Source organism: Somniosus microcephalus, chromosome 6 (assembly GCF_052327205.1).
Source record: "Somniosus microcephalus isolate GS21.2 chromosome 6, FLI_Smic_1.0, whole genome shotgun sequence".
Taxonomy (NCBI): Eukaryota; Metazoa; Chordata; class Chondrichthyes; order Squaliformes; family Somniosidae; genus Somniosus; species Somniosus microcephalus.
Window position 1 is genome coordinate 197243680 of NC_140992.1, and position 72089 is coordinate 197315768.

General features: G+C 47.3%; 1 protein-coding gene across 1 annotated transcript; it reads left to right on the forward strand.

Moving 5' to 3' along the window:
• Nucleotides 1–5350: 5350 nt before the first annotated feature.
• On the forward strand, nucleotides 5351–27303 carry LOC147116318 (adhesion G protein-coupled receptor G1-like). Its single transcript, XM_085992039.1, has 7 exons — nucleotides 5351–5467; nucleotides 9076–9219; nucleotides 16962–17078; nucleotides 17177–17223; nucleotides 20493–20595; nucleotides 25221–25339; nucleotides 27153–27303. The coding sequence occupies exons 1-7, from the start codon at nucleotides 5351–5353 to the stop codon at nucleotides 27301–27303; spliced, it is 798 nt and encodes a 265-aa protein (XP_085848165.1).
• Nucleotides 27304–72089: the final 44786 nt, after the last annotated feature.

The following is a 72089-nucleotide window of genomic DNA, read 5'->3' on the forward strand; positions in this document are numbered from 1 at the left end:
CCTTTGCTTGTTGGTCCCACCCTTGACCTTTACAGGAACATGTTGGCGTTGTACTCTCTCTATTTCCCTTCTGAAAGTCTCCCACTGCTTTGATGTGGATTTTCCTGTAAGTAGCTGCTCCCAGTCCACTTTGGCCAGATCCTGCCTTATCATATTAAAATCGGCCTTTCCCCAATTTAGAACCCTTATTTCCGGGCCGTCTTCGTCTTTTTCCATGACCACCTTAAATCTCATCGAATGATGGTCACTGTCGCCAAAATGCTCTCCTACTGACACTTCCACCACTTGCCCGGCTACATTCCCTAGAATTAGGTCCAGTACCGCCCCCTCTCTTGTAGGACTTTCTACATGTTGGCTCAAAAAGCTCTCCTGGATGCACTTTAAGAATTTTGCACCCTCTAAGCCTTTCACACTCTGACTATCCCAATTAATAATGGGGAAGTTGAAATCCCCCACTATTATTACCCTATTATTTTCGCACTTCTCTGAGATTTGCCTACATATCTGTTCCTCTATCTCCCCCTGACTGCTTGGGGGCCTATAGTACACTCCCAGCAAAGTGCTTGCCCCCTTTTTGTTTAAGTTCTACCCATATGGCCTCATTAGAGGAACCCGCTAATATATCATCCCTCCTTACAGCAGTAATTGATTCCTTAATTAATATTGCAACACCCCCTCCCTTTTACACCCCCCTCTGTCTTGCCTGAAGATTCTATACCCCGGAATATTGAGCTGCCAGTCCTGACCCTCCCTCAACCATGTCTCTGTGATAACAACAATATCGTACTCCCATGTGTTCAACAACAACTTCAGTTCATCCACCTTATTTGCAAGACTCCTTGCATTAAAATAAATGCCTTCCAGCCTTGCCATATTCCCTTTTGCCTTCACATATTTGCTCTGCCTTCCCAGCTGACTTGTTTTTTCCTCCGTATTTGGCTGTAAATCACCCCCTACTATAGTTCCACTCTGTATCCCATCCCCCTGCCAAGTTAGTTTAAACCCCGCCCCCAGCAGTGCTAGCAAACCTCCCCGCAAGGATATTGGTTCCCCTCTGGTTCAGGTGTAAACCGTCCGACTTGTACAAGTCCCACCTTTCCCAGAAGCAGACCCAGTGATCCAGGAAACTAAAGCCCTCCCTCCTGCACCATCCCTTTAGCCACACATTCATCTGTTCTATCTTCCTATTCCTATACTCACTAGCACGTGGCACCGGGAGTAATCCAGAGATTACAACCTTTGAGGTCCTGCTCTTTAATCTTCCACCTAGCTCCCTAAATTCTTGCTGCAGGACCTCATCCCTCTTTTTACCTATGTCGTTGGTACCAATGTGGACCACGACCTCTGGCTGTTCACCCTCCCCCTCCAGAATGCCCTGCAGCCGCTCAGTGACATCCTTGACCCTGGCACCAGGGAGGCAACAAACCATCCTGGATTCACGTCTACGGCCACAGAAACGCCTATCTGTTCCCCTTACTATAGAATCCCCTACCACTATTGCTCTCCCACTCTTTTTCCTCCCTTCCTGGGCAGCAGGAGCACCCCCAGTGCCAGGAAGTTGGCTGCTGCTGCCTTCCCCTGGTGAGTCATCCCCCTCAACAGTATCCAAATCGGTATACCTGTTTGAGAGGGGAATGGTCACAGGGGTCTCCTGCACTACCTGCCTGCTTCTATTGCTCCGCCTGGTGGTCACCCATTTCCTTTCTTCCTGTGCAGCCCTACCCTGCGGTGTGACCAACTCACACATCCCATTCTGCCTCTCCTCACACGTCCCATTCTACCTCTCCTCACTGATCCCATTCTACCTCTCCTCACACATCCTATTCTACCTCTTCTCACACATCTCATTCTACCTCTCCACACATCCCATTCTACCTCTCCTCACACATCCCATTCTACCTTTTCTCACACATCCCATTCTACCTCTCCTCACACAACCAATTCTACCTCTCCTCACTGATCCCATTCGACCTATCCACACTGATCCCATTCTACCTCTCCTCACATCCAATTCTACTTCTCACACATCCCATTCTCCCTCTCCTCACACAGAATCACGGAATCACAGAAACCCCACAGTGCAGATACAGGCCATTTCGGCCCATCGAGCCTGCACCGACACATATCCCACCCGATCCCCGTAACCCCTATACCAACACATATCGCACCCTATCCCCGCACATCTTTGGACTGTGGGAGGAAACCGGAGCACCGGGAGAAAACCCATGCAAACACGGGGAGAATGTGCAAACTCCACACAGACAGTCACCCAAGGCCGGATTCGAACCCGGGTCCCTGGTGCTGTGAGGCAACAGTGCTAACCACTGTGCCACTGTGCTCCCCTCACGTACCATTGTACCTCTCCTCACACGTCCCATTCTACCTCTCCTCACACATCCCATTCTACCTCTCCTCACACATCCCATTCTACCTCTCCTCACACATCCCATTCTACCTCTCCTCACGCATCCCATTCTACCTCTCCTCACGCATCCCATTTTACCTCTCCACACGTCCCATTCTACCTCTCCTCACTGATCCCATTCCACCTCTCCTCATACATCCCATTCTACCTCTCGTCACACGTCCCATTCTACCTCTCGTCACGCATCCCATTCTACCTCTCCTCACACGTCCCATTCTACCTCTCCTCACACATCCCATTCTTCCTCTCCTCACACATCCAATTCTCCCTCTCCTCACACATCCCATTCTCCCTCTCCTCACACATCTCATTCTACCTCTCCTCACACGTCCCATTCTACCTCTCCTCACACGTCCCATTCTACCTCTCCACACTGATCCCATTCTACCTCTCCTCGCATGTCCCTTTCTACCTCTCCGCTCACTGGTTGCATTCTCATCCATTATCCATTAACGGAGACAGCTTCAATAACCTGCGGTTTGCAGGCTGGTATATCTGGCTCAGTCAATTGGCCATGCTCCATATGGTCAATAACCCAATCTACATCAGAAACCTGCACATCAGAAAGCATTAGGTGCTCATTGAGACTAAATCCATTGATCATCTTCACCCCATACTGTGTGTGTTTATCTGGCCATAGAATGGAATTAAAATCGCCCGGGTCTCACGCTCGAGATGTCATGGGGGAGTAAATCGCCTGGGACTCACGCTCACGATGTCACTGGGGAATAATTTGCCTGGGTTTCACGCTCGCGATTTCACTGGGGAATAATTTGCCTGGGTCTCATGCTTGCGATGTCACGGGGGAGTTAATCGCCCGGGTCTCACCCTCGCGTTGTCATGGGGCAGTAAATCGCCCGAATCTCATGCACACAATGTCATGGGGGAGCAAATCGCCCGAATCTCATGCTCGCAATGTCACGGAGCAGTAAATCTCCCGGGTCTCACACTCGCGATGTCACGGGGGAGTAAATCACCCGGGTCTCACACTCTCGATGTCACGGAGCAGTAAATCTCACGCTCGCGATGTTAAGGGGGAGTGAATCGCCCACGTCTCACGCTCGCGATGTCACGGGGAGTAAATCGCCCGGGTCTCACGCTCGCGATGTCACGGGGGAGTAAATTGCCTGGGTCTCACGCTCGCGATGTCATGGGGCAGTAAATCGCCCGGGTCTCACACTCTCGATGTCACGGGGCAGTAAATCGCCCGGGTCTCACGCTCGCGATGTCACGGGGCAGTAAATCGCCCAGGTCTCTCACTCGCGATGTCACGGAGCAGTAAATCGCCCGGGTCTCACGCTCGCGATGTCAGTGGGCCGTAAATCGACCGGTCTCACACTCTCGATGTCACGGGGAGTAAATCGCCCTGGTCTCACGCTCGCCATGTCACGGGGAAGTAAATCGCCCGGGTCTCACGGTCGCGATGTCACGGGGAGTAAATCGCCCGGGTCTCACGCTCGCGATGTCACGGGGGAGTAAATCGCCCGGGTCTCATGCTCGCGATGTCACGGGGAGTAAATCGCCCGGGTCTCACGCTCGCGATGTCACAGGGGAGTAAATCGCCCGGGTCTCATGCTCGCGATGTCACAGGGGAGTAAATCGCCCGGGTCTCACGCTCGCGATGTCACAGGGGAGTAAATCGCCCGGGTCTCACACTCGCAATGTCACGGGGGGGGTAAAACTCCCGGGTCTCACGCTCGCCATGTCACGGGGGGTAAATCACCCGGGTGTCTCACTCGCAATGTCACGGGGGAGTAAATCACCCGGTTCTCACGCTCTCGAAGTCACGGAGCAGTAAATCACCCAGGTCTCACACTCGTGATGTCATGGAGCAGTAAATCGCCCGGTTCTCACACTCGCGAAGTCACGGAGCAGTAAATCGCCCGGGTCTCACACTCGCAATGTCACGGGGAAGTAAATCACCCGGTTCTCACACTCACGAAGTCACGGAGCAGTAAATCGCCCGGGTCTCACACTCGCAATGTCACGGGGAAGTAAATCACCCGGTTCTCACGCTCGCGATGTCATGGGGGGTTCCCACTCCCCTGGCCTTCTCCCACCTGATTCACACTCCGAGTTGAAATCGGGGCTATAAGCTCTAGTTGACTGTCGGGGTGACACTGTCGGTATTATAAAACATGTTGTTCTTCAATTCTCCAGGTGCCAAAGAGAAGGAACAGCCTTCCTCCTCACTGCCCAACCAATAGCCCATTGTGGGTGTCAGCAAATAAACTTGCAAAATGCTGACAGGTTGTGTTGGAAAGGTTTGCTGAGAGATTTAATGTTTCAGCTAAAGTTGCAGGCTGGAAACTTGCCATGCCGTGCTGCTGAATGGCCCTGCATGCTAAACATTCAAATATCTACAAAGTTGCTTGGCAGCTTTGAAGGGATGAGCAGTAAAAGATGAATGGGTTCTGTGATACACTTTGTGGCATGCAGACTTGGGCCAGATGTTTGATCCAGGAAACAGCTGGGTCTCCTTACCTTTCCACTACTCCCCAGGTCTGACAACTTCCCCACCCTGCCTGCTCTCTCTTTCCAGCTGTTTTGGATAACAGTCCCTTGGGAAACTTGTCATGAATAAGTAAGTTCAAATCTGGAAATTCTGGTCCGAACAGCCTGACTACAAATTGTTAGGCTCTTCCATGGATCATACCGACAATGCATTTAAAGAGAATGTTTTCCTTACCGTATCAGTAAATTGTATTGATTTCTGATTAAGTAATATATAATTTCAAAAATCACTTCTTGAGCTACTTTCATTATTTCAGAAAATTAAGTTTGTGGAGCCTTTTTAAACCAAATTTGCTTCTTATATTCTGATTTTTAAACTTCTCTTTGATAAGTTCTTTCCTTTATGATTGTTTGCTGATACGACCATTCTTTTACAGTAATGAAGTCAGCTTAGCTCTGCACAGAATACTCATGGAGATAAAAATTGAAGGAGAAAATCAATCCTTCTCAACACCAAATGTATTTGCTCATGTTATAAAAATAGAACCTGAAAAGTTCACAGGGATCCACTTTCCTAATTCAGATTTGGTAAGTGTTGTTTTTAGGTATGCATTGTGGACAATGGCGTTCGTGTGATGAACTGTATTGATTTCTGGTTAGTACTTTTAGAGAAGCTGCAGAAACTTTCTCAGTGTTGCACTTTAAAAATTATTGTTAATCCCCCCTTTTACATTCACATTGTAACCATATTCTAGACTTCCCTACATTCCATTCACTGTTTGCTGACTAACAAGACAAGTAGTTGACCTGATCCCAAGCCTCTACCAAAGCTGCTCTTGAACGTGTCATCAGGAGGTACATAGGCTGAATTGACTTAGCGGAGAAAAATTTGGTGCCTTAGCGCCTCCTGTATGTGCCAGCAGATGGCGCTAACAGGGTGCTAGAGCATTATCGCTGGGGCGAGGTGAATCCAATGCCACAGCCCAAATCCCCCCCCCCCCCAACCCCCCCTCGCAGCGCTGCCGCTAACAGTTATCAGCAGGAGCCTCAACGACCGGTGGATCGTGATGTCAGTGAGTGTGCAATGCTCACTGACCGCCCGATCTGTGAAATTGATTGTCGCCTCCTGCCTTAGAACCTGGAGTAAACAGCGACAGAGGGAGTTGGCGTGAAGCAGCCGGAAGCCAGCTCCAGGGATGATATTTAAAAGGACCATGAGTAATGAGTTGCATCTGTCTGGTCAGTGCAGTTTCAGTGCATTCTTGTCAGTTTCTCACAGTGCAACAGTCTCATTCCGTAATTTCAACAGTATTTAGTATCAGGAGTGTTGTGGCACCTAAAAAGTAGCTACATTTATTTTTTTCAAAAATTAAATGTTGCTCACCACATCCCCATTATTCTATCCCTATCGCAGGCCATATCACAGTGGAAAGCTGAAATGAGACACACCACAAAAGAATCCAAACTGAATCAATAAATTTATCAAAAATCAGTGAACAGATATTTGCAACAAAAATATTAACGATTCAACTTTTTGCAATCCCTCAGTGTCTGTCGTTACTGTGCCTTTGCCTGCTCTAGTGCTGCTACAAAGCATTGGCCCAGTGGCTGCAGCAGGGCTGGTGGAAGGCTGCTGAGTGTCTGTGCAGGAGACTTCAGATGACCTTGCCTGGAAGGCCCAGCTGTAGACTGCACCACCTCAGCATGGGGGGCAGCAGTCTGGGCTGGCTGGATGACAGGCAGCGACAAGGGCAGTGGCAGTGGTGGGAGCAGGAATGCTGTCATCCTGAGAGAGGACAGCAGGCTCCTGCGCCACTGACCCACTGCCACTCCCCCGGGCCTGCACCTCAGCATCCCTAGCAATCTGTTGGAGCACAGATTGCTGGCCTGGTGCGACACCATGAAAGCCCTGGTTGACGGTGGTAGACCCAGCCACGATGGCAGCAGTCAGAGCTTACGTGGCATCAAGCTGAGACTGCAAGAGAGCAGTCTGAGAATCGATGCCGCCAAGCATAGACTGCATTACAGCACTAAGACGTTGCATCGCTTCCACCTGTGCTGCAGTGGAATCGGCCAGTTCACCCATCACACGCGGCATCAGGCCTGGGTCAGCACGGTCTCTCTGGGAGTCTACTATCCTTTGCAGACTGTAAATGATGGACTCCATGGTGTCCGCAGAGCCTTGTACAATGTTGGAGGCGGACTCCTCCATGCTCCTTATCATTGCCCAGAAGCTCTCCGGCACCCTTGCCATTACACCTATCATCTCCATGTGCATGCCCAATCACCCTTCTTCTAAATGCCTCCCTATTGAGGTCCTCATCTGAGTCCTGTGCAGCAGAACTCGTGCGCGAACTCGCCCTTCGGGGAGGTGGCCCCCGAGCTGCCCTATCCCCCTGGCCTTGCTGCAGCCCACTCGGCCTCGGTGCCTCACCCTGTGCAGATCCCAATACTATGCTAGCCTCTAAAGAACACGTAGTGCCAGTATCTGAGCTGGTGCCTGTGAGTGAGACATGCAGTGACGTGATTTCTTCTTCCTCCTCCTTTTCTCTTGCCTCGCACTCTATGGTTGGTGCCCTCAGGGACAGGCTGCTCAGGTGCTTGCTGATTATCTGAAAGCGTAAAGCCACAAGAGTCGGGTTAAGCTGAGGGGAGGGGGACAGGAAGGGAGAAATGCATGCATACAGCATGATTAGCTGGAAATTGCGAAATGCTTGTGGGGTGAGGGGGAAGTGGGATGTGAGAAAAAGGAGGGTCAACATCGGCGGTAGCCATGGTGCCCACCACCTGGTGCCCAATAATCTGCAGCACTCTATTCTCCAGCGCAGACAGTGGTTGAGTGTCAACTTGTCCCCTGCCTGTGCGCTCCTGCTCCCTCCTGTTGTGAGCCACCTTGGCCTGCAAGAGAAAGGAAAGTGTGTGAGTGAGTGTGGAGCAATGTGTTTGGGTGATGTACCTGCCACAATTGAATAGCTGTCACTTTTACAAGGCGTGAGATGTGGGTGTGAGTGTTGGTAGGTGGAGATTGTTGGTGGGTGAGTGCTGGGGGTGTGGTGCTTTGGGCAGTGTGTGAAGACTGTTGTTCAGATGGTGGTATGTAGCATTTGTTGAAGCATTCACTCACCCTGACCACCTAAGTGAGGTCGTTAAATTTCTTCCTGCACTGTGTGGGGGTCCTGGGGACCAAGTGCTGCCCGAGATGTGCTGCGCCCCTGCCCTTTACATGGTGCGGAAGTCTTGTGGCGAGGGCCTCCTGCACTTGCCGGATAGAGCACCGCCCTCCGTCTCTCCACAGTGAACACCAACACCTCCAATGCTTGATCGCAGAATCTGCAGGTTCTCTCCCAGGGGTGTGGATCTGCCATGAGTACACCTGCTTCAGTCCTCCGGCTCCTTCTCCTTGACCTGCTGCTGTTTGCTGAGGCAGCTGCACAGCCAGCAATGCTGAGAATGAGGTTCTGCTGCATCAACGAACCTCCCCTTTAAGAACTGAAAAAGGCCAATGGCAATCATGACTTGCGATTAGACTGCACCCAATATTGGTCCACCCTTTGAGTGTAATGCCAGTGAGCTTGGGCGTTAACACTTGAATTAGCGCTCCAATCGTTTCTTTGAGCAGTGAGCATGAATTTTGCGTGCTGTCGAAAGCATTAACGTCTGGCACTAATTATCCACCTTTTCTAATTATACCACCGATTGCTGGTCTATAATGAATTTCTAGCCCATAGTGTTGTCAATCCATCTCCTGATTTTTTTTTTTGGTCACTTTTTAAAGTGGCAGCAGAGATAAGAGCAACTAGACATTCCTTTTAACTACTATGTGGATTTTCTCCTCGGACAGAGTTGGAGTTCAGTCCTTAGTGTACAGTGTATTTGAGTTGCATTGGGGCAGACACAACATAGAATTGTGCCTTACTGTAACCCAGACCTTCCATCCTTACCTAATTTATTGTGGTAGTCATTGTTGTGCCCCTAACCAGAATGCTGGTAGTCAGTTATCATCTTACCTTAATATGGTAGTTACTGTCAGTGAATAGCCCTCAGAGTAAATGGCTGGATTTACCACTGAAGAGAAGCTCTTTCTATCCACCCAGAGAAGAATCCAGCCTGTTATCTCCCAAAATTCTTTCAGCATGTTGCTCCTGAAATTCCAGTGCACAGACAAGCAAATAATTTCTATTTTTATTATTGAACAGATACAGCAAAAAAAAATCTCTAACTTAGCCCTAAAGGCTAAAATTGAACTGCCGCCAACTCTTCTGGACAATGTTAAGAACCAGGCCAATGTTGTTATATCTCGAATCATTTTTGTTATCTATGGAAATACAAAACTTTTCCAGGTAATGTAATCAGAATTATAACTTCTTATTGAAATGCAAAATGAGATGTTGAATTTTTAAAATTACAGTATGAGCATCTAATAGTACTGATAATATCAATAATTGTTTCACTTGCCACATTTATCAAATTAGCACTTTAATTCAAAGTAGAAATCTTTGTTAAATTGTGTGAATCATTTAATCAGACATTTAACTGTATTTTGCCTCGAACAATGGTTTATGTGACTACCTGAAAGCTGTGTATTTTCCCTCAATTTACAATCCTAGTTGGTTAATTCTTAATTTATGGCAACACTGAAGCTACAGCGTTAAAGCATTGGGTTTGAGAGCACAAGGTGCCTGGGAGGACAGTGAAGAATCTCCTCCCTGGAAAGCAAATCTTCAGCAGCTGTTTAGGACTCCTCTTCAGCATTCTGTGTTCTCCTCTTCACGGTTCTCTGAGATAGTTATGGCTTTATAGATGGACACAATAAAGCATAAGAAAGAAAGAAAGACTTGCATTTATATAGTGCCTTTCATGACCTCAGGATGTTCCAAAGCTCTTTACAGCCACTGAAGTACTATTGGAGTGTAGTCACGGTTGTAATGTAGGGAAATGCAGCAGCCAATCTGTGCACAGCAAAGTCCCACAAACAGGAATGTAATAATGACCAGATCATCTGTTTTAGCGATGTTGGTTGAGGGATGAATATTAGCCCTGAAACCAGGGAGAACTCTTCTTCAAAATAGTGCTATGGCATATTTACATCCACCTGAGAGGGCAAACTAGGTTTAACGTCTCATCTGAGTGACGGCACCTCCGACAGTGCAGCACTCCCTCAGTACTGCACTGAAGTGTTAGACTAGTTTATGTGCAGAATTCACTAGAATGGGTCTTGAACCCACTGACTTAGAGGCAAGAGATTTACCACTGAGCCGAGGCTGACACCAAATACCATACACCTGAATTTTTCGAACGGGCCGACACCTTATCAATTGCCTTCTGAAAATCCATATAGTAGACTACAGACTGTAGGTTAATGCTTCTGCAATTCCTTAACCTACTTCTTTTAATACCCTGGGGTAGAAACCATCATGTCCTGGAGATTTATCTATCCTAAGTCTCATTATTTTCACCATTACCATTTTGTTACTTATATTGAATCTAATAAGTTTCTCCCCATGATTTATTTTAAGTTTTTCTTCCATCGCTGGTATTTCATCCTCTTCATCTACTGTGATAACAGATGCAAAGTACTTGCTTAATAAATCTGTCACCACCTTGGTATCTATTACTGTATCACCTATGTCTGTCTTTAATGGGCCCACACGTCCCTTAGACACTCTTCTACTCTTAATATATTTATACAAACTTTACTATTAGCCTTTATATTACTTGCAAGATTTTTTTAAATTCCCTTTTGCAGCTCTTAATACTTTTCTTGTGTCTTTGTTTGCTTTCTATATTTCTCCCAGTCTGCTGGATTATCACTTTTCTTGCCATTTGTGTAAGTCACATCCTTTAGTTTTATATTCCATATTACCTCATATGTCGACCATAGTTACTTGACTGTACAAGTGAAATGTTTGCTCTTTAGGGGTATGTGTTGGTCTTGTATTGTAATTAATACCTCTTTGAACAACTCCCACTTTTCTTCTGTCAGTTTACCTGTTGATAGCTCAGCCCAGTTTAAAGTGTTCAACTTACATCTCATTCCTTCGAGGTCAGCCTTACTTCAGTTAAAAAAGTGACCTTTGCATCACACTTGTACAGTGACAGATCATTTCTTGGCTGCTTTCCTCAGCTTCACAGTGGACCAGTTCTCTCGGGCATGATCCAATCCAGCAAGATGAAAGCGGTCATGGCTTTACAGAGGAAGCCCTAAGCAAACAGCTAAGTGCAGCTCCCATGTCCACACGCACTCCCATACAAGGCACTTTCAGCACAGGTATGGGAGACTAAGCCTGTCCTGTAGTCTGAAGCACAGCACACATGAGTCAAGGTGGGTGGCAGCCTGGCCAGCTGTGAAAACAAACCAGCAACAACGCAGAAGAGTTTGAGCCACATAGGATTTTAGTGATCTTCGAATTAGCTGTTTTCTGGGTCCCTGCATGAACAACATGAATGAGGGCTAGTGTTGTATGAGCGCATTAAAGCATAGAATCAGGCAGACAGGCTCATAACTGTGATCTTCACTTTATTGTGTAAAATGGCCGACTGCCGTTTTCCCGGGTAATTCCCATAATGCAATACACATTACATTACCGTATTGACTGGTGTCAAACTCGCAATCAATACACGACATCCCCCTTTTCCTTGGAAACAATCTTGCAGTTTACAAACAGTTGCTTACAATAACACTGCATAACTTATTTGGTTTATAAACTTTTTACAAACTTGTGTCTTACCACACAACTAAATAATTCCCAGGTTTAATCATTTAACATCACCCATGCAGTTCTCGCACAGTTTATGTTGTGACATAATCAGACAGTCTTTGGGGTTTTCTTTTAACCCTTTGAGGTCTGGCTGTATTGGGTATGTCTGACATGTTGGTGTCAGTGGGTATTGCCCGTGTCACAGTGGTATGTGTGTCAGGGTCTACTATACTGTCCTCAGTCCCTTGTGTTTCCTTCTGCTCACGGAGTGTCACCTTTGGTCCATTGGTTCTGTATTTCTTCACAAACGTAGTGTTTCTCGAGTAGCGTGCTCCGTCTGGAGATTCTACTACTACTTGACTCACTGTTTTACTCAAAACTTTGTGGGGTGTGGCATTAAAAGGAGTGCTGAACTTATCCACTTTGTCCTGCCGTACCAGCACCGTGTCGCCAACTTCCACCTCTGAGTATTGTGTTCTCCGCTGTTCATCTGTGTACAGTTTGGACTTGCCTTTTTGTTCTGCGTCCCAGTCATGTACTTCCATGTCTGCGCGTGACTCTGTGATGTCTGGCAGCTTTCCTCTCATTTTCCGTTTAAAGAGCAGCTCTGCCGGGCTCTTTCCTGTCGTGGCATGGTCAATGCTCCTGTACACAGTCACATATTTTCTAAGTTCACGTTTCCAATCTAGTCCTTCTGACTGAGCAATTCTGATTCTTTTCATCAGCGATGCATTCTGGCGCTCGACTTCTCCGTTAGCCGGAGCCCATTTTGCTGTCGTTTTCAGGTGTTTGATCCTGTTGTTTTCACAGTATTCTTTGAATAATTCATATCTGAATTGGGAACCATTATCAGATTTGCAGGTGATTGGCAAACCATGACGGCTGAAGATTGACTCTAAACTATCGATCCCCTTCTCTGTTGTTGTGGAGGTCATGATGTCGTGTTCATAGTAGCGACTATAATAATCAACTACCACAAGAATGGAGTGGTTGGATGGCAAGGGTCCCAGTAAGTCTATAGCTACATTTTGCCAGGGGCCCTCCAGTAATGGTGTTAGTCTCAACGGTTCAGGTGGGTCGGGTCTGGCTACTATCTGACAGCCGTGGCACGCTTTACAGTGTTTTTCAGCTGCCTTGTCCATGCCAGGCCACCAAACCTTGGTTCTGAGATGTTGCTTTGTTCCAACTAGTCCCAAGTGTCCTTCATGTGCTAACACCAGTGCTCGTGCGTGTAACACTGTGGGTAGCACGATGCGTGTTCCCCGAAGAACTAGGTACCCCACTACGCACAGCTCGTTTGCAATTGCTGCATAAGCTTTACAGTTCTCAAAATGTCCATTTGTGATTGCCTTCCGTACCTCAATCAGCTCTGGGTCGGTAGCAGAGGCTTCCTCCACCTCTCTAGTAGTGAGTGCTTTTGGTGTTGCACTCACAGCTACAAATCTCACGTATTCATCTGAGCCATGAGAGTGTCTCTCCTGTTTTGCTGTCTCCCCCAGCAATCGTGACAGTGGGTCTGCAATGTTTTGCTTGCCTGGAATGTGTATCACCTTAAAGTCGTACGGCTGTAATCTAAGTACCCATCTCTCTATACGGGCACAGGGTTTAGAGTGTGGGCCGTATATCACTTGTAATGGCTTATGGTCAGTTACCAAGTTAAATTTTCAGCCATACACATATGGATGCAGCCTCTCAAGCCCATACAAGAGCTAAGGCCTCTCTCTCTGTTTGAGAGTATTTCCTCTCACAGTCTGTTAAACTATGACTTACATAGCATATTGGCACCTCTTGTCCCTGTTGGTCCTGAACTAGTACTGCGCCTAAACCTACAGGACTGGCGTCTGCTATCGCCTTGGTTGGTGCGTCCTTATCAAAATATGCTAAAGTGCCGGCTCTGGCCAACTCTTCCTTGAGTGCACTGAATGACTGTCTCTGTTGTGATCCAAATTTAAATGGTGTGTCTTTTCTCGTCAGGCGTCGCAGTGGCTCTGATAGCATTGCAAACTGCGGGATGAATCTGCTACTGTACCCAATGAGTCCCAAGAAACTCCTCACCTCTGTAGCATTCTCTGGTTCCCGAGCTTCTGCCACCGCTCGCACTCTCTCTGCTGTTGGTCCGATGCCCTTTTCAGACAACAGGATTCCCATGAAAATCAATCGGTCCATGTTGAATTGGCATTTCTCTGAAGAAGGGTTCAACCCGAAACGTCAACTCAAATTTCTCTCCACGGATGTTGCCTGACCTCCTGAGTTTTTCCAGCATTTTCTGTTGTTATTTTGGCATTTCTCTGAGTTTAGTGTCAGTCCACTTTTCCATTAGTCTGGTCATGACAGTGTGCAGGCATCTGTCGTGCGTTTCCTGGTCGTGTGCATGCACGATAATGTCATCTGAGATGTTTTCAACACCCTCTATTCCAGCTAAGGCATTAGCTATCTCGTGCTGATATTGCTCACTAGCTGAAGATACACTGAATATCAACCTCTTGTACCTATATGCTCCGTTATGTACTGCAAACGTTGTGATTTCTCGTGACTCGGGTCAGTTCTAGCTGGCTCAACACCGTCGAGCCGTTCATACCTTGGAGTATCTCATCAACGGTGGGGATTGGATATCATTCCCTCACTATTGCCTGGTTTGCTCGTCTCATGTCTAGGCATAACCTTACATCCTTATCCACTTTTGGTACAATAACCACAGGATTTACCCATGGGGTGGGACCAGTTACAGGTTCGATAATGTCCATGTCCCTCAATTGTTTTATTTTGGCCTCTACTGCCCCCCTTAAGTTGAATGGTATACGCCTGAGTGGCTGGGCCACAGGCTTCACTTGTGGGTCGATATACAAACTGATCTGTTTTGTGTTCAGCCTTCCTACTCCCTGGAACACCTTTGGATACCGCTGTTCTAGTAGCTGTCTTACATCTACCACAGCTGAGACATCTGCGCCTATTTTTAAAACTCCCAGTTTCATGGCTGTCTCCCTTCCTAGCAACGGCTCTCCATGGCCTTTAACCACAATGAACTCTGCCTGCTCAGTTCTCTTACCTATTGTAATCCCACATGTGAATACACCTTTAACTGACAGTGGTCAGCTAGAAGCATAAGAGAATAACTTTCTCTCTGTCTTAAGGACATGTGACTGACACTTAATGTGTTCTGACTTTAATCCTTCCCATGTATTCTCATCTATCACATTATTAGTTGCACCCGAATCAATTAACATTCTCAGATTTACTCCCCCCACACAAAAGGTAAGTCTCTCTGTCACGTTATTTCCAGTAACAGCAAATGCAAAGTCATTTTGTTCCTCTACATTGTTCACACTGTGTTTCTTTGTACCCTTTGTGCGGCATACTTTGGAGAAATGATCCTTTCCCTTGCACTTATGACACGTTTGTCCACGTGCTGGGCATTTTGGATCTCTGCCCATGTGGTCTGTGTGTCCACATCTGTAACATTTCCTTTCGTTCCTATCGCCATTTCCCTTTGGTTTCTCTGTCGAGCTTTTCGCATAATACCCTCTTTTCTGTGTAACATGATGAACAGTATCTGTCTCCGCCTTCTCTGTATATGACATGACTGACATCTGCTCCTCGACATTTTCACATTGTGAGGCCAATTGTAACGTGCGGGCGAGCGTTAGACCTTGCCCTTCCTCTAGCAATTTCCTCCGCACATAGGCTGACGTGCACCTACTCAGGATAGCGTCTCTTATTTGATTATCCACATCCCCCCCAAAAGCACAGTCTTTAGCAGCCTGCCGCAAGCGAGTAGCAAATTGTTGCACAGTCTCACCTGTCTTCTGGGACAACTTATGAAAAGTCTGTCTGGCAAATGCTGCATTGACCTGGGGCACGAAGTAGAGATTCAAAGCACTAACCGCCGCCGTGTAGTCTGCTGGCTCTCCTGTGTCCGGTAGAGTCAAAAAGATATCCTGGACATCTGGTCCTGCTAGGTGTAGAATTAGAGCTCTTCTCTGCTTTGTGGCAGCTGTAGAGGTATCGTTGATAATGAGTCCTTTGCCGTCGGCATAAAGCTCAAAAGACGTTAACCACCTCGTCCATCTTGGACCCAACGTGGCTGGCTCGGCGAAGCATGCAAAATTTTGAATGCCGGTCTCCATCCTAGCTAACTAAAGCTAAGACCTATTTATAATGATTCCGTTCGTTATCCTCGTCGCCAATGTTGTATGAACGCATTAAAGCATAGAATCAGGCAGACAGGCTTACAACTACGATGTTCTCTTTATTGTGTAAAATGGCTGACTGCCGTTTTCCCGGGTAATTCCCATAATGCAATACACATTACATTATCATATTGACTGGTGTCAAACTCGCAATCAATACACGACAGCTGGAAAAGCTGATTTGTCTGCTCCAAAAGCAGAAGGTTGGCAACTATGAGAATAACTAATAGAAAGCCCAAAGAAAACTATGGGAGCAGTACTTTCCATCTCAGTTTCCCTCATCCTTTGCATCGCTTTGATTTTCAAAGATAAATCTTTCCTACATGTTGGATCTCTATTTAAAGATATTTCCACCACTGGCCAGTACATACCTACCAACTGTTTCCAACCTCCACTTATGCTGGGAAATATTGTGCATTTGCAAAAGAATTGACCAGCACAGTATTATGGGGCAATTTCAGATAGCTCAGAAAATTGCTGAAGTTGTTGCTCCTATGTGAGCAAATGGGGGATAGGAACACTGACCATCCATCTATCGGAATGCAAAACTCTTTCCAGTTTTGTAACCTGATGTCAGGTCAATTAGATCACAGGTAGCTACAGAGTAAGCGTTTCTTTACTGTGTACCAGGATCAGGACATCACTTCCAGCCACACAATGTGAACTTTTCTGCTCCCCACATTCAGCATCCTGGATCAATAGTCTCCTATTAGAGAAAAGAGACTCTTATTTGAACAGTTAGATTGGATTGGAAACAGGGCCCTCAAAGGTGAAAGGGCAATGTGCTAACCCAGTCTCAATCAGCTTTTTGTAATGTTGGTGAGGAGATTCCTACACATGCATCCAAATATGTGTGTGCAAAACTCTGCTGCCTCTGTTTTGGTATGGATGGGTAGTTTAACCATGGCTGCCCACTTGCACCATTCAGAAACACTTCCGATTCTGCCTCATTTGGTGTAATATGACTAGGACAAAAGTGTCCTGACTTTCTGTGGGCAATGCCACAGGAGACCCACTGGCATATATTATATTAAGAAATAACAAAGCAGAAGAATTCATTCTGACCAGCTTTGATGCAACTCATTGCTAATTTATTCCATGTGTAAAAAGTTTTCACATTTATTCTTGTCTAAATTAACAAAAAATATTCAGTACTTAAACATAATGTAAATTACTCTACCTATGTTGTGTCTACAGAATCAAAATAACAGCACTGTATTAAACAATCTGGTAATTGAAATAAACGTGGTGAATGTCACTATTGAAAATCTCAAAGATCCAGTGATCATTGTGTTTCAGAACGTATCACTGCCGGTAAGAAAAAATAATTCAATCTTCACTATTCAGCTTACTAAAATCAATTATTTAAGTGATTGACAGTTCTTGATTATTGTAATTCAATTTCATTTTAGATTAAATCAGTTGGAAAATGTGTCTTTTGGGATTTCAAAAAAGGTAAGAAAGCATTTTATTGGTTACTTAATTAATTCTGGAGCTGATGGGCTGGATTTTGATACTGGGGTGGGCTGGGGTTGTGTAATCTGCATTTCGTGTTATCCACCCGATTCTAAATCGATGTGGGAGAATGATGCGATTTTAACTTAATTGGTCAATTGAGTTCCAACGTGTGGGAACCCGTGGCCAATGAGTTTTTCCAGTTTGAAAGTCGCCTCCGATGATGTCATCATTGCTGCTGCATTTAAGGTCTGCAACAAGCCTTGCTTCTTCTGCAGACTGCCAACCTTTTGGCCTTTCATGTTAGAGGGACCTGGAGGCAGAATGACCAGCGAGAGACCTAGGTCTGCTCCCAGGTTTGATGACGTTGCCCTGCAAGCTTTAGTAGAGGGAGCAAAAGCCAATAAAGAGCTGCTCTTCCCTTCTTCAGGGAGGAAAAAGCCTTTCCAGCAGACCAAGGCTGTGTGGATCCAGGTGGCCCAGGAGGTCAACTCTTTGTCCATAACCCGCAGAACCTGGCTTCAGTGCAGGAAGAGGTTTCATGACCTTCTACGCACTGGAAAAGTGAGTATGACTTTCCCATCACCCTCAATCTGATCCTCATTGCCTCCCCTCACCAGCACTCAGCTTTAGCAATCTCTTCCTCCACATCCCACTTGACACTGACATCCATGCACCCTTACCCATTCCCTCTCTCTCTATGGTCACATTCACCTAACTATTCGACTATGCAGCCCTCACACTCCCTATCACTGTGATGCTATGAAAACAACTTACAACACACAGGGAGGGCCCTTGGTCTTGCCACCTCACTTCATCTTTGTCTCCTTCTAAGCATCTATGCTATGGATTCTCCATACTCACTCCTTCATTCTCACTCAAACTCCACTTGTCTCCCTCATTGCAGGAAAGGAGAGCTCACAATAAGAGGGAAAGAGCGAGGACAGGAGGAGGGCCACCCTCAGTAGCCCACCTCACCCCCTGGGAGGATGCGGTCCTGGAGATCGTGGGAGTGGAGGACGATGTGCAAGTGGGGGACGGACAGACGGGTGCATCACAGCAAGCTGGTGACAGAATAGTTTTCCATCTCTCTCATTGACATTGCATGAGTCGCTGATAATGATTCTGAAGCTCTAACAGATGGACTTATGATCATCTGCAATATGTAATGCGCATGTAACCTTGGCATCACATCTCTGACTCTTTCCTTTACTCCCCCACAGGACCATCGCAAGCACCTGTTCCCACTAGCCAGGAGGAAGAGCCTGAGCATCCAGACTCCTCAGGAAGCTGCAACCTCTGAGGGCGCAGCATCAGCAGAATTCGCACCTCGGTGGTACCTTCGCGAAATAGTGCAGTGTTGTCACCTGGTGTATCACAGCTCACAAGTGAGCATCAGCAGATGGTGGAGACAGGGGCAGCAGTGGAGAGTCCTAGTTGGAGGGTGCAGGACTCTCCCAGCTCGGCTCAGCGGCATGTCGACCCTCTGCCTCTGGGTCCATCCACAAGATCAGCGGTGCTGGAACTCCAGGAACAGATGCAGGAGTCTCTGGCAGGTTTTGTCTCCAGGGTCGCTGCGAGTGTGGAGCGAATGGAGGAGTCCATTGCGAACATGAGCAGAGCCTTTGTGGAGTCATTGGCACATGAACGCATCACCATGGAAAGGATGGCAACCTCCAAGGAGGTGATAAGTCACCAGAGTGCAGGAAACATGGTGAGTGTTCTGAATAGAATGACATCTCTGGAGGAGCGATGGTCATCTATTGAACAGAGAAAGCAAACCTTCATGGAAGTCCTTCTGAGTAGGACTGCCAGTGCAGATACGTGTCCCCATGGCCCCCCTGATGTGCAGCAAGGTGCTCTCAAGCCACTTGAAAGCGCTGAGGGGAACCTGACCCATGAGAGGGAAGTTGGTGGCAGACATCAAGGAAGTGGGGGCTCCTCTCCAAGCGCTCACACTTCCATGCCACTGTAGAGCCCTCGGTCAGAGCCCCACCAGAGTCCACACCCAACTGAGATCGGCATCTCAACCCCAGCACAGCCGCAGGAGCAGCAGACTGTTGGCGAGCCCTCACAGGTTCACAACCCCAGAGGACGCCCGCCAAAGGTGTCGAGACAGGAGCAGCAAGAAACTGAGCACGGGGCCTCCACATCTGCTGAAGCCACAGGGGAAGCACCACGTAGGATCACGCGTAAGAGAAAGATACTGCACAAATAGTCACAAGGGTAGCCACTTGGGTGAAATTTGATGTTTAATGTTAAAAAGCCATCAGATGGTTACTGTAAATAAAAAATCTGATGGCTACTCCTGCAGTTGTGGCGTATGTCATTTCGCTAATGGGACTTCCACATTGAGGGCTTAGGATTACTTGCAATTTTCAGAATGGTGGGCAGAGTGCTAGGAATCCGCTGGCTCTAGGCCATTGTCGATGCTCTGGTAAGAAGCTGCGAGGCAAAAGTGCTTGATTGGCTAGGCTAAGTAAATCTGGCCAAGATGAGTGCGTTCCTTGCATCCCAGGCAGCAATGTCGTCGCGCGCTGGCGCCTTCTGGCCTGTGCAGCTTCAGGTGGGTGAGTAGTAGCTTGGCGCTCCTGTTGTTGCTGCTGCTATTGGTGCTGCTGTTGTTCATGGTTCTGCTGGTGCCGCGGCTGGTCTTCGTCCTCATCTGATGTCCAGAAGGGAAGGAAATAAATGGCTCCCATGCTTCTGGTAGATGCCTCAGTTGAGGAAGCGCTCAGTCAAGGTGGCGAGAGGGGTTTCCCAGGAGGTCACACTGGAGATGGGTGTCAGGCTCCAAACTTCCACAGCTATGGTTATGCCTTCTAAAAGTTCCCCCAGACCTGAGACAACAAAGTCCTGCCACCTGCAAATGATGGCTGATCAAATATCCTGTTTAATGTTTGAGCTGCAGCTAATAGTCAGCAATCCAATTGTGCTCCCGCCAGATTTCACCGTTGTGTTTCAGAGCTGGCGTGATTCACATGGGAAAAGGGTTAAAATCACAAAGGCCTTTCAAAATGGCATTATAGAGGCAATTTAGTGCTTGTTAAGGGCCTTAACGGCCTATCCCGCCTCTTGGAGGCGGGACGGAGACGGGACCACTAGACACGATTTAATGAAAATTGCTTGGAGGCGGGATGGAGGCGGTGTTGGGCCTGCCCGCCAGTTTTTTTCAATTTTAACCCCCTACACGCCTCCAATCCCATCTCAACAGCCCAATGAAAATCGAGCCCGATGAGTAAAGGAACAGCTTCTGACTTTGTAACTTTTCATTACAGGTAGTGGTGATTGGAGTGAGTCTGGTTGTACGACGGAAACTGAATTTCATAACATCACCTGCAAGTGCAACCACTTGACCTCTTTTGCTGTGTTACTGGTACGAATGATACCGTGCATTACTGTGTGTGTTTCATCTTATTCTGTATGGATGGAAGCAGCTGTATTAATCTTTCACCATGTTGTGTGATCAGTCTATCCTCCTACCGTAGTTTGAGCACAGTGAAGTTAGCATTTAGCATATTAATGAAATCCATCCTTGTGTGATCAAAAGAATGCCATTATGAGTATTAGAGATAGTCATGTTGGCAATACTACTACTTTGGTATGACGGGAAAAGTTTATAATGGGATATCCATTCGATGGCCTCCTGAGATGCCGAGTGGAGAAATGAGGTGCCTCACGCAACAGATCTTAGTGGGCAGGTTGATGTGATATGTTCCATGGTCTGGGACTCATGGCCACAGTCGCACTTTGGGTTGTCTCTCATCTTCCACTTGTGGAGCAGATGGCTGCATCGTCCATGCCCACCATCCATGCGGACTCGGTTGAACGCTGTCCACTGTCTTCGAGGGAGGTCGAAGCCAGGGACCTCTGCTGTTGGATCAGTGACAAGGTGTTGGCAATATTCAAGACAGAGGCATTTCTACTTCAAGTGATTGGTGCAGGTTGCCTTTAGCTAGTGCATCCTTGTTCAGATTTGTTCATATTTTGTCACATTTAGTTTGCACCGCACACCAGGCAGGGTCGATTTTTCCCAGTCTAGGCCATAGTGCACCTATTTTAGAAGAACCGAACACAGGAAATTTGAGAATTGCACCTGTTCCCGCTGTGATCAATTTGCCTGCCTGCCTGCCTGCTCTTCACGTGCAATTAGGAGCAGCTGAAATAAGCAGACATTTAAGTGACATGTAAATAAGTGTCATCTGATGTCACTCCTACATGTGATCAGCTTTCCTACATTCCTGCTGGTCACAGATCAGGAGCAATATGCACCCATAAAAACAGAGTGGCAGCTTTCTACAGGTAATGTCCCTGCAGTGTAGCTCGGAGGAAGCTGAATGGCAATTGCCCAGAGAGTGCTGGGAATGCTTTTTGCTGCTAAAGATTTTTGTTCCTGTTTGAAGATGAACACCTTAAGAACCTAAATCCATCCTGCGGGAGAAGCTTGCAGTTGAAGTCCTTAATGGGGGTACCTTTTGGAATCACATTGTACCTACCTTATTGGAGGAGGAGAAGGAAGCACATTTGGATGACAGGGAGGTCAGGCATCACATGAGAAACAGAGCACCTATTTGGCATTACCTGCATCCAAGGATTTACCGGACCCACAGAACAATTCTAGATCTTACTGAGGATCAATGTCTTTGAAGGCTTTGTTTAGCAGGAATTGAGGGGGTGTTTGTTATGAATTCAGTTTGTTACAGGTGTCTACTTGGGTACAGTGATGCCAAACATTCCTTAAAGTACATATGATAATTAGGAGCAGCAATAGGCCATTCAGCCCCTTGAGCCTGCTCCACCATTCAATTAGATCATGGCTAATCTGCACCACATCTCCATTTTCCCACCTTCGCTCCATATCCCTTGATACCCTTGCCTGACAAAAATCTATCCCTCTCAGTCTTGAAAGTCGCAATTGATCCAACATCCAAAGCCTTTTAGGCGAGAGAGTTCCAGATGTCTACTATCCTTTGTATGAAAAAATGCTCCCTGATTTTGATCCTGAATGGCTGAGCTCGAATTTTAAGAATATGGGCTGAATCTTGACAGGGGTGGGCTGAGTGTGCGGGGGTTGGTGGGATTCTGTCGGGAAACCCGGAAGTTCGTATTCCCCCGCATGTTGTAGAGTTTTGATGCCACAGTGTGCGTAGTTTTGGTTTGACAGGTTCCCCGCCCGGAAGTCAGCCTGATTGACAGGCTTGCCTTCCAGTTGGACGGGGAGCATTCTAGAGCAGGCCGCAGCCACAGCTAAGATGCCTGCTGCTGCTGCTAGTGGGAGCATGCTGGAGGGGGTTGTGGCAATCCACATAAGGAGATATTAGGACAGATGACCAAAAGCTTGGCCAAAGAGGTGGCTTTGACCAAACAGAAGTAGGACTCTCATTTACATATATTTATTAGGAGTCGGCTAAACAACATCACCTCAAAATGCCTTTGGCCACAGTACTGGTGCACATCAGGCAAGAAAGATCCCAAAGCAACATTTGGAGGCCTGCCAACTTTTTGAATGCAAAACAGGCAGCTGTAAGTGGGGGAGGTGGGGGAAGGAGCAACTGGGCCATGAAAATTGCTTGGCTCACCAAATAAGGCACTCTGAGGCCTGGACAGGCACAGTGCACTGTAGTGATCAATAACATGTCATTCTATAGTGGACACTAGGTGGAGCCGTAGAGCTGTATATAGCTGTATGTATAAGACTACACTACCCAGCTGTATGTGTATTAAGACCCATGAGGCACTAGGCTACCCACAAGGCAGCAGTCAAGATGGAAGCCTCTACAGATACTGTACCTAGTCCACATGTGCTCAATAAAAGTGTCTAGCAAAAGCTAGCTGTGTTCATAATAAGAATGTGAAGACTTAGAACTGGTCAAGAGAGTCTACCGTATAAACTGTGCCATAAGCAGACCAGATGACTCAGGTGATGAAGCAGAGAGCCCATCAAGGATGAAAAGGCCAAAGGGTATCCATGTCTTCAAAAAGCCTTGTTTCTCCAAGAAGAAAGAAAAAGACTTTAAGGTCAAAGAGAAGCCAAAGGAAGAAAAGCACAAAGAGGAAAAACACAAGGAGAAAAAGTCCAAAGATATAACCGCAGCAGATGTTGTTAAGCAGTGGAAAGAGAAAAAGAAAAAGAAGAAGCCTGCACCAGAGCAGGAAGCAGTTCCGGTGGATACTCCTTCTTCCCTCAGGCCAATCTTTGGTGTTCCATTAGCCGAGGCTGCTGAGAGGACTATGCTGTATGATGGGATCCAGCTGCCAGCAGTTTTTTGAGAGTGCATTGCCTACATTGAGAGTTATGGCATGAAGAGTGAAGGAAACACTGAAACCCTCTCCAAGCAAAGATCGCAAGGAGACCTCGATCTATACAAGAGCAGATTGATGACAATGCCGCAACTGCATCTTGTCATTCACCACCAGAACAATCTCATGAAGACACATCAGACTTGCCCGTGTTGAGAAGATCCACACGTGAAGTAAAAGAGCCTGATAGACTTAATCTTTGAGTACAATGTAAAGCTTTGAAAATGTGTTGACTGTTTTGAAAATGTTTATGTTTATAGAGCACTAACAAAAGTGTTACTGATATTATCTTTATTGTTTTCTTGAAAGTTGATCGATATTGATTTTGTTAAACCTCAAAGGGGGATGTAATGATCAATAACATGTCATTCTATAGTGGACACTAGGTGGAGCCGTAGAGCTGTGTAGAGCTGTATATAGCTGTATGTATAAGACTACACTACCCAGCTGTATGTGTATTAAGACTACATTACCCATGAGGTACTAGGCTACCCACAAGGCAGCAGCCAAGATGGAAGCCTCTACAGATACTGTACCTAGTCCACATGTGCTCAATAAAAGTGTCTAGCAAAAGCTAGCTGTGTTCATAATAAGAATGTCTATTTATTAATGAACATAAGAGTGCACCTCGGCTCTGCTGTACCTGTGCGGTGCCCAGGCAAAATTGGGGCAGGTTTCTGCATGCAAAGGCTCCTATTCCCAAAGAAACCTGGGACAGAAGGCCCAGTGGCACCAATAATATATGTACATGCACAACCTGTACTGTGGGAGGCGTCATAAGAGATCCCAGTCACAGTATGTGGTGTTTTCAATGACACTTGATGAAAGAAAGCATGTCGGGGTGATCAATAGCCAGTGAATCCAGATTGACTGCCAAGGTCCCACCATCTATATGTGCAGGTTCTGGCACATCTACCTGTCGACAACCATGGGAAACTGTCTTCACAGGGCGTGAGTCATCAGCGAGCCAGATGCAGAGCTCTGCCATCTGCTGCAAGGACACCTGCAACTATAATGTGCAAGGTCGGTACAGCCTGAGACAGAAACTTGCCTTCTCCTCCATCTAGGCATGCTGCAATGCACTGTGCACTAAAGGAGCCATCAAGCATGGCTTGGTTGCCATTTGTCATTTGTCTCAGACTCAGGCCTATAACTTGTGTTTCCTTTCTTTTCATCTTTGCCTGTCGTTTCTTAATCCCCTGCTACTTTAGCCTTGGAATAAGCTACTACTGTAATGGGTGGAGATGCCTTTTGAGCCTTTCCAGCAGCTTTCAGGAGTTTTGTTACCGGCCCTTTAAATAGACTTAGGTGAAATGTTCCACCCCACCAGTGGTGTACCTGCTACACTGCCCAAATCTACAGTTGGTACTGTGAATAATTTAGGAATGATTGGCCTCAGTTCTTAATTAACTTACTTCAGGAGACAAAAGTTGCCCTGCTATCTTTTTAATGCTTAAACTTGTACAAATGCAAATTCCTTCTCAATATGCCACATCCGCTAATTTAGTTGCTTCACTAGAGAATTCCAGGTTTGTGGAGTGTAACACAAAAGCCTGATTATTACCTAAAGTGCCCAGCGAGAACGGGGTGTGTTCGGGTTTGACACCTCATTTGCACTCTGCCCAATTTTACATCAATGGAGCTGACTAGATCTTTAATGCTGCTTTGATATGATAACACTGAGTATTTTCTTTCCCAAAGGATCATCACAGTGACAATACCTCATCTTTTGCTTTATCGATTCGTTATATTGCCTTGATTGCCTGTGGAGCTTTTATCATTTTTATTGTGGTTACGATGAACTGCTACAAGAAAATCAGGTAGGAGATTCTGTTTCACCTGCGGCTGTCGCTCTCCTGATTCAGCTTTTCATTTCCACACCATGATAGATTTAACTCTTCTGGTGAATGACATCTGTTTAAGGCTGAACCACACTGGTCGCAACATTAGTGTTATACTTGACCCTGAAATGAGCTTCCAAGCACATATCCACAGTATAACAAAGAGCGCCTGCTTCCATCTCCGTAACATTGCCCGGCTCCGCCCCGCCTCAGCTCATCCACTGCTGAAACCCTCATCCATACCTTTGTTACCTCTAGACTTGACTATTCCAACGCACTCCTGGCCGGCCTCCCACATTCCACCCTAGATAAACTTGAGGTCATCCAAAACTCAGCTGCCCGTGTCCTAACTCGCACCAAGTCCCGTTCGCCCATCACCCCTGTGCTCGCTGACCTACATTGGCTCCCGGTTAACGCCTCAATTTCAAAATTCTCATCCTTGTTTTCAAATCCCTCCATGGCCTCGCCCCTTCCTATCTCTGTAATCTCCTTCAGCCCCACAAACCCCCCGAGATATCTGCGCTCCTCTAATTCTGCCCTCTTGAGCATCCCTGATTATAATCACTCAACCTTTGGTGGCTGTGCCTTCTGTTGCCTAGGCCTTAAGCTCTGAAATTCCCTGCCCAAACCTGCCCGCCTCGCTACCTCTCTTTCCTCCTTTAAGACGCTCCTTAAAACCTACCTCTTTGACCAAGTTTTTGGTCATCTGCCCTAATTTATCCTTATGTGGATCGGTGCCAATTTTTAAAATTGTCTTAAAATACTCCTGTGCAGCACCTTGGGACGTTTTACTGCGCTAAAGGCACTATATAAATATAAGTTGTTGTTGTTGAATGACCAGTCATTTGTAGAGTGTATGGTCGTATGCTGTTGCAGACTGGTTGGGCCGAAGGACTACTGTTTATTTCAATGCATCTTTTGACTATCTCTAATTTCTCCATCTAATGGGTGGTATGAAAATTAGCAATCAATAAACAACTATCAATGAACAATTGGTAAGGAGGAGAAGTGGAACCAATGAAATGCTTCAAAATACATTTGGCTACCATCTTACTTTGACAACAACCCAAGAATATAACACTAAAAATTTCAATATGCTCATTGTAAAATTGTGCAATACCAGCCTGTGATTCTTTATCCATTGAAGTTAGTAGATGGAAAACCACAGGCTGGGTGTGAGCAATTTTACGATATGGACTCCCGGCATGTGCCAGGAGTGGATTCATCAGGGTTTTTACACCTAAATCCTGAAATAATTCAAAACATCAATCTTTAAGCTTACTCCAAAAACGTCCATTTATTCTTGAAAATCGCTTTAATAGAGTTGCCTTCAGAGCCTTACCTTCTCCCAGGAGCTGGGGCTTGAGTTCTGCTCCTCTCCTGGAACATGCTTTTATCAGTTCACCCTTGTCTACTGATATTTTTTGGACTGTCATGCTTGTGTGACAAATGAAATGTTGCCATTCTTAATGCTTCTTTATTTTGAAATTGTGGCAAAAATGGTTGTGGGTTCAAGTTCCACTCCAGAGACTTGAGCACATAATCTAGGCTGACACCCCAGTGCAGTACTGAAAGAGTGCTGCACTGTCAGAAGTCCTGTCTTTCAGATGAGACATTAAACCAAGGACCCGTCTGCCCTCTCAGGTGGACGTAAAAGATCCCATGGCATTCTTTTGAAGAAGAGCTGGGGAGTTATCCCGGTGTCCCGGCCAATATTTATCTGGTGTTAATGCCTTGATAGAAAGACTCTGAAATTGCTGGGTTTCCACTCTGTTGCTGGAACTGCAATCAGGTGGGAATTCTGGTTGCCGACTCTTCAGGCTGTTGACACCATCTCAAATCCTGGAGACAGGGTCATTTTAATAATAGAAGCAGGTGTCTTGCACCAGCAGAGGTGCTACAATGGCCCCCACCCCTCCCCCATGCCCAGTGTCCATCGATAAATTGGATTGGCAGCCTGCCCCTTCAGAGGCCCTTAGTGGGCTGAAGGGCAAATTGAAAATAAAATTCCCTGAAGGGAAACTAGAGCCTGCACTTCGTGGATTGATTACTTTTGTACTTTGTATTCAATAGCCCCATTACAGAGGCCACACCTCCCTTTAGCATAATCTAAAATTATGGGGGATTTTAACTATCATATTAATTGGACAAATCAAATTGGGCAGGGCTGCCTTGAGGATGAGTTCATTAAGTGTATTAGGGATGGGTTTCTTGAGCAGTATGTAACTGAACCGACCAGTGGGCAAGCAACCTTAGATCTGGTCCTGTGTAACGAGACAGGATTAATTAAAAATGTCCTAGTAAAGGATCCCCTTGGAATGAGTGACCATAACATGGTTGAATTCCATATTCAATTAGAGGGTGAAAAGGTTGGATCTCAAACAAGCCTGCTAAGCTTGAATAAAGGAGACTATGAAGGTATGAGAGCGAAATTGAGTAGAGTGGATTGGGAAAATAGATTAAAGGGTAAGACGATACATGATCAGTGGTGTACATTTAAGGAGTTATTTTACAACTTCCAAAAAAAAAATATTCCACTGAGAAGAAAAGGGTGTAAAAGAAAAGACAGCCATCCGTGGCTAAGTAAAGAAATTAAGGATAGTATTCGACTAAAAACAAGGGCATATAAGGTAGCCAAATCTAGTGGGAGGATAGAGGATTGGGAAAACTTTAAAAGACAGCAAAAAATAACAAAAAGATTGATTAAGAAAGGGAAGATAGATTATGAAAGTAAATTAGCAAAAAATATAAAAACATAGTAAGAGTTTTTATAGTTATATAAAAAGAAAAAGGGTAGCTAAAGTAAATGTTGGTCCCTTAGAGGATGAGACCGGGAAATTAATGGTGGGAAATATGGAGATGGGAAAAACACTGAATGAATATTTTATATCAGCCTTTACAGTAAAAGACACTAAGAATATCCCAACACTGGACAAACAGGGGGCTAAAGGGGGAGAGGAGCTAAACACGATCAAAATCACTAAGGAAGTGGTACTCGGTAAAATAATGGGACTCAAGGCGGATAAATCACCTGGACCTGATGGCTTACATCCTAGGGTCTTGAGGGAAGTGGCGGTAGGGATTGTGGATGCATTGGTAATAATTTTCCAAAACTCCCTGGACTCGGCAAAGGTCCCGGCAGACTGGAAAACTGCTAATGTAACACCCTTATTTAAAAAGGGCAGTAGACAGAAGGCTGGAAACTATAGACCGGTTAGCCTAACATCTGTGGTAGGTAAAATTTTGGAGTCCATTATTAAGGAGACAGTAACAGGACATTTGGATAATCATAATTTAATAGGACAAAGTCAGCATGGTTTTATGAAGGGGAAGTCATGTTTGACAAATTTGCTGAAGTTCTTTGAGGAAGTAACGTATAGGGTGGATAAGGGGGAACCAGTGGACGTAGTGTATTTAGACTTCCAAAAGGCATTTGACAAGGTGCCACACAAAAGATTATTGCTTAAGATAAAAAAATCACGGGATTGGGGGTAATATTCTGGCATGGATAGAGGATTGGCTATCTAACAGAAGGCAGAGAGTTGGGATAAATGGTTCATTCTCAGACTGGCAATCAGTAACTAGTGGTGTTCCGCAGGGGTCAGTGCTGGGTCCCCAACTCTTTACAATCTATATTAACGATTTGGAGGAGGGGACCGAGTGTAACATATCAAAGTTTGTAGATGATACTAAGATGGGAGGGAAAATAGTGAGTGAGGAGGACATAAAAAACCTGCAAGGGGACATAGACAGTGTTAAGTCCGTGAATGATTGAGACACGGACTAGCAGGAGAGAAACAAACAAGTCTTTACTGGTGAAAGGCATAAACGAAACTAACCAACAGAGGCTCTCTAGCGCCTTTTATACAGGGGTGGTCACTGCCGGTACTGCAGTCTGAGACCAGTTATTCTCTTAAAGGTACATACACAACAATTCCTCCCCTTTTAGATAAACAGTACATAACATTCATTTAACAACTAATGATAACGAATTACCATCACAATTACTGTTGCTAGATACATTGGTTAAGTTTAAGCAATTATAAGTTCAGTCTTTGAGGAGGCTTCCTGATTCTGTCTGGATAACGCCTCTTTGGAGTATCAGGTTCTTCTGGAAATGTTGAGTCGGAATCAATGTCGTTGTTTGGTTCATCTGCTTCCAATATTACCTGTTCTGCGGTAGCTGCAATTGGAACGTCGATTTCATTACCAGGTGTATCAGATCGTGGTGTGGAGTTGACGTTTTCCAGTGACTCTAGAATCTGGTCAGCATGGCGTCTTACAATGCTCTCCCCAACGTCCACGGTATACATGAGAGGTCCTTGTTGTGTACAAATCGTTCCTGGCTGCCATTTCTCAGTGCGGTAGTCCCGGGCCAAAACTGGTTGACCTATCTTAAAACTCCTGGTCGGCCTTTCATTCATATTCTGAAACTGCCTGTTCTCCACATCTCTTCGGACGTTTGGCTTAACCAAATCCAAGCGGCATCGTAGTCTTCGAGTGAAGAACATCATGGCTGGAGTTTGGTAGGTAACCGCATGTGTCGCATTCCGGTAGGCAAACAAGAAGTTGTCCACCTTGTGTTGTAGGGGTATATCTTCATTACACATTGCCTTGATAGCCTTCTTGAATGTTTGGACAAACCTCTCGGCCAATCCATTAGTGGCTGGATGATATGGGGCAGATGTGTAATGTTTAACACCATTGTTCTTTAAGAACCTCCGGAACTCTTCAGACACAAACTGTGGTCCATTGTCAGAGCAAATCTGTTCAGGCAGCCCATTCCTGGCGAATATGGTTCGTAAAACTGCGACAGTTTTTTCCGTGGTGGTTGAGGACATTTTTATTACCTCTGGCCACTTTGTGCATCCACCGCAATTAAAAACATCGAGTCCATGAAGGGACCAGCAAAATCAATGTGCACCCTTTGCCATGGAGATGAGGGCCACTCCCATGGATGCAGAGGAGCTTGTGGTGGGGCGTTTTGGACCTTCTGGCATCCTGCACAGCTCTTGGTCATCTCTTCAATTTCTCTATTGATTCCCGGCCACCACACAAATGCTCTGGCTAAGCTCTTCATTTTTACCCCACCCAGATGACCCTCATGAAGCTCATTGAGCACTCTATCCGTCAACTTAGGTGGAATTACTACTCTGGATCCACATATCAAGGTTCCTCTGCACACTGACAGCTGTTCTCCTCTTGGTGAAAATGCTGGCAGCAGTGGTTCGCCATGTGCTGGCCATCCCTTCACCGTTAAATCATAGACCCGTGTTTCCTTTTCTATGTTTGCTTTCGTCACAGGGAGACATTCGACTATGGTCGAGTGGAATAACTCCATTGGATCCACTGCAAGGTCTTCTTCTTCCACCGTCGGCAACGGTAGACGTGACAATCCATCAGCATTTCCATGCTGTTTAGTTCCCCTGTACTCGATGTCATATTGGTGTGCCCCTAGGAAAAGGGACCATCTCTGCAGCCGTTGTGCTGTAATTATCGGTACGCCCTTCTGAGGGTTGAAAATGGAGACAAGAGGTTGATGATCGGTTAGTAGAGTAAATTTTTGACCGTGCAGATAGTGATTGAACTTCTTCACCCCCCACACTAGGCTGAGGGCCTCTCTGTCAATCTGGGCGTAGTTACGCTCGGCAGAAGTTAACGAGCGTGACGCAAAAGCTATCGGCCTCTCCAAACCATCAAGGAATTTATGTGACAGTACCGCCCCAATGCCGTAGGGAGACGCATCACACGCCAGCCTGATTGGCAGTGCTGGGTTGTAGTGAGCCAATACTTCCTTCGAAGTGATTAAGTCCTTACTCTTCTGAAAAGCATGTTTACAATCATCGCTCCATTTCCATGCTACCCCCGTTCGTAGCAGGACATTCAGTGGATGCAGAATTGTCGACAAATTCGGCAAAAACTTATGATAGTAATTCACCAACCCGAGGAATGACCTCAGTTGCGACACATTTTCAGGCGCTGGGGCCTTAACAACCGCTTCAATTTTGTCAGGGGACTTATGTAACCCCTCTTCATCAATCACGTGGCCACAATACGATATCTGTTTCTTAAAAAATTCGCACTTGGGGTGGTTGGCTCGCAGCCCATGTTCCCATAGTCTAGTGAGCACCTGTTCTAGGTTGTTAAGGTGTTCACTGTCATCTTCACCTGTTACAAGGATGTCGTCCAAGTAACACTGAGTCCCCGGAATCCCTTGCAGGACTTGTCCCATCGCTCTTTGCCATATCGCCGGAGCCGATGCTACTCCGAATACCAATCAATGATACTGGTAAAGACCTTTGTGAGTGTTTATCGTGAGATACTTCCTAGAGGACTCTTCAACCTCCATCTGCAAATATGCTTGTGCTAGGTCAATTTTTGTAAAACGCTTCCCTCCAGACAGTGAGGCGAAGATGTCTTCTATCCTTGGAAGAGGATATTGTACTGTGTGAAGGACAGGGTTCACCGTCACCTTGAAATCCCCACAGATGCGAATCTTCCTTGGCTCTCCGGACTTATTGCTTAACATTTTCTTCATGACAGGAACGATGGGTGTCGCCCACTTGCTCCAGTCGACCTTAGACAACACGCCCGCCTTCTCCAGATTCTCCAGCTCTGCCTTGACAGCTGGACGAATTGCATATGGTACCGGTCTCGCTTTGAAAAACTTTGGAACTGCATTCTCTTCTATTTTTAACGAGGCGGTTACGCCTTTAAGCGTGCCCAGTTCTTGTTGAAATACCTCTTTGGCGTTAGCTAAGATTGTTGACAATCGTCCAGGAGTGATGTCTTCATCTTTTTTACCGTCCACCGTCATTGCATGAATGGAATGCCAATCTAAGTTTACCTTCCTGATCCATTCCCGTCCCAATAACGGTGGTCAACCATTTGGCAGTATGTAGAGATACAATTTCCGTATTTTCTTGCCATTGTATTCGACAGGCACCCTTATTTTTCCTCTGGGGTATACTTTTTGCCCCGTATACGTCGTCAAGACGATGGATGTCTCTCTCAAGGGTATGTGTGAAAATAGCCGCTCATAGTCTCGTCGATTCATGACGGTTAGCGCTGATCCTGAATCCAATTCCATTGTAACTTGGGACCCTGCTATCGTGAGGGTGACCCAAATGGTTTGGTGATCCTCTTTTGCGATTACATTGTGAAGTTTGAGACAGCTTAATCTCCTGTTCTCGGATTCACTATCGCTCATCTGGTCTTCGGAACTACTGTCCGTCATCTTTTGTACTTTCTTGTACGGTTCCTTAGTAGCCTTTTTGTTGTCGCTGGTCTTCTTCCCAGACCTACAAACTCGTGCAATGTGTCCAATCTTCCCGCATTGTCTGCATATTTTGTCTTTGGACCAGCAGTCCTTCTGGTCATGGTTAGTTCTGCCGCAGCGATAACATTTTGCAAATCCCCGTGTCATTTCGTGGGTATTCCTGTGGTTTTTGTTGAATTTCTGCAGCTCCCCTGGCTGCTGCTTCATACGATACTGCCACGCTGAAAGCCTTATCTAGCGTCAGCTCTTTTTCTGCGAGTAACTTCTTCTGTGTTCCTTCACTCAGGAGTCCACATACAAATTTGTCCCGTAGGGTATCTGCCAGTCCTGCTCCGAACTGGCAGTGCTTTGATAGCTTGTGTAGTTCTGTAAGATACTCAGCATTGCTCTCATCTTTGTGCTGAGTTCTCCTGTGGAATTTAAATCTTTCTGCTATCAACAGCGGTGCAGGGTTTAAGTGCTCCTGTAGAACAGCAACAATTTTGTTAAAACTCTTCGCCTTCGGTTTGGCTGGAGTAATCAGATCCCGCAATAGACCGTACGTTCTAGCGCCCATTACGTTTAGCAATATTGATGCCTTTTTCCCCTCCGCTATTTCATTTGCCTCGAAATATACCTCGACTCTTTCCACATACATGGTCCAGTCCTCTAATGTATTATCAAAAGCAGTGATACAGCCAGTCTTCGGCATCTTGCAAATCTAAAATGGCGCCTCCCACGCTTTGCCTTCTTCTCCAATTTAACAAAATGGCGCCTCCCGCGCTTTTCCTTCTTCCCCGCTGTTGTTAGCGCTGCTTTCCACGGTTTCTTGCGCGTATTCTTTTTCTTTTATTATTTTCCCGTCGTGGAGCGAACCCTCTGGAACACTTCCCTCCCTCTTCTGAGGTCCGAACGCTGCCCAGCTTCGAAACACCGGCCGCGCCCTGTATGCTCCACCCTCTCTCTCTCCTTGCTCCCCGACTCGCTGCCCGGCCCCGTTGCAGCCCAGGAAGGAACAGAGCACTACCTGCCACCAGCCCGATTAGCTGGGAAACCACGGACCGAGGAACCCAGCCTGGCTCTGGACAGTCTCTCCTGCAAGTTTTGAAATCGATGATTGACGGTCGACGCCCGTTTCTCGAGTTTCAGTGGCCTATTTAAAAAAAAAAAAATTTCTTCTTTCTTCTGGCTCCGACCTTCAACACGTCGTCAGAGCTGCTGCTGAGTTGCAGGTAAGTTCGTTTCTAACTCGTCGCCAGTGTTAAATCCGTGAATGATTGAGACACGGACTAGCAGGAGAGAAACAAACAAGTCTTTACTGGTGAAAGGCATAAACGAAACTAACCAACAGAGGCTCTCTAGCGCCTTTTATACAGGGGTGGTCACTGCCGGTACTGCAGTCTGAGACCAGTTATTCTCTTAAAGGTACATACACAACAGACAGGCTAAGTAAGTGGGCAGAGATTTGGCAGATGGAATACAATACTGGAAAGTGTGAGGTTATGCACTTTGGCAGGAAAAATCGTAGAACAAGTTATTATCTTAATGGCAAGAAACTGGAAAGTACTGAAGTACAAAGGGATCTGGGGGTCCTGGTGCACGAAACTCAAAAGGTTAGTATGCAGGTGCAGCAAGTGATTATGAAGGCCAATGGAATGTTGGCTTTCATTGCTAGGGGGATAGAATATAAAAATAGGGAGGTATTGCTTCAGTTGTACAAGGTATTGGTGAGACCGCACCTGGAATACTGCGTACAGTTTTGGTGTCCATACTTTAGAAAGGACATACTTGCTCTCGAGTCAGTACAAAGAAGGTTCACTCGGTTAATCCCGGGGATGAGGGGATGGACATATGAGGAGAGGTTGAGTAGATTGGGACTCTACTCATTGGAGTTCAGAAGAATGAGAGGCGATCTTATTGAAACATATAAGATTGTGAAGGGGTTGGATCGGGTGGATGCGGGGAGGGTGTTCCCGATGATGGGTGAAACTAGAACTAGGGGGCATAGTCTTAGAATAAGGGGCTGCTCTTTCAAAACTGAGATGAGGAGGAACTACTTCACTCAGAGGGTGGTAGTTCCATGGAATATGCTGCCCCAAAAAGCTGTAGAAGCTACATCATTACATAAATTTAAAACAGAAATAGACAGTTTCCTAGAAGTAAAGGGAATTAAGGGTTACGGGGAGCGGGCAGGAATTTGGACATGAGTCTAGGTTCGGATCGGTCATGGCCCTGTGGGTAGCGGAGCGGGCCCAGGGGCCGTGTAGCCTGATACTGCTCCTATTTCATGTGTCTAATTCTGTTAGATTCAGGAGATGGTTCTGTGATAGTGGATTGGCGGTTAGGATCAGATCAGCCATGATCTTATTGAATGGCGGAGCAGGCTCGAGGGGACGATTGGCCTACTCCTGCTCCTATTTCTTATGTTCTTACGTGGGATCTATTGGACCTAAGATTGACATGCTTGCTGGAATTCCTGGTCTAGCTTGTGGCCACTCCCTGATGTGGCCTCAAACTTCTGTCGCTACGTAGGGGACGTGGCTGGAAGACGCAGCCACCTCCCTCCCAATCGGGATTTCAGATCCAGCTTAACTGAGGCAGAAACCATCCCAAATTCCTGCCCCTCACAGGAGATTCACTCAAGTTGCTCCATCCTTAACTCAGGAATTTCAGGGCCCCAAATGTTTGTCTTTATTGGCAGAAAATTGGGGCTTAAAGTCCAACAATATGAATAAGGGTATCACAGTGTTTGAAACTGATGGCGAGATAAAGCTAACTGAACCAGTTCACTCTGAAATAAGTTGTTGGTTGTTTGTCTTCTTTTATAAGATGTTTGGGTTTTTTTCAACAGCAGAATGTCACAGTATTCAGTGAAACATGCAGCAAGCTCCAGGTCCAAAAACAACGAAACACAATGATCCCAGATTATGCCTCTGCATTGTCATTACATGCTGGGGGCAGGGGTCTTTTCAAATAGCTGAGGAATTTCCAAACACTCTGGTCATAAAGAGACACAAGAATGTTGCCTTGTAACTGAGGTGATGCTCTGTATGTAATAGTGCATCGTGAATACATGTAATAAAACTACAACTCCTTCAGTATTGAAGGAATATTCTCCAATTGCTTGCTTTCCAGTGAAATCAGTCTTCCTTTTTTAAATTGATTGTTGCTGTTGATGCATTCTGATCTTGCCACAGCCCTTGCTTAGCTTGGGGTGTGGGAGAAGAAAGAGGAGAAATTAAATTGTTCCTCTATCTTAATGCTGCCCTGTGTTTCCCTTTTAAGAAGTGTTGGCTGGTTATCTATCTTGAATGAGGAATGCACACTTCTTTCTCTTCACTGCCTCCCCTGCTTTTGTTTCAAGATGCATGACTGTGCAGGCCAAACAGCATAACTGAAATCCAAGAAACAAACTGCTGTAGTTTCAAAATGGGCATCAAACTGGCCTAATGGCTTTCCGTAATGTAGATGGGAGTAATGGGAAACATGGAAGTGGATCCCAGGAGGCATTCAGTTTTCATCATTGAAAAGCCTGAATGTCGCTGATTTCCTATTTTATCTCCCCGCCCCCGCACCGCTGCCCCCCCCCCCCCACCCCATAATCTACCACATAACTTTTAAATTCTGATAGCAAATGGGCCTCTCATTAAAGCCCAGTGTTAGCAAAGTTGTGACATTCTTCTCTTTTAACATGAGCTTTTCCTGTTCTGTGATTTTTGACTCAGATAATGCAAGGGACATGGCTGAGAATTACTCTGTTAGCAGTGAAGTTTTTTTCTGTCTATTCAGGAAATTAGACTTAAAATATCATCATTTTAATAGTTGTATGGAGCTTAAACATCAGCATGGACCAGTTGGGCTGAATGGCTTGATTCTATGCTGTAAAATTCTCTGTAATTCTATGCTGTGCTGTCAAAATAAGTGCACATGAATATCTGGATTGCTATGCAGCTGCAAAGTGAAAGGCGAATGAGTGATGGTGGATGTCTTTTATGATGCGAACCTCTGGAATGTAATGCCATGACTTTCTATGACTTCTTGTTGAGCTGTTTTACAAAGATAGGAATTAAAGCATTCCACCTGTATCTACTAATTGAAAGGCACAATGTAAACTTTCAGTGCTCCTTGCTTTCCATTACGTACCTTTGGTTAGGGTAAATGTGAAGTATTCTGTTTTGTTTGGTGTGTGCATTTTCTGCTCCCATTGTGATACATGATTTTTCAATGCAATGGTGGTGAATTTCTGCAGGGTTCTCCTGCAGTTTGGCCATTTTTCTGGAGTTTCCACAGTTCTTCCGGCGCAGCTATGGGAGAACCCCCACAGAAAGTGACCCCAAATATTTAGCTGTGCACAGAATTATATTGTAATGAAATACACGTGTGCCACAGTGTGTTCACTATGGATGTTGAGTACTGGGGAAAAAAAGGAGAAAGTCAATTTAAAGTAAGTACTTTATATCAATAAACTCCCCCAGCTAGATAGGGAGACAACTTCTTGGAGAGATTTGAAGTTTGACCTTATTCTCCCCCAGAAGCATGGGGCCTTGCAAAATGGAGAATCACAAGGTGGAAATTCATCAATAATCATAATAATAAATACATAACCAAAACTTCTGATCTACATCAATTGCAAAAGCTTCAATATTATTATATCTTAATCGCGATGCTAAAGTTTTAGAGATTTGCAGCAGCAGAATCCTTTGATTTAGTCTAGTGATAAATATAGTAAAGGGAATTCATGCCCAACTCTAATCCTGTCGCACCCACCCCATTAGATTTTTGAAGACACAAGGCAGCAGCGCTTGATTTAGTGTGCTAAACACCGCTAGAGAAACCATTCTCCACTGTAGGGTTTTTATAAGCATCACTGGAAGCACAACCATTCCCAGAGAAGGTGAGCCATTACCCTCCCACAAAATGTCTTCCTTGCCTCATTAGTTATTACTTTGGATCACACTGGCCCATCTGAGACAATAATGCTTATCTTGAGATGAAATTATTCTTGGCTCTAATAATTGGTATGTTAGGGTTTAATATTGTCTGCTAAAGTCTGAATAGGTTGACGGTGGATAGGCAATGGCAAACATTCAAAGACCAAATGGATGAGCTACAGAATGTATTCATCCCAGTTTGGCATAAAAATAAAACAAAAAAGGTGACTCAACCGTGGCTAACAAGGGGAATTAGGGATAGCATAAGATCCAAGGAGAGGACATATAAATTGGCCAGAAAAAGCAATAATCCTGAGGATTGGGAGCAGTTTAGGATTCAACAAAGGAGAACAAAGAGATTAATTAAGAAAGGGAAAATAGAATATGAGAGTAAGCTTTCAGGGAACATAAAAACTGACTGTAAAAGCTTTTATAGATATGTGAAGAGAAAAAGATTGGTGAAGTCAAGCGTAGGTCCCTTGCAGTCAGAATCAGGGGAATTTATAATGGGGAACAAAGAAATGGCAGACCAACTAAATACATATTTTGATTCTGTCTTCACAAAGGAGGACACAAATAACCTCCCAGAGATGTCGGGGAACATAGGGTCTGATGAAAGGGTGGAACTGAAAGAAATTAGTATTTGTAGGGAAATGGTGTTGGGGAAATTGATGGGACTGAAGGCCGATAAATCCCCAGGGCCTGATAATCTACATCCCAGGGTACTTAAGGAAGTGGCCCTAGAAATAGTAGATGCATTGCTGGTCATCTTCCAGAACTCGATAGAGTCTGGAACAGTTCCCATGGATTGGAGGGCAGCTAATGTTACCCCACTATTCAAAAAAAGTGGTAGAGAAAAAGCGGGGAATTATAAACCGGTAAGCCTGACATCGGTAGTGGGGAAAATGCTAGAGTCCATTATAAAAGATGTAACAGCCAAGCACTTGGAAAGCAGTGACTGGATCGGACAAAGTCAACATGGATTTACAAAAGGTAAATCATGCTTGACTAATCTACTGGAATTTTTTGAGGATGTAACTGGTAAAATAGATAAGGGAGAACCAGTGGATGTGGTGTATTTGGACTTTCAGAAGGCTTTCGATAAGGTCCCGCATAAGAGATTAGCGTGCAAAATTAAGGCACATGGGATTGGGGGCAAGGTATTGACTTGGATAGAGAACTGGTTGGCGGACAGAAAGCAAAGAGTTGGAATAAACGGGTCATTTTCCGAGTGGCAGCCAGTGACTAGTGGGGTACCGCAAGGATCGGTCCTAGGACCCCAGCTGTTCACAATATATATTAATGACCTGGACGAGGGAATTGGATGTAATATCTCCAAATTTGCAGATGTCACAAAGCTGGGTGGGAGGGTATGCTGTGAGGAGGATGTCATGAAACTCCAGTACGATTTGGACAGGTTGGGTGACTAGGCAGAAACATGGCAAATGCACAAAAATGTGGATAAATGTGAGGTTATCCACTTTGGTGGCAAAAACAGGAAGGCAGATTATTATTTGAATGGCAATAGATTGGGAGAAGGGGAAGTGCAAAGAGACCTGGGTGTTCTTGTGCACCAGTCACTGAAGGTAAGCATGCAGGTGCAGCAGGCGGTTAAGAAGGCAAATGGTATGTTGGCCTTCGTAGCAAGAGGGTTGGAGTACAGGAACAAGGATGTCTTGCTACAGTTGTACAGGGCCTTGGTGAGACCGCACCTTGAGTATTGTGTGCAGTTTTGGTCGCCTTACCTGAAGAAGGACGTACTTGCCATGGAAGGAGTGCAGCGAAGATTCACCAGGCTGATACCTGGGATGGCAGGAATGACTTATGAGGAGAGATTGTGTCGATTGGGCTTATACTCACTGGAGTTTAGAAGATTGAGAGGGGATCTCATCGAAACCTATAAAATTCTGTCAGGCCTGGACAGACTAGATGCAGGAAGGATGTTTCTGATGGCCGGGGAGTCCAGATCCAGGGGTCATAGTCTAAGGATAAGGGGTAAGCCATTTAGGACTGAAATGAGGAGGAATTTCTTCACCCAGAGAGTGGTGAACCTGTGGAATTCTCTGCCACAGAGGGTGGTGGAGGCCAGTTCATTAAATATATTCAAGAAAGAGTTGGATATATTTCTTAAAGCTAAAGGGATCAAGGGATATGGGGAGAAGGCAGGGACAGGGTACTGAATTTGGATGATCAGCCATGATCTCATTGAATGGCGGAGCAGGCTCGAAGGGCCGAATGGCCTACTCCTGCTCCTATCTTCTATGTTGCTATGTTTCTATGAGTGAGTTAGCAATGTTCTAGTCAGCAGTCGGGCATATACAAGGTGAGGATGGAAGTGAGAGAAAGTTGTGGTTGAATGTGAATCTTGGGTAGATTGTTGTGTGCTGTACAGGATAGAATAGACTATTGATGGAAATTAGATTATGTTTCTCTCTCCACATATGCTGCCTGACCTGCTGAGTGTTTCCAGCATTTCTGTTTTTATTTTACTGTTCGGCGTTGATCTTGGTGCATTCTTCACCATAGAAATCCACAGATCCCTCAGCGTACACAACAGGAATCCATGCCTGCCAGGATAAGGGTCAATTCAGAATGTATAGCAAGAAGAGTGTCTGTATTATTACATTTCTTACAATCTCGAGATTTAAGTGTTTTCTTAGCTCTTACACAGTGGTCAATCAATGTGGCATATTTTACCAGCAATCTGAAACTTACTTTTAGTGGTTTGAAATGACTTTAAGGTTTTATTTTAATTTTTTTGTCATTATACACCGTAATTATGTCAAATATAACAATGTTTTTCTACTTGGCAAAAGTACTTTTCTTTAGAAAATGTACTCAAAGCAAAATGGTGTAATTTATAAAATTATTAGAAAGATTGTTTAGAGTTTGTGGGTAATATGCTTTATTATATTTTAATTATTATATGACAGATATGTTATTGGGGCTGAGGGTGAGATTTCGCTTTATATTTAGACAGTTTGAAGTTATCTTTTCACCTGATGTACCACAAATATGTAAAACAAACATCACTGATCATTATTGTACTTGTATTTATATCCTTGGACAATGTACGGGACAATATTGCATTAATTTCTTTTCTTGCCAATAATAAAAAACAATGGCTCCTTTACATTGTTATATTTGTCTGATTCTTTTAGCAAACTTGGGAAACAATGATGAAACAATAATGACAAAACAGGACACCAGCGCAGCACATTTACTCAGTTTAATTGAAAACCCCTCTCTTGGGACTTGGGACAGAATTACTCAATAAGGGACTCTGGAGAAACTCAACAAGGAACTCTGGAGAAACCTCTTTACCCAGAGAATGGTTAGAATGTGGACCACACTACCACATGGAGTAGTTGAGGTGACTAGCATGGAAGCTTGATAAATACATGAGGGGAAAGGAATAGAAGGATATGCTGAAAGGGTGAGATGAAGTAGGGTGGGAGGAGGTTTCTGTGGAGCATAAACACCGGCATGGACCTGTTGGGCCGAATGGCCTGTTTCTGTGCTGTAAATCCTATGTCATCGATGTAATATTTTAAATCTTCTTTCTCCCAGTAGCAGCAAATAATCAATTATGGTGAGAATTTTGTTTAGTTAATTTCTTTTTTCTAAATTGCCTAATAGCAATCAGGGAATTTAAACCCCGCCTTAATGGACCATGGGATCATTCCAGTCCCCTAACGACCAATGGGGGGTTTGGTTTGTAAATATATCATTTAAAAAAACAAAATTCTATTTCTTGAAATAGACTTTATTTAAAAACAAATTAATTTGTTTAAATCCCTCTGCTGCCTTTTGAGAATAATTGGACAGCATGTTGGCTCCCTTATTCCAGCTAACTGTGGTTTTCCCCATGCTCTTCCAGCCTCCTTTAAACTGTAATTTCCTTAACCTCGTTCATCTGCCTTGGTTTCACTTTGTTATTATCAATCCACAGTCCCACATTCCCCCCCATGGGAATCTTCTTCCACTTTGCTCTTTAATCCTGTCCTCACATCTCAGATTTGCTGGTCCAGTCTCTTTATGAGCTGCTGCTATTCTCTCCAGTTGTTTCTCTCTCTATCAGATGACTCCTTCCCGCTATTTCTCTCTCCATCAGGATTCTCTTCACGCCAGTTTCAGTGTTGTCTGGTTAAAAGGTTCCATTCCATCCTTCACCGAGTGAGTGCAGCAGCATGTCATGTGACAGCAAAGGCATTACAAGCTAAAAGGAGTAACTGACTGCTGGGACAACTCTCCAAAAGTTTGAAATATCTGCTTTTCATCCACAAGTGTGGGCAAGTTGTAAGTTGCAGGGTTCTCAAAATTCCCACACTCCCCAAGTTATGGATCAAGGGACCCTGTTTTTGGACAAGTTATTAAAAGCAGGGTACCCAAAATGGTTTCTGTAAACCTCATGACCAAAACTGACAGGATTTTTAAAGCAAGGCTCTGCAGGCAAGCAGGCCCAGAAAACGAAACTTAAAATGCAGGAATCCGTGAACGGGACTCTCTGGAGCCAGCCAGACAAAGTAAACACAGAATACGCATTCATTCGACTTGAATCTAATCAAGCTAGAATGGGCCTATAATCGTGGCCATTAGGTTTCTGCCTGTTTAATCGGTAAAAGCTCACAGTAGCCATCAAGTTAGGATGGGGACAATTAAGTCTTATCCATGACAAACAACCAGGACATCGGGGCCATTAGACCCGGAGACAACCACTCCAAAAGTCGTTAAAATAAATGGTTGTAATCATTTAAAACTAGCCCACCAAAAGTTAAACAATGGACTGACCTGATCTGGCATGCAGATAAGGAGTTGAAGAACGGGTATAATTGTAGGCCCATCAGTGGTAATCGCGGCTAGCTCTTAGGTCTGGTAGCTCTTAGCTCGCTTGCTGCCACTCGTGCTCGTGCCCTGGCCTCGTGGCGGGTTCTCTTCTCACTCCCCGCACCACTCAACAACCAAGGACGCCCATTACACTGGGGCCAAACGTGGGAGGAGAACGAGACCCGAGTTCAAAAGCCACACAGGACACGGGCCAGAAAAGGGGCAGATGAGACGAGACGCGACAAGATGGAGAAGGTAAACTGATAAGAGCAGAGAAGGGCAGTGAAAGACGCATTGGTAAAAAGCCCAAACGCCTAGTTATAAGCTGGTACTTGGTGAAGAAATTAGCAGTGTGTGTATGGACAGTGAGAATAAGTTGGCATTTGAACACTGCGAATAAGCAGGCGTTAAACGCGGGTGGCAGCGCCCGTGATGAATATACTGGCGTTCAAAGGATGGGTAGTAAAATCTTCCAAGTGGTGAAGACCGCCAACTGACTCTAACCGCACCATTACCGCCGACGACCGCCCGAGGGAGAAGAAGAAAACCCATTGCGACGAGACGACGACGGTAGCTGAGGAAAAAGGAGGGTGCTTCGCAGCCAGAATTTCAGCGCCGTGCCCTGAGACCACATTGCGACGGGTACCCCAAAGGACAGGGAGGACAGACCTCAAAATATCACAACCGTTAAAGCAACAGGCTTTGGACTGGTGAGCGTGAATTCCTGGCCCCTCATAGCTTAATCTAGTTAGGTATAGGGGGTGGGATAAGGATAAGGGGATTGTTAATGTAGTTGTTTTCCCTCGATGTGCCGTGTGTTCCCCATTCCCATATAAGTGTAATTGTTTTATGCCTGTATTTCATACCAGTAATTCTCACAAGATTGTGCTTTTATCTGCTTTAATAAAATCTTGGTTTTCTTACACCAAACCACTTGTCTACTTGATTTTCTGTATCGCCGCCTGTACCTAAGTCCAGTGTCTAGAACTCAGGGGTGTGGGAGCGATTCGAACCGCTCAAGGGACAGTCAGAGGTGAAGCTGACTGGGCGCACATGCCACCCCCTACAGAAAATGGCGACCGCGGCAGGACACCGGCAACAGGGTTGCGATACAGTAGACAATGGTTCGGATAAGCAAACCATGATGGAGGGAAGGATTTCTGATTATGTGTTTAGCAAGGTGAATATCACAGAAGCGGATCACCACTCTGTTAAGGGCTAGGCATCTGGTAGATGCAGCAGCTAAGTGGTCAGAGGGGAAGGAACACAAGAAGTCCTTAGAGAAGTCAGTCTGGCTGATGTGTTTCAAAAAGCAGGTCCAGCTTTTGGACAGGCTCGTTGCAGCACAGGCAGCCGAGTTAAAAGAGTCAGCCCTGGAGATCCAGGATAAGGCTCTAGCAGGGGAAAAGTTAATGGTAGCGTTGCAGGCCCTGAATCAGGAGAGGTTGTACTTAATGGGAGAACACAAGGCCCAGTTGGAATACCTACAGTGCCAAGTCACCGAAGCCAAGGGCAATGAGTTAAGGTTGCGGGAAAAGAACGCCCGCCTAGCAAGGCAAGTTAGGGAGCAGGAGGAGAAAGTACAGGAGGTAAAGGCAGCCTACAAGCTAGCGAGCGAGCAGGGGTTTGAAGATGCAGATCATGGCCCCTGCAAGGAACGGATACAAAATCTGAGCATAGCCCTGAGGAAGGCAAAAGACATGGTGTGCCTCATAAGCCCAAAGGCAGGTCAGGCAGATTTTATGGGGAACGAGGGGAGGACGGTTCAAACATCACTGGTAGTGCCCAGGGACGACCCGGTTGAGGAACAGGAGGTCTCACGACCACCGCCCGTAGCGCCAGGTTTCAGCGAGGTCTGGCAGCAAGAGGGGGTGGAGCCAGAGGTGGGGGCGGAGGTGGAGCAACCCCCGCCAGAGAGGTCGGAGCCGGGACCAATGTGCCCAGCCCGGCATCGGAGGTTCGGCCCACCCGTCAATGGCGATGATGAGGGACCCCTCCAAAACCAGTTCGTATTACCCTACAGCACCCAACAGCTTAGGGCTATGGTGAACCATATCCCAAAGCTCTCCGAAAAGGGAGACCCCTCGATTCACTTCAGGGAAGTAGAGTAGGCAGCCAGCGTCAATGACTGCGATGGCGCTGAGCAAGCCAAAATGCTGCTATTCTTCCTGGAGAGTAGGCCCCTCCAATCCCTCTCTGACGAGTGTAAGAAGGGGTAGAGCGGGTATGAGGCGCTCAGGGATGAAGTTATGGAGGCCATGGGGATGAATGAGGGAAGTCCTTTCTCCCGTGTGGAGAAGACGGTCCAGCTCACAGGGGAAACCCCGCAGGCTTTCGCGGACCGGTTTTGGCCGGTGTACCGGAGTGCCTGTCCGGGGACACCTAACCGGGTGTTCCTGAATGGGGATCCACTGGCCCATTGGCTCCGTTGCCTGGTGGCAAACAGCTTGCCACAGGTCCGGGCCAAGGCGGAAGTCTGGTTCGACCCCAAGAATCCCCTTACGGTGATCAGACAGTTGACCCTAGCCTATAAGAACGGTAGGGGAACCGATGCACACCCACCCAAGGGGAAGGTGCATGAGGTAAAACCTGGACCGGGTAGGAAAGAGTGGCACCAGGAAGGGAATAACCCCCCCAACCCAAAGACGAATTGTTACGGGTGTGGGAAGGACGGTCTTTGGTGGAAGGAGTGCAAAAACCCTTGGAAAGACAACTAGGGAAAGAATTCCATGACCCCAGCCCAAAAGGCAGAGGCAGGAATCTCTCCCGCAGCGGTCGAGTCATTCTTGGATACCATGAGGTCCTTATTGACTGGCCACGGGAGAGTAGCAGCCGCTACCGGTGCTCTGACCCCGTCAGCCCCATCCAACCCACAGCCCTGACTAAAGCCAGCGCAGCCTGTTTACCTGTGTTCTCTCTGGTACGATGAATGGAAAAGACCCCTCGTGGAGATGGAGGTGGAAAAGGTGACGGGGACCTATCTGTTGGACACAGGGGCATCATACACCGTGGTCCATTCAGCTAACCCCAGCACCTCACCTCTATCTAACGGAGCCCCATACAGTCTGTCGGGGTTCACAGGCAAAGAACAGGCCGGCTCGTTTTCCATCCCGCTCGCCATTCGTTTAGGACCGCTCCGCTCCAAGTGGACCTGCGTCCTGATGAAATGGGAAGTGGAGGGTGGAAGAGGGGTCCTGGGAGCCGACTTTATTTTAGGCCACGGGATCCTGGTAGATTTAAGGAATCATTGCCTATGGGGGGCAAGTAAAGGGAAGGACAGCGAGATAGTAGTAATCCCAGGAAAAGAAGGGAAGGGGACCCTATGCACCATGAAGCCCAAAGAGGGTTATAACCTCGAGCTTATTGTCAGTAACACCCCACAGGAGTTCCAGGCATTTGTGCAGGCCCACCTAGCCACATTTGCCACACACAAACATGACTGCGGGAGGATCAACGGGCTTGAGGTCAGCGTAGATGGGGACCCCATGGCCCGACCACAGAAACAGTATAATTTCCCCAGGGAAGCGGAGCCAGACATGGAAGCAGCCATGTCAGCTTTAGTACAGCAGGGGGTTCTGAGACGATAGCCACCCACGTAAACTCTCCATTGTGGCCGGTTAGAACGCCGGACAATTCCTGGAGGGCCACGGTGGACTATCGGGTGCTCAATAGTAACATCCCAGCCTGTGCACCCACGGTAGCAGCAGTTGCCGACCTGATAGGGAGTATCCCAGCATCCGCGACCACGTTCACGGTGCTGGATATTTCCAATGGGTTTTGGTCCATCCCTTTAAGGAGGGAGGATCAGTACAAGTTTGCCTTTACATTTAAAGGGCAGCAGTACACGTGGAACTGCTTGCCTCAGGGCTTCCATAACAGCCCCAGCATTTTCCATCAGTGCATGGCAAACAGTTTAAAGGATTTCAGTCAGCCCAGACAGTTGGTACAATATGTGGATGACCTGCTTCTCTTCACCAATTCGAGAGAGGAGCATGGCCCACTATTGGCCGAACTGCTGGAGCTGCTAGGGCAGAAGGGTTTTAAGGTAAACCCCAAGAAAGCGCAGATCGACCAGCAGGAGGTGAAATTCCGAGGCCTGACCGTACGCGCCGGAGAGAGGGCCATAGATAAGGCTAGGAGGGAAGTGGTACAAGAGTTAACGGTCCCCAACACAGTCATGGGTGTGAGGTCATTTCTAGGGCTAACCGGGTACTGCAGTGACTTCATTGAAGACTATGCAGCCACAGCAGCCCCTCTGCTCCGACTCCTACACAAGGGAGTGGAGTGGGTTTGGGATGAGAGTTGCCAGGCAGCATTTGTCAGGCTCAAGAAGGACTTGCAGACCGCACCAGCTCTAGGGGCCATAGATGGGGGGAAAGAGTTTGTCCTGGATGTAGCAGCCAGCAGGGATAGCCTGAGTGCTGTGCTGCTCCAAGAGCGGCACGGCAGGCTGAGGCCGGTGGTCTACTCCACCAGGATACTCACGGATGTGGAGAGGAGCTACTCCAACTGTGAGCGGCACCTCTTGGCCACACATTGGGCTGTGAAGAGATCACTGATCTTCACAGGCACCTCTCCCATCACCCTCCTCACCCATGCTTCTGGATGGGAGGATCAAGGATGGAACAGTGAGCAGTGCCTGCATTGCCCGCTGGACCTTGCTCCTCTCACAGATGGATCTTAAGATGAAGGGTCTCTGCGAGCCAAAGCTCGCAGCCAACCTGGTATACCCTGGAACAGCCCACCGGTGTTCCATAGAAGGGGTTTGGGAAGTGAACATAGGTTTACGGGCCGGGATACATCCCACGGGCCACGAGATCTATGTAGATGGTTCCAGCACGGTATCTGCTGGCGAGCGTCTCACGGGGTGCGGAGTTTATGACCCAGCGGCAAACATCGCCCTGGCGATTAAGCTCCCCAGCACCATGAGCGCCCAGCAGGCTGAACTGTCCGCGGTAGTGTACGTCGTTACACACCCCGAAATCTTCCCTACCCCATACACGATTTGCTCGGACAGCATGTTTACGTGCAATTCGTGAACGGAGTACCTGGCCATCTGGTCCCGCCGCAGATACACCTCCGCTGACGGGAGACCCCTCATAGTAAAACTCCTGCTGGAAAAGATCCTGGCAGCAGTGGGGGAGGAAGGGGAGGTCTTCATTCACAAGGTGAAGGCCCATTCCTCCACAGAACCCTGCAGCCAAGGCAACCAGCAGGCTGACTTGCTCGCCAAGGAGGGTGCCCGCGCAGGCACTTTCTGGGACCCATATGGGTCCAGACCCATGGCGGTAGTCAGAGGTAGGGACGGGTCCCAAGGGAGTGCAGGGGAAGCTTTAGCCCCGGACCTTAAGACGGTCCAAGCCCAAGACCCCGTCCTCAAGGCAGTCCTCAGTGCAGTGACTGAGGGAAAAAGGGTAGAGGGTCCTTACGGCACAGCAACCCTCTCCGTCAAAGAGGGCACGCTGTTCCGGGGGGAGCAGTGGGTTGTGCCGCAGCAACACCGGAGGGAGTTCCTTCAACTGGCCCATGAGGGGCCAGGAGCGGGACACCCCGGGCCTGAGACCACCTGGCAGCGGGTGGAACAGGCGGGATGGTGGCCAGGACTCAGGGAAGATGTCTGCAAGTTCTATGCCGCCTGTCTTGTGTGCGCTGCTAATAACCCTGACCCCCATAAAAGGAAGGTACCCATGGGACACATCAGGAGGGTAGAGGGATAATGGCAGTCGATACAGGTCGACTACATCGGGCCCCTGCCCACCGCCCAGGGAGGCTATAAGTACTGCCTAGTCCTGGTGGATGTGTTCACCAAATGGGTAGAGGCCTTCGTCTGCAGAATAGCCACAGCTCTGGGTACTGCCAGGATCCTGGTCCTGGAGGTGTTCTCGTGGTGGGGGCTACCACAGTATGTGGAGTCTGACCAAGGGAGTCATTTCACCGGGCAGGTGATGCAGAATACCCTTATGCTGCTAGGCATCGAGGGGAAGTGGCACGTGGCCCACAGTCATCAGGGATTGTGGAGAGAATGAATAGGACCCTAAAAGAAAGGTTGAGGAAGGAGACGGTGGACTCACCCCACAAATGGGCCGAGGTCCTACCGTTGGTTCTGATGGGGATCCGGGCCAGCCAGTCAAAAAGCACGGGGTACTCCCCGTACGAGCTGATGACTGGCAGGGTTATGCGGACCCCCACCCATGTACTGGCCCCGGTGCTCACGGAGGGTCAGCTCAGAGAGGTAAACTGGGACAGGTTCGCCCGAAACCTTTTCGAGCACCTTAAACAGGTCCACGAGCAGACGGCTGGGAACATGGGAAGGCAGCATCAGAGTAGCCGATTGCTGTTAGAACCCCGTAAGCACCACGAGTGGGAGGTAGGCGATCAGGTCATGGTGAGGAACTATGCCCGAGTAGGGAGTCTGGAGCCATTATACATGGGGCCCTACAGCATTGTAGACAAGGCCAGCCCCATGATATACGCCATTAAGATGCCTCGGCGCACAAAATGGTTTCACATCAACCAGTGTAAACTGTTTAGACCCGAAAGGAGAAAACAGCCAGTTGGGGTAGGGCCTGAGGATAGAGACCCTCAGCCTGCAGCGGGAGCAGGTTCACAGACTGCCCAGGCAGGCGCTGTGGTTTGCTTAAGGGGAGGGGCCATCCCGCCCACCGATTGGGACACTCCCCCACTCTTCTGGGCTCCAGATGAGGAGGGACCCGAGGGCGAAGACCCTGCCCCTAACCCAGGTTTAGAGGAGGAGGAACCTGAGGGCGAAGACCCCGCCCCTAACCCAGGTTTGGAGGAGGAGGGACCCGAGGGCGAAGACCCCGCCCCGGATCCAGGTTTGGGACCTGGGGGCGGAGACTCTCAGCCTGCAGCAACAGGCTGCGAAGAGTTACCTGCTCCTAGCCCAGGTTCGGAGAGGTGAAGCCTAAGGAAGAAGATCCCCGGCCAGCGGCAGTGGTAAGCCCACAAGCCGCACCGCAGGGGACAGTGGTTCGGGTTAAAGGCCCACCAGCCAAGAAAACCCCACCTGCCAAAGTCCCTAGAAGGTCCCCGCGGATGCCCCAGCCAAGGAAACCCTGGTCACCGGCTCCCCATTTCAAAGGGATAGCCTCTCGAGTCAGGGGTAAGTCCAAAGACAGAGGTCCTCAGCCAGCAGCCGCAGGCTGCGAGGGACCGACAGTGCAGGGCAGTGCGGCCACGCCGGAGGGAGCGGTGGGCCGCAGCCCTAATAGGAATTAGCCTGGCCGCTCGGAGATGGGCGGCGGATGTACATAGTTTAGGTAATATAAGTTTAGGTATTTAGCTTAAGTTTGGGTGTTTTAGCTTAAGTTTAAGTAAGGTGATGGGTAGTTTTAATTAAGTAGTAATCTGCTAAGAGTGTATTTTGAGTCGAGGTTACGAGACCCGACTATGTTTCACCAAAGCCAGAGAATCTCTTGGGGACCTGGCTGTATGTTTTTGTATCTGTTGCAGAAGGACTTTCAGGATGAAGGGGAGCGTAATCCTACTCGCCCTGATAGGACTGAGCCTTGGAAAGAGAGGCGACGTGGAGGACTGTCACATCTATGGGTGCTCAGGAGTTAGAGCACCAATAGCAACCGACGGAAGCGGCGAACGGGATGTGGAGGAGACCGCCATCTACGTCCACGAGGGAAGGTGGCCTGGGTGGCTGGGGTCCAATTCGTCTCAGTACTCCAGCCAGACCGGGTTCACGTACGGGGAGGCCTCCCTCCTATGCCCCAGGGTACAGGTCGTCACCACAAGGGTCAGCGTCACTGTAGGGAAACGTGTATGTTTAACGTGCAAGGGACACATTCCTTTGGATAGGTGGTGGTGGCTCAGAAAGCTGAGCAAAGATATGAGAGATCCCGCAGTCGAGTGGGAACGGTTGGGGAATACTACCCACCGGACGATTACAGGGACCCACGGGGGATTAAGTGTGTGTTGGGACAAGTGGTGGGAACCGGATCAAGGGATTTATATCTGTATGTGGGGGTCAGAGAGGGTCTGCCCCGTAGGCATATCTATCATTTTCCGCCGACAGTGGCAAGACACCGGGGAGGGGATGAGGTGGGATACCAGCCTGAAGGTGTGTGCAGTCCCATACTCCCCGATCCCAGTCAATGCCACTGAGCTTGTGCCCCGCCCATGGCACAGGCGGCGAGGTTACCCAGGGAAGGGTGCCCCACCACCACCAAGGGACCAGGGAATGGGCTGGTACTAGTGCCCACCGATCAGGTGCTGTACCAGGGGGTACACTGCGCGGTAGCGTCCGTGATTTTAAATGTCACCGAGGTACATTTACCAGAGTGGTGCCCCAAAGAAACAGAGCAGCTATACCAGGCCCTATTAAAGGAGATGTTCAGGAAATTTTATGAGTTCGATTTCGCCAATGTCGACAAAACCGAACTGTACACCACACACTGAGTTTTTGGGTAATACAGGGAGACAAAGAAGGGGAGTGTGGAATGATGTTTTTACTGTGTTTAATACTGGGTCCTCTGTCATCAACAGTCTGGATGACATAGAGTTGCAGACCCAGATAAACGGTTTAAAAACGCAGTTAAGGAAGATATTAATGGATCAGAACAGAGTAGTGGGCTCGGAGTTGCATGAAGACCAGGCCATGACGGTCCATTTAAAGGAGATTATAGCGGAGTTGGAGAAGCACACAAAGATGGTAAATGCCCTCATAAGGGGGGACAGAAATGCTTCTGACCAGGCTGTGCAGAACGAGGTGTGCGTGCTGTATGGGGCGTGGTTGCTGGGTGAGGGCCGCAGTAATCTGGAGGATTTAAAACAGGGTTTAGTCCCCTCCTGGATCAGCAACAAGCACCTCACAGCCCTCGATCCGTTTGAGAATGCATTAAGCCCGTGCCAACTCCGGCTAGCTTCCGAAGCCTACCCAGTCTCAGTGGATTGTGGATGGTCTAACCACACGGTTAATTCCTTTTTACTATTATTGCATATATGGATGGCAGTTTGTCCAGCCTATAATTAACACCAGCTGAATGTAATTTATTATTAACCCATTGACATTTATGAATTGTTTAATAAAAACTCTTTTTTTAATGCCTTTTACTGGAACACTGCTATCCAACTTGTTTGCAGCATACTTTGATTCTGACCATGATTACATTAGGTAAGTGGAATGCCTGATTTCCCAATGAAAAGGAAGTAATAAATCTCCAGACCATGATGATAGTGCCAGAATAATTAGTTTTGATTAACTCGATGGCTAGCATATAGTCTACATATTACTGCAGAATAGTTTAGTTTGCATTGTTATGCAAAATAAGACTGGTGATTTAATGTTCATTTGTGGGCAGCTTTATGCTGTGTTCCTGTACTCACTGGCAACTGTGTTGAGGGTGCCCAAATCATTTCACATGGAGTGACTTACAGCTGATAGTGAGAGGGTACTTTCGTGTGGCCACTTGAGTTGGGTTCAAACCTAAATCCCACAAGCAGAAGGATAGTCTCCCTACCAACATACCACCCAATCAATTGCATCTTAAATTTGGTACATGGGACCCGCGTTTCATTGAAAACCCATTCTAGAGGCTGAATTTTGCCGATGCTCCAAGAGTGCGGGTTTGGAGGTGAGACCGCGGTCAAAATCACAAAGATTGACAGCGGGTCGGTATCCTGCTGTAAACCCGCCGCCTTGTTAGTTTCCAAAGTGTCGGGTCTGTCATCCCTGAACAGACCCGACACCAAGCGGCGGGTCAGCCAATTTAGACTGTTAGAAGCTTATTAAAAGGTAGTTAAGAACCATTTTCCCATGTACTTGCCATTTTACCAGGTTTTCAACGAGGTTCCCGGAGCGCGGCTATCACGTCAGGTAAGTATGTCGGGTTCTCAGTGACTGTGGATTACTGTGAATAGGTGAAAGCTGCAAAAGTGGTCTAAAATCTACCATTTCACAGCTGTTCACTTCCCAATCTTAGAAGCTGGAGCATTAATGATTTGGAATCCACTTTTGTGCTTTATGCACTTTTTTGAAGTGTTTGGAGTAATCTCTCTATCCACTGTCACTTCCTTGGAACAACCTATCTCAACATTGACAGATTACTTCTGTCATCTCAACCTCACCTGCCATCTATTCCATCAACATCATTGCCCTTGAAAAAAATCTCACCTTGGTCCTCAGAATCCCAATACAATCAGCCCCAACACCAGCATCACCGGGCACACCAGCAGCAGCAACATCCACACCAGCCTTCTCCGCATTCAACTGATACTGCAGTGGAAACAGGGCATCATCACCTGTGCACATTGCTGCCCGGGACGCCAGTGATGGCCTCACCATGTCCCGATTAGCTTCACTTAACACTGTACACCCTGCCTGCCACATGATGCACCAGGTTGGCACCACCCGACACCAGCACCATAAAGCATCCCTACAATGCCCAAGCCATTCCTTTCACACTCATCACCATGCGGGGGCGGGGAAAGGGGAGAAACGTTATGTCTTACCATTCACTGGAACTCACTAACACACTTTCAAAGGTGCAAACAAATCTGACCAAGAAGACAAAGTGGTGACAATAAGGATTTCAATGCTTGACAACACATTAACAGAAAGTTTACATGATAATTGGCTAAAACACCCAAGTGCCTACCCTTGTGTGTTGTTAGTTGGTATGATTGGACTAGGATGAGGGTGAGTGTGCGGGGTGGCTAGGGAGATGGGGAAGTGATAATATAGATACAGGGGGATGGGTGGAGATGCAAGGTAAGTTGGTGTGAGTAAGGCTGTGCAGGAGTAGGGTATGGAAGGCAGAGTGATGGGGATGTGATGAGTGGCACAGGAGGATGAAGTTGAGTGTGGCTTTGCAGTAACGTTTCGTGATCTACTGTGATCATTGACAAGTTTGCGCCACTGCAGCCAGGTCCTCCTGACAACATCACTGCTTGTGTCCTCCTGTGCAATGTGCAACCAGGCTGCTTCCTTTTAATTGGCCGGGAACCTTGCACGGCAGGCTTAACGAGCCCAATCAGGGCAAAATCACCTGGAGGAGGCGGGAAGAAGAGGCATGCAGAGTTTGAGGCCGCTGTCTGCTCCGGCCGCACTGGACTCGCCACAGCTGGTGAAATTGCAGGCTAAGTATCGATTGCACCTGTTACTCGTGTAGGTGGCACTGATGGGCCATTTCAATATTAAATGGGTCATGCTGTGCAGAACGCAATAGCTGCTATTTTATAGTGAGCATATCACCCAGTGATTTTTTTTTATTCGTTGCTGGGATATGGCCGTCGTTGGCAAGGCCAGCATTTATTGCCCATCCCTAATTGTTCTTGAGAAAATGGTTGTGAGCCACCACCTTGAACTGCTGCAGTCTGTGTGGTGAAGGTACTCCCATAGTGCTGTTCGGGAGTTCCAGGATTTTGACCCAGCAACAGTGAAGGAACGGCAATACATTTCCAAGTCACAATGGTCTGTAACTTGGAGGGGAACTTGCAGGTGATGGTGCTCCCAAGTGCCTGCTGCCCTTTGTGCTTCTAAGTGGAAGAGGTCGTGGGTTTGGGAGGTGCCGTCGAAGAAGCCTTGGTGAGTTGCTGCAGTGCATCTTGTAGATGGTACACACTGCAGCCATGGTGCGCCGGTGGTGGAGGGAGTGAATGTTTAAGGTGGGGGATGGGGTGCCAATCAAGCAGGCTGCTTTGTCCTAGATGGTGTCGAGCTTCTTAAGTGTTGTTGAAGCTCCACTCATCCAGACAAGTGGAGACTATTCCATCACACTCCTAACTTGTGCCTTGTAGATGGTGGAAAGGCTTTGGGGATCAGGAGGTGAAGCACTCACCGCAGAATACCCAGCTTCTGATCTGCTCTTGTAGCCATTATATTTATGTAGCTGGTCCAGTTAAGTTTCTGGTCAATGGTGACCCTCCCAAGGATGTTGATGTTAGGGGATTTGGCGATGGTAACGCTGTTGAATGTCGAGAGGAGGTGATTAGACTCTCGCTTGTTGGAGATAGTCATTGCCTGGCACTTGTGTGGTGCAAATGTTACCTGCCACTTATCAGCCCAAGCCTGAATGTCATCCAGGTCTTGCTGCATGCGGGCACAGACTACTTCTTTATCTGAGGAGTTGCGAATGGAACTGAATACTGTGCCATCATCGGCGAACATCCCCAGTTCTGACCTTATGATGGAGGGAAGGTCATTGATGAAGCAGCTAAAGATGGGTGGGAACTAGGACACTACCCTGAGGAACTCCTGCAGCGATGTCCTGGAGCTGAGATGATTGACCTCCTGGAACCACAACCATCTTCCTTTGTGCTAGGTATGACTCCAGCCAGTAAAGAGTTTTTCCCCCTGATTTCCCATTGATTGTACAATCTGGTCACTGGGTTCACACAAATCGCTGAAAGTGCTTTCTGAAATGTTTTCATTCACTTGTTTTTCCTCTAGTTGAAATTTCCAATGTCCAAAGTTTAATTTTTTTTTCCATATTTCACAATGGCATTGTTAGACTTTTACCTGAATGTTTCAACCTCTCAAAAGCTTGGGCTTGATATTTTTTCCCCAGAGCTGTGGGTCTGAGTTGAATTTGGATTATGCAGTCTGAGCATGTGCAGTGCATCTAATTTCCCAGGCAGACTCCATCGTGGCTTTCAAAAGGGAGTTGGATAAGTAGCTGAAGGAAAAAAATTTGCAGGGCTATGGGGAAAGGACAGGGGAGTGGGACTAGCTGAAGTGCTCTTGCAGAGAGCTGGCATGGGCTCGATGGGCTGAATGGCCTCCTTCTGTGCTGTAACCATTCTATGATCACGGGAATAGTAGTTAGAATGCCGGTCATGGGTAGGACAGCCCGACCCGCACTGGTATACAGGGTTGAGAACATTGGAGTCATTCAGGGGGGTGCGCACATTCGTTTCACAGCGGTCCCACCTTACGTCATAAAGTGGGAGCACGCTATGACAGGTACTGACCTCTCGGGGTGCCGGAGCCAGGGAGCACACATAATCCTGTGTCCCCAGCACTTGAACGCCTATTCAAAACCACAGTGTGGGTTCAGAGCTGCTGACACGAAGCCTATAAATTGTACCATGGATGCAATGGAATAAGGCCATGTTCCCCCGCAGGTAGCATATATAGGAGGTGGGACATACTGTGTCACCACAGGAGCACCCCACTACCAGCATGGACAGCATAGCTGGTATCCAGTTACTGACAGCAGTTTCTGCTTTAAACCCGAGGCAGAAGTTCAAGTGGCCCAGGAGCGAATTGTCCCCATTCCTGAATCCTCCACTGTTCACCTCACTGTAAAAGAGAATTTTACCTATTTGCAAAGGTACGTAGCGCATTTCGGCTATGAAATTCCCCCTCTCCCAGAACACCTTACCAAAATACTCAAAGCAGTTGTAGCTTCACAGAAACATTTTTACACTCTGGAGCAGAGAACAGTAGAAATAGGGGCTAAGATATTAGACATTGTGATCCCACCGTGGTGGGACATTTTCAATAATAGAGAGGTCCCTTCGTGGATCAGACTGGCTTCCCACATTCTCATGGTGTGCCAGTTGGGGATAGTATTGTATCTAGTCTGCACTCAATGTAAGGGAAAGGGTCAGATACTAGAATTCCGAAACCAGCGGACCTGGAAGGAACATTATGTTAAGATGGAGGGAGATACATGTGTTTGAATTTGCTGTTTGTATCGTTGATTAAAGATTGTGTTTTTTTTTTAATGTTCTTTTATTGTTTTTAATAAAGATGTTCGAATGTGTTTGTAATAAAGATAATGTGTACCAAGTGGTGCAGCGGTGTCGGACCCCTCCGTGCTTGGATGTGTGTAAACGACTGTAATATTATTCTATGTATGCTTATGTACACTACATTTTTACAGAATGGGAAATGCATGTGTCGTGGGTATTGTAGATAGATAATTACAGGGGAAGGTTGACTATGGAGGGTTGGAAATTTTGCTCACCTCATCAGGATGATTCTTAAAGCAAGTTTAGTATCAACAGGGGGGAGTGTAAGTTGCAGGGTGCTCAAAATTCCCACACTCCCCAAGTTATGGATCAAGGGACCCTGCTTTTGGACAAGTTATTAAAAGCAGGGTACCCAAAATGGCTTCTGTAAACCTCATGACCAAAACTGACAGGATTTTTAAAGCAATGCTCTGCAGGCAAGCAGGCCCGGAAAATGAAACTTAAAATGCAGGAATCTGTGAGAACGGGACTCTCTGGAGCCAGCCAGACAAAGTAAACACAGAATACGCATTCATTTGACTTGAATCTAATCAAGCTAGAATGGGCCTATAATCGTGGCCATTAGGTTTCTGCATGTTTAATTGGTAACAGCTCACAGTAGCCATCAAGTTAGGATGGGGACAATTAAGTCTTATCCATGACAAACAACCAGGACATCGGGGCCATTAGACCCGGAGACAACCACTCCAAAAGTCGTTAAAATAAATGGTTGTAATCATTTAAAACTAGCCCACCAAAAGTTAAACAATGGACTGACCTGATTTGGCGCGCAGATAAGGAGTTGAAGAACGGGTATAATTGTAGGCCCATCAGTGGTAATCGCAGCTAGCTCGTAGGTCTGGTAGCTCTTAGCTCACTTGCTGCTGCTCGTGCTCACACCCTGGCCTCATGGTGGGTTCTCTTCTTGCTCCCTGCACCGCTCAACAACCAAGGACGCCCATTACATTGAGGCCAAACACGGGAGGAGAACGAGACCCGAGTTCAAAAGCCACAGAGGACACATGGGCCAGAAAAGGGGCAGACGAGACGAGATGAGACAAGACGAGGTGGAGAAGAAGGTAAACCAATAAGAGCAGAGAAGGGCAGCGAAAGACGCATTGGTAAAAAACCCAAACTCCTAGTTATAAGCTGGCGCTTGGTGAAGAAATTAACAGTGTGTGTATGGACAGTGAGAATAAGTTGGCATTTGAACACTGCGAATAAGCAGGCGTTAAATGCGGGTGGCAGCGCCCGTGACGAATATACTGGCGTTCAAAGGATGGGCAGTAAAATCTTCCAAGCGGTAAAGACCGCCAACCGACTCTAACCATGCCATTACCGCCGACGACCACCCGAGGGAGAAGAAGAAGACAACCCATCACGACGAGATGACGACGGTAGCTGAGGCAAAAGGAGGGTGCTTCGCAGCCAGAACTTCAGCGCCGCGCCCTGAGCCCACGTGGCGACGGGTACCCCAAAGGACAGGGAGGACAGACCTCAAAATATCACAACCGTTAAAGCAACAGGGTTGGACTGGTGAGCATGAATTTCTGGCCCCTCATAGCTTAATCTAGTTAGGTATAGGGGGTAGGATAAGGATAAGGGGATTGTTAATGTAATTGTTTTCCCTCGATGTGCCATGTGTTCTCCATTCCCATATAAGTGTAATTATTTTATGCCTGTATTTCATACCAGTAATTCTCATAAGATTGTGTTTTTATCTGCTTTAATAAAATCTCGATTTTCTGTATCGCCGCCTGTACCTAAGTCTGGTGTCTAGAACCCAGGGGTGTGGGAGCGATTCGAACCACTCAAGGGACAGTCAGAGGTGAAGCTGACTGGGCGCACATGCCACCCCCTACAAAGTGGACAAAGGGGTGCAAGTGCTGATGTCCACATGAATGTGGGCCTTAGCCCTGTTGTTAATACATACACTGAAGCTTTGTTGTAACCCATTCTCTGAAACAGTTCAAGGCCAGCCAGATGCTCGAAGCTTGAATCCAATGTGTCAGGTGTCATGTAGGAGGAAGGGAACATGACTTCCTGTGTACAAAACTCCCATAAATTTCACCAGCTGTGCCTGATATCAGACCACACACACCTGAAGGGTCTCCTATGCACCCGGCTTTTTGGACGCTTTTCTGGAGGCACTGGCACTTTCCCCTGAATGGAAGACTTTCATATTGGAAACCAGGAGAGTGGGCTGATAGCTGAGTAAACAGAACCCTCTGAAACTTTGGTGACACTGCAGAGAATGTCAGGCCTGGACACGACCATTCTTCTGAATAACCCTTCTGGCAGCAGCCCACAAACAATATGATAATTGAAATGCTACAAGCAGAGAGATCTCCTTGGTTATTCTGGTGGTTGGATAAAAGAACATTGGAATTGTTAAGTACAGGGAACAAGCCTGTCTCTTTTTCAGAGATAAATCCCACCTTTGTATCACATTCCCCAATCTCTTTCCTCAACAGAAACATATCTAATTCTCTCTGAAACCCATTGATAAAACCCATTCAAGGGCCTTCCATAGTGACGTATCCCACAGCTTTATTACTCTGAGTGAAAAAGGTCCTACCTAACTTCTTACTCCTAACTTCCAATCTTTTAACTTGTTTTTGAACCCTTCAGCATAGTGGACAATTTGCCTTGACAATATTATTACTTCCCTTCATAAGTTTAAAACTTCAATTAGATTACCTTGAAGTCTCTAGTCCAAAATAATTACTCCAACATCTTCCACCCTTCCACATAACTTAAATTGCTGATACCTGGAATCAATTTTGCTGCTGGTGTCTGCAGTTTGTTAAGGTCGAGACTGATGATTAAGTGACCAGGACTGAACATAGTACCTCAGGTGAAGTCTGACCAATGTCTTACACAGCAACTTCTTTTGATTCTAATCTACTGCAACCTAGGAATTAATGGCATTATTTTTATCGCAGCTAAGCTAAAATTTATCTACCATTTCCCAATATACTTTCTTAATCAACCCTTTGTACCATTGTTCCATTCAACACATACATACATCATCTTCTGGATTTTTTGCTCCCATATTATTTTATTTGGATCATATTGAATTGTATTTGCCTCCTACTAGCCCAGTAAAAAATAATAACTAAATCCTGTTGAATCTGGTTGCAATGCCCCTCATTATTTGCCCTGCATCTTACTTTCCTATCTTCTGCAAGCTTGGACTTTTCAATTTTGATAACCTTAATCAATTAAATATATATGTAGGATTCGCAAATTTGAACTTTATATTATAAAGGGTCGAATGGCAGAAGAGGCCATGATTTTAAAGACTGTTTTAAAAGAAGCCTAGGAAAAAGGGGCATTCAAAATGGCTGCCAGACCCCGTGACCAACCTATTGGGACACTTTAAAATGGTTCCTGCAGTCCTCAGACAGCTTTGTGGATTCAGCCCACAGTAAGTTCTGGAAGCCGTTTCTGAGAGAACGAAACCAGACACCCACATATACATATAGATTGGATGCAGATCCAGTCAAGATCGGCCTGTAGATAAAGGCCATCTACGTGTTTACCCAGACAAAAGGGAACAGTTTCATATTCATGAGAAGAGCATCAAGGACCCGTTAAGGACATCACCAGGACATTAAAAACAATGAAGGTCATTCCAGACCAGAGATGGCTCGTTACTGGCCATCCAAAACCAGTTTAAAATAAAATAACTACCCCATTGTGCTCCCAGCCCGCCAAAATAAAACAAAAGACTAACCTGATTTGGCGCGAGATAAGGGCTTCTGATGAGAAGTATATCTGGGAACCCAGGGGTAGGAAGAAAGAGAAGCCATCGTGGTGCTACCATCGTATCGGTAGCATCATCGCTAGAAGAAGGAGAAGAAGACGGTTTGAGCCGGCATCCCGCCCCGGGGTAAAACATCGGGAGATCATACACCAACCCCGGGCCATTGACGAAACGGGAGGCCATCGACCCACTCCGGCTCGGGAGAAGAGACAATAAAAAAATGACAGAAGAAATGATGGGGGCCAGCCCAATGCTCCTCTGACCGGGGTCGAGCAAACGATCCTCGACCCCGCCGACATCCAGACCAGCCGGTGTCCAGCCGGTGTCCAGCCATCCCCGACCCCCACCTCAGGAGAGAGGTGTGGCGCAGCTCGCTGGGGCTCCAACAACCACGTGGAGACGGGACGCCTGAAAGGATCAAACGCAGACCGGTTTGAAAACCTTACACTTCCTAGTTGGATTGGTGAGCATGTTTCTGGCCCTTCATAATCAGATCTAGATAGGTTTAAGGGGGTGGACATTTAAGGGTATAATTAACATGAGTTGTTGTCCCTCGATGTTCCGTGTGTTTTCCTAATTTCATGATGATCTTTGTAGAATATAATATGCCTGTACCTGCCTTAGTTAGTAATGTATCGTTATGATTCATTTGTGTTTTCCCCTCCCATGTACCCTCTTATTTGCTTGCATTTTGATTTGTTTTACATTATGCAATAAAATTCCATTTCGTTTCATCAAACTTGGTCTATAAGAGTTTTCTCTACATGGTAGTTCCTGCCCCAAAGTCCAGAGTACAGAATCTAAGGGGTGAGTGGGTCGAACCACTCACGGTTTTACTGTGCAAGAGAGAGAGGCCTCTAGAGAGAGAAACCTCTGCGATCTAAAACCCCTTACAGAAAATGGCGACCACGGCAGGACTCTGGCAGCAGGATTGCAATGTAGTAGATCCAAGTTTGAATGGCCGAAATGCAATGGATGAGAGGATAGTGGATTATGTCTTTGGCAAGGTAAATCTCACTAAGCAGTGGATTTCTGATCTCTTATTGGATGGGCGTCCGGTGGACGCAGCCATCAGGTGGACAGAGAGCAAAGAGCATAAGAAGTCAGTGGAGAAGGCAGTGTGGCTGTTGTGTTCCAAGAAGCAAGTCCAGATCTTGGACTGAGTCGTTGCAGCACAGGCAGCCAGGATCACAACCCATGCAGCAGAGATAGAGGAAAAGGCCATGGGTGGGGAAAAACTCATCACAGTGCTTCACGCGCTGAATCAGGAACGCCAAGTGGTAGCTAGTCAACATCAGGCTAGAATAGAGTACCTGGAGTGCCAGGTTACTTAGGTAAAGATAATTGAAATGAGGATACGGGAGAAAAATGCTCGCCTCGCACAACAGCTAAGAGCGCAGGAGGAGAGAGTAGTGGAGGTTATGCAGCTTACAAGCTAGCCCTCGAGCACGGGTTTGAGAGCACAGACCATGGCCCCTGCCAAAAGACCATAGAGGACCTGAGAACGGCCCTGGTTAAGGCAAAAGGCATGGTGTGTCTCGTCAGCCCGAAAGCCAGTCACATGGACTTTTAAAAGGAATCAAAACAGCCGATTCCAGCCGAATAGTTGTGGTACCAGCCACCGAGCCCTCAGCACTGCCGAGCTACAGTGAGGCTTGGCCGGAAAAACAGGGGGTGGTAAAAGAGGAGGTAGCCGAGGTGGAATGTAAGGAAGGACAGCCGCTGGTAGCAAAGCCGGGACCAGCACCGATGTGTCCTGCTCGGCACCAGAGGTTCGGTCCCAACGCTGTAAATGGCGATGCCGGACCCCACCAGAACCAACTCCTGGTGCCCTACGCTGCCCAGCAATTAAGGTCCACGGTGAGCCACCTCGCAAGACTCACAGTAAATGGAGATCCCTCGATTCATTTCAGGGAGATAGAGGAGACAGCAGCCATTAATGACTGTGATGATCAGGAACAGGCAAAAATGTTGCTTTTCTCCCTGGATTGCACAATCCTTCAGTGCCTCTCAGATGAGAGTAAGAGGGAAAGGGTATGTGGATCTCAGGGAGGAAGTTTTAGAAGTAATGGGAGTGGACGACGGTAGTCCGTTCGACCATGTGGAAGGGACTGTGCAGCTATCTGGAGAACCCCCACGGGTTTTCGCAGAAAGGCTGTGGCCAGTGTATCGGCGCAGCTGTCCGGGCATGCCTGACCGGGCTGCAATGAACGACGAACAGCGGGTTCATTGGCTCCGTTGCTTGGTCACCAACAGCTTGCCGCAGATACGGGCCCTAGCCAGATCTTGGTTTGATCCCCAAGGTCCCAGTGTCACGGAGGAGACGGTGCTCCGCCAGCTCAACGTTGCGTATAAGAATTGTAGAGGTCAGGAAACACCTCCCCAGAAGGGAAAGGTGCATGAGGCAAAACCCGCAGACCCAAGCAAGAAGGAGTGGCGTCAGGAGGGGAATCGCCCTGCCCAAGCCAAGCTCAATTGCTACGGGTGTGGGAAGGATGGACATTGGCGCAAGGACTGTAGAAATCCGTGGAAGGATAATAAGGGAAAATTTCCCGCAGCCCAAGCCCAAGCCCAGACCGCCGTCCCAGCACCAGCCCAAACCCAAGCCATAGCTCCTGCCCCAGCACAAGGAGTTGGTGCAGCTATGGATCCCGCTGCGATTGAATCAATCATAGAGACAATGCGGTCTCTGATGATCGCGCAGGGAAAGATAGCCGTCACCACTGGTCTTGTCATTCCCGAAACCCCGACCGCTGTGCCCAAATGACTAGAGCCGGCGCAGCCCGTTTACTTGTGTGCGCTGCGATATGATGTAAGGAGGCGACCCCTCGTGGAGATGGAAGTGGAGGAGGTGAAAGTGACCTATTTGCTGGATACGGGGGCATCGTGCACCGTGATCCACGCAGATGACCCTGCCACCTCACCTCTGTCCACCGGGGTTCCATATATTCTGTCGGGCTTCACAGGCAAGGAACAGGCTGGCGCATTTTCCATTCCCCTCTCCGTTCATTTAGGACCACTTTGCACCAAGTGGAAGTGTATACTGATGAAATGGGAGGTGGAGGGTGGAAAGGGGATCCTCGGATCCGATTTCTTGGTCGAACACGGGATCCTCGTGGATCTAAGAAATCATTGTCTTTGGGGAACGGGTAAGGGTAAGCCGGGCAAGGTAGTCGTCATCCCAGTAAAAGGAGAAAGAGGGACCCTGTGTACCGTGAAGCCAAAAGAGGGCTATGACCTCGAGCTCATGGTCGCAGGCGTCCCACCAGATCTGCAGGCATTCGTGTCAGACAAACTGACTACGTTTGCCACGCACAAGCACGATTGCGGGAGGGTCACCGAGTTTGAGGTCAGAGTAGACGGAGACCCCATGGCCTGACCCCAAAAACAGTACAACTTCCCCCGGGAAGCGGAGCCCGACATGGAGACAGCAATGTCTTCACTGGTGCAGCAGGGCGTGTTGAGACCGATAGTCACCCATGTAAACTCTCCGTTATGGCTGGTGAGGAAGCCAGATGATTCCTGGAGAGCCACGGTGGACTACAGAGTCCTCAATAGCAACATCCCAGCCTGCGCGCCGACGGTAGCAGCAGTTGCCGACCTGATAGGGAGTATTCCAGCATCCGCGACCACGTTCACAGTGCTGGATGTTTCTAATGGGTTTTGGTTCATCCCTTTAAAGAGGGAGGATCAGTACAAGTTTGCCTTTACCTTTAAAGGGCAACAGTACACCTGGAATTGCTTGCCACAGGGTTTCCACAACAGCCCCAGCATTTTCCATCAATGCATGGCAGGGAGATTAAAGGAGTTCAGCCAGCCCAACCAACTAGTGCAATATGTGGACGACCTGCTCCTGTTCACGGATTCCAGAGAGGAGCATGGCCCACTATTGGCCGAGTTGTTGGAGCTGTTAGGCAGAAAGGGTTTTAAGGTGAACCCGAAGAAGGCACGGATTGGCCAGCAGGAAGTAAAATTCTTGGGTCTGACCATCCGTGCCGGCGAAAGAGCCATAGATAAAGCCAGACGGGAATCGGTGCAAGAACTACTGATCCCCACCACCGTCACAGGTGTGAGGTCCTTTCTGGGACTGACCGGGTATTGCAGAGACTTCATTGAGGACTATGCAGCCACAGCCGCCCCGCTGCTCCGACTCCTACACAAGGGAGTGGAGTGGTCCTGGGATGAGGGTTGTCAGGCAGCATTTGAGAAACTCAAGAGAGACTTGCAGACCGCGCCAGCCCTGGGGGCCATAGATGGGCGAGAGGAGTTTTTCCTGGAGGTAGCGGCTAGCGGGGATAGCTTGAGCGCTGTACTGCTTCAAGAGCGACACGGCAAGCTGAGGCCAGTGGTCTATTCCTCCAGGGTGCTCACTGATGTGGAAAGGAGTTTTTCCAATTGCGAGCGGCATCTTCTGGCCATGCATTGGGCTGTGAAAAGGTCTCTGATCTTCACAGGCACCTCTCCCATCACTCTCCTCGCCCATCACACACCCACCTGAATGCTTCTAGATGGAAGGATTAAGGATGGGACAGTAAGCAGGGCACGCATTGCGCACTGGACCCTCCTCCTTTCACAGATGGAGCTGAAGGTAAAGGGCCTCTGCGAGCCCAAGCTCGCAGCTAACATGGTATATCCCGAAACAGCCCATTGGTGTTCCGTAGAAGGGGTATGGGAGGTGGACGTAGGTTTATGGGCCGGGATACATCCCACGGGCCGCGAGATCTACGTAGACGGCTCCAGCATGGTATCCACTGGAGAACGACTCACAGGGTGTGGAGTTTATGACCCCGCGGCAAACATTGCCCTGGCGATTAAGCTCCCCAGCACTATGAGCGTCCAGCAGGCTGAACTGTCTGCGGTAGTGTACGTCGTTACACACCCCGAGATCGTCCCACCCCATACACGATTTGCTTGGACAGCATGTTCACATACAACTCGTGTACGGAGTACCTAGCCATCTGGTCCCGCCGCGGATATACCTCTGCGGACGGGTGACCCTTAACCATAAAGCCCCTGCTAGAAAAGATCTTAGCTGCGGTGGGAGAGAAAGGGGAAGTCTTTATCCACAAGGTAAAGGCCCATTCCTCCACGGAGCCCCGCGGCGAGGGTAATCAGCAAGCGGATACGCTAGCCAGGGAGGGTGCCCGCACCGGCACTTTCTGGGATCCCTATGGGTCCAAACCCGTGGCAGTAATCCGAGGCAGGGATGGGACTCAGGGAACCACAGGGGTAACACTGCCCCCAGACCTCAAGACCGTCCAAACCCTAGATCCCGCCCTAAAAACAGTCCTCAATGCCATCACTGAGGGCAAGGAAGTAGAGGGGCCATACGGTACAGCAGCCCTCTCCATCAAGGAAGGCATGCTGTTCCGAGAGGAACAGTGGGTTGTGCCACAGCAGCACCGGAGGGAATTCCTTCAACTGGCCCATGAGGGTCCAGGAGCAGGACACCCCAGGCCTGAGGTCACCTGGCAACGGGTGGAACAGGCAGGGTGGTGGCCAGGACTTCGGGACGATGTCTGCGAGTTCTGCGCCAATTGCCTAGTGTGCGCTGCGAACAACCCAGACCCCCAGAAAAGGAAGGTGCCTTTGGGACACATCAGGAGAGTAGAGGGACCATGGCAGTCGATACAGATCGATTACATCGGGCCACTGCCCACCGCCCAGGGAGGTTTTAAGTATTGCCTCGTCATGGTGGATGTGTTCACCAAGTGGGTAGAAGCCTTCCCATGCCGAACAGCCACGGCACTTGGTACTGCCAGGATCTTGGTCCGGGAGGTGTTCTCGCGGTGGGGACTACCACGATTTGTGGAGTCTGACTGAGGGGCTCATTTCACTGGCCAAGTGATGCAGGACACCCTCATGCTCTTAGGCATTGAAGGGAAGTGGCACGTAGCCCACAATCCGCAGTCATCTGGGATTGTGGAACGCATGAACCGCACCCTAAAGGAAAAGCTGAGGAAGGAGATGAGGGACTCGCCCCAGAAATGGGCAGAGGCTTTGCCCCTAGTCCTCATGGGGACCCGGGCTAGCCAGTCTAAAAGTACGGGGTACTCCCCGCATGAATTAATGACTGGGAGAGTCATGCGAACCCCCACCCATTGAAATGAAGAGTAGACTGCCTTTCTAAAGCTAGGCTTTATTAACCTTAAAAACCAGCAGCACATCTTAAGCACCCAGTCTCAACCAAAGCTGTGGAGAACTGAATTTAAGATGGCCACCACAGATCACATGACATCAACTACCAATGAGTTTACAGCATATATCTCAAGGCAGGAAAACAGGTAACCAATTACAATGCTTCTTATAAAACAAGAATAATCACCACATTCACCCCTCCTTTTAAAATATACTTCAACCTAGGTAGCCTTTACAATTTACAATTAATTATTTATGACTAAAACAATACATGTATAATGTTTCAACAATTTTAAAATTTTACTGTCAAATTATTTTAAAAGTCCATTTTTAATCGGTCAACCGGATATCTTGTTCATGTCGACCTTCTTAACCTTGGTGAAATTCCTTGCCCTCCCACACCAGGAGACACAGAAATATCTTCTGCAGGGAGGCTATCAATATCCCGATTATCAACGGTTTCCGGATTGGAAGTCCCATTAGAAGGTAAACTGGGAGGGTCATGAACATCCATCGGGGGCAGACTAAGAGGATTGTAAGTGTCTGCAATAGGATTGGAAACATTCGTAGTATCTGTGACGTCATCAACATTATCTGAATTATGGCTATTGTTAATATCCTCAAAAGAGGGCTGGCCACCACAAGGAGCTAAGTCTTTAACTGAAACCGTACTTTCTTTCCCATCTTGGAATCGAATGTGAGCATATTGGGAATTTGCCTCCAATAGCTCCACCTCCTCCACTAAAGGATCATACTTTGACAGTCTAACATGGCGTCGGAGCAGCATAGGTCCCTGCATAGTAAGCCATGAAGGTACCGAATATCCCGTAGTGGATCTCCGCGGATAGTTGAAGAGCCTTTCATGGGGAGTCACATTAGTAGCCATTGAAAGCAATGATCTAATGGAATGCAGGGCATCAGGCAATACCATTTCCCACTGTGTATTCTTAAGGTTCCGGGATGTCAGAGCCAACATAACTGCCTTCCAGATCACCCCATTGTATCGTTCGCACTGTCCATTACCCTGGGGATTATACTGGGTAGTTCTGCTAGTAGAAATTCCCCGACTCTGGAGGTATTCCTTCAACTGGGAAGACATAAAAGAACTTCCCTGATCCGAATGGATATACGCAGGCATCCCAAAGATGACAAAAAGTTGAGTCAGACATTTGATAACTGTAGCAGCTGATACATCTGCACAAGGAAAGGCAAAAGGGAACCTTGAAAACTCATCCACAACAGTAAATATATATCGATTCTGAGTCGTTGAAGGAAGAGGCCCCTTAAAATCAACGCTCAGACGTTCAAAGGGAGAAGTAGCCTTTATAAGATGAGCTCATTGAGGCTTAAAGAAATTTGGTTTACACCGAGCACAGACAGAGCATGACGAAGTCATCCGCTTGACGTCTTCAACTGAAAAGGGCAAATTCTTACTGCGTACGAAGTGTATCATCCTCGTAACACCAGGATGGCACAAAGCATTATGAAGATTAATAAGCGTATCTCCGTGAATCACAGAACAATAAGCCCTCGACAGTGCATCAGCGGCAACATTTTCCTTCCCCGGACGATAGACTATATCAAAATGGTAGCATGCCAACTCAATCCTCCACCTCATTATTTTATCATTCTTAATCTTTCCAAAATATTTGACATCAAACATGAAGGACACAGATTTTTGGTCAGTTACTAATGTAAAATGTCGCCCAGATAAATAATGTCTCCATTTACGCAGTGCTTCTACTATTGCGTACGCCTCTTTCTCTATTGATGAATGTCTCTTCTCACTATTGTTCAGAGTACATGAGAAAAAGGCCACAGGTCTTCCATTTTGGTTCAGAGTAGCCCCAATTGCAAAATCGGAAGCGTCCGTCTCAATCACAAAGGGAACCTGCTCATCAATAGAATGCACAACTGCTCCAAGGATATCCTTTTTAAGATTATCAAAACACATCCTGGCTTCCCATGATAGAGGATATGTCGTAACCCGAATAAGGGGCCGGATCTTCTGTGAGAAGTTTGCAATCCAATTAGAATAATAAGAAAACAGTCCAACAACTCGTTGCAAAGCCTTAGAATTAGTAGGACAAGGTAAATCAATCAGTGGTCGCAGCCGTTCTGGATCTGGTTTAATCTTGTTTCCCGAGATAATATACCCCAGTAAATTTACCTCGGTGGTCGAAAAGATACACTTCTCTTTATTAAAAGTTAAGCCAACTTTTTCCGCAGCTTGAAGGAATCTTTCTAAATTAAAATCATGCTCCACCCTTGATTTGCCACACACCGTAATGTCATCTAAATATGAAAAGGTGTCAGAAAGAGAGTTATCACTTATAAAAGCATCCATTGCCCATTGAAAACAGGCGACACCGTTGGTAACACCAAATGGTACTCGGCAAAACTGATACAGCTTTCTGCCAGCCTCAAAGGCCGTATATGGTTAGTCCCTCTTAACGATAAGAATCTGATGATAAGCACTCTTTAGGTCAATAGTGCTAAAAACCTTATATTGAGATACTTTATTAATAAGCTCATCAATCTTAGGCAGGGGGTACGCATCTAATTGAGTATACCTGTTAATAGTTTGAGAGTAGTCTATCACCATTCGCTTCTTATGTCTCTCATTAGTGGTGACAACTACCTGTGCCCGCCAAGGCGAAAAACTAGGTTCAATGATTCCTTCCGATAAAAGACGTTGAACTTCAGAATTAATAAATTCTTTATCCTGACTGCTATACCTTCTTGACTTGGTAGCAATTGGCTTACAATCTGGCATCAAATTGGAAAAAAGTGATAATGGAGAAATGGATAAAGAAGCTAATCCACAAATAGACAAAGGTGGCTTAGTTCCTCCAAAAGAAAGACTGAGAGACTCATGTAATTGAAGCACATCATGACCAATCAAAATATCCGCACAGAGATTAGGCAGAACAGATAGGCGTATATCAGTATATGTATTACCTAGGAGAATTAATTTCACAAGGCAGCAACCAGCTACTTGTGAGGTGAGAGTCGTCTGAGCCATACACACCTGATAAGTAACAGGCGAAATTTTCAAACGCTTCTCCCTCACAAACTGAAGACTTATAAAGCTCTCAGTACTGCCCGTATCTATAAGGGCCTTCACTTCTAACCCATTAACTTGGGCCATAACTATAGCTTTGTTTAGGCCATGGGCAAAGGCAGCAGAAACTGATGCAATAAACGCCCTATCTAAAGGCTGAATAGTCGCAGAGGAGGCAACCGATTTGCAAACACGTGTGTAATGACCTCCCTTGCCGCATTTACTACACACAGCCTCCCGGGCAGGGCACTTCAGACAGGGGTGCCGGGCATTCCCGCAAAAATAACACTTCTGAATCCTAGAGACAACAGCTGCCGAAGTAGAAACTGTTTCGGAATCTGGTAAACCACTCCTATTAAGTCCACATAATTCCTTTTCATCCGGGACTGCCAAAACCACGGTCACAGGCCGATCAAAAAGAGCATAAGAATCCGAACTTCTCTGAGCCAAATCCAATGTAGAGGCTTGCTCAAAAGCACTCTTGAGATCCAAGGTTTTATTTTCTAATAACCGCTGACGAATTGATCTAGACAGTACTCCATTAATAAATGCATCCCGTACCGACTCTTCCTTATATTCTTCTGCAGACACAGCCTTATAATTACAGTTAGCACCAAGGCGCCGGAGTGCTTGTAAATAAGCATCCAAGGATTCTCCCGCCTGCTGCCTACGGGCAGATAAAAGGTGACGTGCAAATACCTCATTCTTGGGTTTAACAAAAAAAATTTCCAACGTAGAAATAGCCAGTTCATAAGTTTCACAGTCCAAAATATACTTGTACACATCCGGAGCAATATAGTTGATTAATATATCCAACTTTAGAGATTGCTGATCCAACACACCCAAAAAGTTTTTAAATGTACGATACCAATGTTTCCATTTATCATCCACTCCTGCAGAATTAGGGTCAGCATTAAATCGTTCCGGTTGAAGATATCATTCCATTATAGCAAAAGGTTAATAAATTGAAATGAAGAGTAGATTGCCTTTCTAAAGCTAGGCTTTATTAACCTTAAAAACCAGCAGCACATCTTAAGCACCCAGCCTCAACCAAAGCTGTGGAGAACTGAATTTAAGATGGCCACCACAGATCACATGACATCAACTACCAATGAGTTTACAGCATATATCTCAAGGCAGGAAAACAGGCAACCAATTACAATGCTTCTTATAAAACAAGAATAACCACCACACCCATGTATTAGCCCCGGTGCTCACTGAGGGTCAGCTCCAAGAGGTAAATCGGGACAAGTTTGCCCGAACCCTCTTTGAGCGCCTGAAACAGATTTATGGGCAAACGGCTGGGAACATGGGAAGGCAGCATCAGGGCAACCGATTGCTGCTTGAGCCCCGAAAAGCACAGGAGTGGGAAGTTGGAGATCAGGTCATGGTGAGAAACTATGCCCGAGTAGGGAGTTTCGAACCACTGTACATGGGGCCCTACAGCATTGTAGACAAGGCCAGCCCCATGGTATATGCAGTGCAGTTGTCCCGGCGCACTAAATGGTTTCACATCAATCATTGCAAACTGTTTAAGCCAGGTGCAAGAGTGCCAGCAACCGAAGCCAGGTCTGAGGGTAAAGATCCTCAGCCTGAGGCGTGCAATGAGCCACAGACCACACAAGCTGGTGTTGTAGCCTGCTTGGAAGGAGAAGCTGTCCCGCCCACCTGGGGGAAGGTTTCCCCTATGGCCTGGGATTCAGACGAGGAGGAGCCCGAAGATCAAGGCCCTCCCCCTGATCCGAACGCTATCGGAGCCGAGGAGCCCGAATAGCTGGGCCACGCCCTTGATACGATTCTGGAGGAGGTGGAGTCGGAGGACGGAGATCCCGCCCTCGACTCAAGTTTGGGGGAGGTAGAAATTGGGGGCGGAGATCCTCCACCTGTAGGGACAGGTGAGGAGGAGTTGTCTGCAACAGACCCAAATCCCAAAGGGGCGGAGCCTGAGGGAAGGGAGCCGAAGCCGGCAGTCGTGGAGGAGCCATGGGCTGTGAGAGCCAAGGTCCCACCCAAAGGTCCACTCGCTACGGGAGCCTCACCAAAGGCACCCCCTCGCAGGTCGCCTCGAGCGCCCCAGCCAAGGAAGCCCTGGCCCGATTCCCCCACCTTCAGTAAACGCAGACTTGGGAAACCCCTGGCAGAACGCAGTCCCCAGTTGACAGCGAAAGGCTGCGAGGAACCCAAGCCACAGGTCACTGCAGCCCTGCCACAGGGAGCGGCAAGCTGCAGTCCAATCAGGGATTAGGCAAGCCGCCCGGGGACGGGTGGCGCTGTACATAAGTTTAGGTTTTATGTTTAAGTTTAAGTTGTGTAAATATTAAAGTGATTAGTGCTAAGTAGTTTTGGAACCTGCCCAGTACGTGTGTTTGTTTGGATCGAGGTCGGAAGACCCGATCATGCCTTCACCTAAGCCAGAATCTCTCGGGAGCCTGGCGGCATTGTTTAATTTGTTGCAGGAACCAGGAGAAAGATGAATAGGATCCTTGTCGTGGCCATGATGATCGGGTACAGTGTGGCCTATCGGGGCCGCACTAAGGACTCCACAGTGTACGGGTGCTCTGGCAACAGAGGCCCCATCGCGATTGACGGAACCGGCCCGCGGGACGCTGAAGAGACTGCTGCCTACTTCCATGAAGGAAGATGGCCAGGCTGGCTGGGGTCGAACTCTACTGAATACTCCAGCCAGACGGGTTTGCATACAGAGAGACATCTCTGATGTGCCCCAGGGTGCGGATCATAGCACCCAGAGTCAGCATCACCGTTGGGAAGAAGATTTGCCTGGTCTGCAAGGGACATGTACCTTTGAATCGCTGGTGGTGACTGCGCAAGTTGAGCAGCACCATGAAGAACTCCACAGTCGAGTGGGAGAGATTGGGTAACAACACCCATCGGACTAGTACGGGGAATCATGGGGGGTTGAGTGTCTGTTGGGACAAATGGTGGGAACCAGATGAGGGGATCTACATCTGTATGTGGGGTTCAGAATGCGCTTGCCCCACAGGCGTCTCCATCGTTTTCCAAAGGCAGTGGCAAGATGC

What these genes read in the sequence shown, in the direction of transcription:
- LOC147116318 (XM_085992039.1), top strand. Translation starts at nt 5,351, where the DNA reads ATGGAGATAAAAATTGAAGGAGAAAATCAATCCTTCTCAACACCAAAT. An exon ending in GAAATACAAAACTTTTCCAG is followed by an intron (nt 9,220 to 16,961) that starts GTAATGTAATCA and finishes TTGTGTCTACAG; the next exon opens with AATCAAAATAACAGCACTGT. An exon ending in TGGGATTTCAAAAAAGGTAA is followed by an intron (nt 17,224 to 20,492) that starts GAAAGCATTTTA and finishes GTAACTTTTCAT; the next exon opens with TACAGGTAGTGGTGATTGGA.